At 39.8% G+C, this 66,708-nt stretch overlaps 3 protein-coding genes and 1 pseudogene across 3 annotated transcripts; all 4 read right to left on the reverse strand.

Annotated features, from left to right (window-relative positions):
* Positions 1-9,729: 9,729 nt before the first annotated feature.
* On the reverse strand, positions 9,730-13,907 carry LOC147493626 (UDP-galactose/UDP-glucose transporter 4-like). Its single transcript, XM_086566656.1, has 8 exons — positions 13,697-13,907; positions 13,411-13,498; positions 12,839-13,040; positions 12,328-12,570; positions 11,686-12,234; positions 11,251-11,379; positions 10,197-10,378; positions 9,730-10,015 (listed from the first exon to the last, which is right to left on the reverse strand). Exons 1-5 carry the CDS (start codon positions 13,764-13,766, stop codon positions 12,229-12,231), a joined length of 609 nt encoding a protein of 202 aa, XP_086422782.1. The 5' UTR covers positions 13,767-13,907; the 3' UTR covers positions 9,730-10,015; positions 10,197-10,378; positions 11,251-11,379; positions 11,686-12,228.
* A 27,096-nt stretch (positions 13,908-41,003) lies between these two features.
* Positions 41,004-42,322, reverse strand: LOC147493627 (uncharacterized). Its single transcript, XM_086568983.1, has 3 exons — positions 42,251-42,322; positions 42,058-42,151; positions 41,004-41,969 (listed from the first exon to the last, which is right to left on the reverse strand). The coding sequence occupies exon 3, from the start codon at positions 41,938-41,940 to the stop codon at positions 41,212-41,214; it is 729 nt and encodes a 242-aa protein (XP_086425109.1). The 5' UTR covers positions 41,941-41,969; positions 42,058-42,151; positions 42,251-42,322; the 3' UTR covers positions 41,004-41,211.
* A 6-nt stretch (positions 42,323-42,328) lies between these two features.
* On the reverse strand, positions 42,329-43,764 carry LOC147493628 (BTB/POZ and MATH domain-containing protein 1-like). The gene is made up of 4 exons (XM_086567886.1): positions 43,563-43,764; positions 43,033-43,105; positions 42,615-42,783; positions 42,329-42,517 (listed from the first exon to the last, which is right to left on the reverse strand). Exons 1-4 carry the CDS (start codon positions 43,762-43,764, stop codon positions 42,329-42,331), a joined length of 633 nt encoding a protein of 210 aa, XP_086424012.1.
* Positions 43,765-44,954: 1,190 nt separating this feature from the next.
* LOC147493629 (COBRA-like protein 2) lies at positions 44,955-48,416 on the reverse strand (annotated as a pseudogene).
* Between the last annotated feature and the right edge of the window lie 18,292 nt (positions 48,417-66,708).

Here is a 66,708-nt window from a genome sequence, read left to right on the forward strand (position 1 = left end):
TCCGGTCTTGTACACATCATTGCGTACATCAAGCTGCCCACTACGGATGCATAAGAAATCTTTTCCATCTGACTCTGCTCATGCTCACCCTTTGGACACATCTCTTTGGTCATGCAGAACTGGCCACCAAGCGAACAACTGACTGGCTTCACTTGATCCATGTTAAATCTCTTCAACACCTTCTCAATGTAGCTTTCTTGAGAAAGCCACAACTTCCCACTCTTTCTGTCATGAGTGATCCGTATCCCAAGTATCTGCTTTGCTTGACCCAAATCCTTCATCTCAAAGGACTTACTCAAGTCTTTCTTCAACTTGGATATCTTGTTGATGTTTAGGACAACTATCAACATATCATCCACATACAGCAATAGCACTATGAAATCCCCATCTGGAAATCTCTGAACAAACACACAATGATCGGAAGCAGACTTCTTGTATCCTTGCTTCACTATAAAGGAATCAAACTTTATGTACCACTGCCTCGGTGCTTGCTTTAACCCATACAAGCTCTTTATCAGCTTGCATACTAGGTGCTTCTTGCCTTTGACCTCAAACCCCTCTGGCTGGTCCATGTAGACATCTTCTTCAAGGTCTCCATAAAGAAAAACTGTCTTAACATCTAGCTGCTCAACCTCTAGGTTCATACTTGCGGTCATACCCAATACCACCTGGATAGAAGTCATCTTTACTACAGGAGAGAAAATCTCATCAAAGTCAATCCCTTTCCTTTGACCGAATCCCTTCACAACAAGGTGAGCTTTGTGCCTTGGGTGAGGATTGTTCTCCTCATGCTTGACTTTGTATATCCACTTATTCTTGAGAATTTTTCGTCCTTGCGGTTTTTCAACTAATTCATAAGTGTGATTCTTATGCAAAGAATCCATCTCATCATGCATGGCCTTCAACCACTCCTCCTTGTCTGTGCCCTCAAGTGCCTCTTGATAGTACATAGGTTCTCCACCATCCGATAGTAGCACGAACGTATGTGGTGGATACCTGGTTGAAGCTAGTCTCTCTCTGTCTGACCTCCTTGCCCCATCTGCTGGTGCCTCAGGAGGATGCACTTCTGCTTGCTCTGGTGGTGGTTCATGCATCTCATCTGCATCTTCTATACCAATAGGTTCTATCCCATCATGAGCAATAGGATTCTCATCATGAGCTCCAGGCTCATGGTTCCCTGCATTCTCAATGCCTTCTGCACGTTCCACAGTAGGAACTTCTGGTTCTGAATCAACAAGATCATTGGTGAACGCCTATATCTTCTCACCCTCCTCAAAGTCTGCTATGGTTTGGTCTTCCAGGTCCACAACATCTCGACTTCGGATTACCTTCTTGTTAATCGGATCATAGAGTTTGTAACCAAACTTTTCATGTCTATAACCCAGAAAAATGCACTGCTTGGCTTTGTCATCAAGCTTGGATCTCTTATCCTTCAGAATATGCACAAATGCCCTGCACCCAAATACCCTCAAGTATCCATAATCAACATATCTACCTGACCATACTCTCTCTGGATAGTCACTATTCAGAGACTTCGATGGCGATAGGTTGATCACATGCACGGCTGTACAATGGTCATTCTCTCTGCTATTTCATTCTGTTGCGGTGTCTGGGGAACGGTCTGCTCATGACGGATCCCATGACTCTGGCAATACTCTTCAAATGGCCCAATGTACTCACCCCTATTATCTAAGCGAATACACTTCAACAACTTCCCAGTCTCTCTTTCCACCATGCTGTGGAATTTCTCAAACACGCCAAGTATTTCATCCTTGGTCTTCAGACTATAGGCCCATATCTTTCTTGACGCATCATCAATGAAGGTCACGAAGTTTGAAGCTCCCCCATGGGACTTCACTTTTATAGGACCACATAAGTCTGTGTGCACTAGTTCAAGGACATTGTTCTTTCTATGAGATGGGAATCTTTGGAAAGACACCATGTGTTGCCTTCTTACCAAATAGTGAGTACATGTATTTAAATGTATACCTTTAATGTCTGGCAAGGCCTTTTGCTTAGCAAGAACTTCCATCCCTTTTATGCCCATGTGACACAGTCTCTTGTGCCACAATTTGGAGGAAGTTTCTTCTTCTGCCGCATTCACTTCTGCTTTACACAAACTAGCCTGTGTTTTGTAAAGAGAGCAAGTTTTCTTCCCTCTAGCTGCTACAATGGAATATCTGCTCAGTTTCCATACCCCGTTACCAAACGAGTTTACAAAGCCATCATCATCTAATTTCCCAGCCGAAATTAGGCTTAACCGTATGTCAGGGACATGTCTTACATCTTTGAGTGTCAAGGTGTAGCCGACATTGGTTTCTACATGAACATCCCCAATGCCTATAATCTTCGAGACACCACTGTTACCCATCCTCACTTCACCATATTCACCACAGCTGTAGGTAGTGAAGAATCCCCTGTGCGGTGTGACGTGATAGGATGCTCCTGTATCTATCACCCACTCTGTGTCCTGACATGAGGTACTAAAATAGCACACACCACAATTTGACACAATTCCCACTAGGTCGTCGACTAGTGCGGTAGTATCTCTGCCTGTGTTTCCGTTCCTCTGCACCATGTCTTCATGTACACAGTTATTCTTCTCATCCATCTTCAGTGTTCTGCACTCATATCTGAAGTGACCCTTGGTTGCACAATAGTAGCATTGCCTCTCTGCCTTAGGAGTTCTAGCTTCACCCCTAGATTTACTTCTGTCATCACCTCTAGAACGAGATGGTTTTCTACTTTTACCTCTCCCCCGTTTCTTTGTGAAAAGGATCTCTGAGTGAGAGGAGTTGCCTTTTGAACTCTTTCTAGTCTCCTCATTCAAAAAAGACGTGGTAGCCATCTCCATGGTAACAATTCCATCCTTGCCTGCTCCGTGTAGAGAGACTGCTAATGTCTCCTAACTTTCGGGTAGAGAGCCTAATAGAAACAAAGCCTCAACTTCATCTCCCAAATCAATCTTCATCAAATGCATCTGATTGATGGTATTCTGTAATTCGTTAAGATGCTCAGACATTGAAGAACCTTCTTGGTACTTCGTGTTGGCAAACTTCTTAACGACCAGCACTTTGTTTCCGCCCGACTTCCTCTCATAAAGGTCTTCGAGTTTCTTCCACAAGCTGAAGCCTGTAGTCTCTTAGGACACATGGTGAAAGACACTGTCGTCAATCCACTGTCGAATGTATCTAATCGCTTTTCTGTCAAGTTTTTTCCACTCAGCCTCATCAGTCTTTTGTGGTTTTACTCCCTCATTCTCAATGGGTAGTGCCAAGTCCTTACAGTATAGCAAGTCTTCCATCTTGGCTTTCCAGATGATGTAGTTCTTCCTATTCAGACTCGTCATATGAGTGTTCACAAAATGGTCCATTTCTACAAGTTATTTAAACTCAAATCTTCTCTCAGGAATTTTGTCAAACACCTTCCGACCAAGATTTAGATAACACCCTAAGCTAATCTAACCTGGCTCTGATACCACTTGTTGGGGTTTATACCAATACCAATCGATTCCCCCACTACACAGATAACTTGTATTTGAACACAATTCAACTCCAGACAAATTCTAAATATCAACTACAACCTATACTAACATGCCCAACTCGCTGAACAACTATTAACAACAAATAATAATGTAAAGTAGAATTAAACGTATACCACAACACAAAGATATATTGTGGTTCGGCCAATGGTTCCTACTTCCACGAGAGCTAGTTCTTTATAAAGTGGGAAGGGAGATTACAATCTCTCCTTTCAGTCTCTCACCTTACTAGATCACTCTTATCTCTTTACAGGGTTGTCTCTCTGTAAAGGTTGTCTCTCAATCTTGATAGCTTTCAAGATTGGCCGGGTTTCTCTCTTTGTTCTTATGTATTTTCGTGTGTCTTCTGGGTGTTAGGTTTTACCAAAAACTCTAAGGGGTCGTTTGTTTTTATTAGCCTATGAATGCTGAATGCTAAATGCTGAATGGCTCATTCTCTGAATGCTAAATGTTGATTGTTGAATTCTAAAAAACATGTTTGTTTTCTGTTAGAATAACCTGGCTCTGAAGGCTGAATATAAATCATTCGGACAATTTTACTCATGCTATCTATTTTAAACACTAACTTGATTTCTTGTTAAACAAAATATATATTATATTTGAGGAGAAGAGATGGATTATCGAAAAAAATAAATGATAAATAAATTTATTTAAAATATGTTTTCACAAATATATTTTAACGGTTTATTTTCATATTTTGTTTATTTTTAGAATATATATATGTAATTCTATTTTTAACAAAGTGGATATCATTCACCCAAAAAAATGAAAAAACCCGTGACGCCAACATCAAATTTTGAAGAACTTATTTTGAAGCCATAAAAGTCAAGGTAGGAAAGTAGATGGGTTCTTAAGATTGGATTCTTAAGAAAGGGCAAGAAGGGACTTCTTGTTTCAAGTATTAGAATTCAGCATTCAGAAGAAATTTTGGTCTTTGAATCTTTGAATGCTAAAAGTACCACTGAATGCTTAAACTACTTAAAAAAAACAAACAAGTTTTGAGCCTCTGAATGCTTAAAACTTAAGTTTAAGAGGTTCTGAATGCTGAATTCAAAAAAAACAAACAACCCCTAACTCTTATTACAAACTCACCGTCCACAAAAAATAGAATCCTTCTGAAAATAGGCTTGAGCGGGTGCGCCTCGAGCAAGAACAAGCTGAGCGCGGGGCGCGCTAACAACATGCATAGAGGTCGACCAAGGCATGAGCGCAGGGTGCGCCTCGAGGAAAGCAAACTGAGCGCATGGTGCGTTGAAGCTCCTGGATGTCGAGCAAGGCATGGGCGCATGCCGAGCCTTATGCAAGACCAAACTGAGCGCAGGGTGCGCTCAACATTCTTCATGCAGGCCAAACTTCAGTTCCTCCTCATGTGAGTGATAACTCCAACAATGGTATCAGAGCCATATATTCTGCTCTGATACCAATTGTTGTGAATAAATAACTGCAGAAACAACGATACCCACAACAAATGAATCAATCCAACACAAGGATCGATCCTTCTCAATAGACAAAACTTCAACACCCTCCAAGCAATATCCCAACACTTCTCAATATCAAATAACAAGCATATAAAGTAGAACAATTAATGTAAAAGAAGAACAAACCACAAGACGAGATATATCGTGGTTCGGCAATTTGCCTACGTCCACACTGCGAGTTCCAAGCTTTACTAGATGTCTAGAGTAACAGATTACAAGTCTCTCAATTCACTCACAAAGAATGAACACTCAACTCACAAAGAATTGCTCTCTTATAATCTCTCTCTTTCTTGGTTTTGGAAAAGTTAGGTTTCTACAGAAAAAACCTATATTTATACTCTTTCGGAAAAACTTCTGAAACAGTGAATTTCGTACTGAAAATGGTGGAGCTCGGGTCGCGCCCTACACGAGAAAGAGAAAAAAAAATACCTTTTTCTCTACAAATACAATTTACATAACCCATCCAACAAATTGCTAATCAACTAATCCATCTCAAACAAACTTAATTGAGCTTCCGTGTTATTTCACTTATAACCTAAAAAATAATATGAAGAAGAATGTGTTAGTTTATTTAATAAGTAAACTAAAAATATAATCATATAACGGCTTCTACACAGTATTAAAAAAAATACACAAACAATGTGTTAGCACACTAAGTCAATAACTACTAAACGAAAGAGATACAATCAACTATGACTGAGAATTATATTGGTCTAACATGTTTCATGTTTAATATATACACACATTGGAGCAAAAGTAATAATCAAATCCGTTTTTTTCCATTGCTGAATACTATCAATTTTATCACTATACGTAACTCAATATCCACTTCTACAAAATTTACGACATAAAAAGTTTGGTAGTAGTACACACCTGAATAAAATAGCATTTAATCGACCAGGACATTGTTGCTTCATTTTGAGGTGACAGGCTTCATTAGTTAGAAGATCATCTCAATGGGTTTCTGCTTAATATTCCCGTCAATATGGACCAAACCCTGTTGTGACAACTTACTATAAGTATCACCTGAAACCAAAAAGAAGATTATTAACATTTCAAAAATTGATATATACATATATATATACATTGATAACTTCCAATTTATAATGTTTTCAAGTTTTTGATTGCCAACAACTAGGCTTTGAAAGTATACAAGGAAGAATAAGAACATAATGAAAAAACAATTTGAAATTTGAAATTCCTATCTTCATCACCTTTACGCATTTTGTTCTTTCATGTGAATTACATAGCCTTTCATGACGGTAAACAACCTTGAGAGTTTTCTAGAGATGGAACAATTAAGCAGCTAGCCCAAGTAGAGGCAAACAACACAACATGAGCATTATGAGTCCGACTCCACTCCACACAAAGAAGTGAGTTCACAAGAGTTGACTTCGGTTCGTCCAAATGAAACTGGAAGTTATTGCACAAGACTACTTATGGCCTGATCAATAAATAATATAATACTCATGCCGAAGAAAATATTAATTATAACAGATAGAGAATTCAAGAGAACTTCTTTGTAAACATGACCAGCAAAGTACGACAATATATGCCTCAATTGTTAGATTACTTCACAATGAACATGGCATATTAGACAACACAACTATAAGTTGGTATATAATTCAGCAGAGGACCTTTTCATGCCTGAAGCAAGATCTTTGTGCATTGCAGGGACATCGTACTAACAGAAGAAGCCAATGGGCTAGCAAGGTGACTGCTAAAACAGTTGGGCTGCAAAGCAATAAGAACAACACCAATATAATTCTGGTTAACCATATTTAAAGACTATAATATTCATATCCTGCAGTCATTTTAAAGTGGCAATCTTTGGGGAGGATGAAAAGGCTCCTACGACAAAAAGACAAGTTAAAGAAAACCATACTTGACTCCCCCATCTTATATAGTAGACGGGTGACACGCGCTCCTTTTATGTGTGTAGATGGTATATGGATGATGTAGATAGATGATGGTCGTTGAACAAATAGAAACGTATCAAAACCTAATTATCCCTCAATAAGTAAATGATGAGTAGGGTATCGTTCCACTTTTAAATGTATGTTATGTGAAGGACAAGACTGGAAAAGGGGGTTTGAGGGATTAAAAACTATGATTGTAGAGATTTTAGATTCTAATGCTAAACAAAATTAAATTAACTAAACTATTGAGAATTTATAAGAGAGGGAATTCAAGATATTAGAATCCACCAATACTTTTGATCTATGACCTTCTGTTTCATGGTTGTTCTTACAAGTAGACTACAATTAGGCAATCGAAATTAAGTCTTTGATGCCTCTTGAACGAAAACATCGTTAACAATTAACTCTACTTAAGGTTGTTCCTATGTTTATGCTATTAATATCTTCTTTCCTTTTATGTAAGTTCGGGCAGCCATTCAATGTATTACCGAGAGCAACATCAAGGAGTACTTTCTAATAGGGCAACCATTCAATAAATCACCACTTAAGGCAAACACAAAGAATACTTCCCCTAGGCAGTCACTCCCTGAGCTACCCCTTCTAAGGCAACACAAAGAATATTTCCCTAACTCTAAATAACTATACTACTAGAAGAAAAGTAAAGAACACTAGCATGATATTAATATTGCAAAACATAAACCCTATTCTATACTTTCATCCCCTGGTGTGGACAATGGAACTAACAACTAAAAACATAAAGAACTAACCTGATTGAAGAACACCATGAACTAGAAGAATCATTAAACCTTAAGCATCGGCTTCATCTCCTCCCTTGAAGGAGAAGATTAGCCTTCCATAAAAAAGGAAGAACACGAAGAATGAGAAGAAGAAGAGTCGAAGAACATAAGACTAAAAAAGACTAACTTATTAAGACTCGGCTAGTTAAAACCGAATCTTTTATTATTAATCTCTCTCTCTGCCTCAAGTTCTGGAGACAAGAGTATAAGTGAATTGGCAAATTACATGAGGCACTTAGGTCCTCTATTTATAGAGGTTACAATGAATTCTAGAAGCATTCCAAACTGTCATTTGTTTCCCAATACAAATCAACTTCTTTCAGAATCCAACTTCGTCTCCAAAACTGAGAAGGAAGTGGCTACAGTGTCGTTTCATGCATCTGGACACACGATCCATGCGTCCCAGATACGAGCAATGCGTCTGGACGCACGATCCATGCGTCCCAGACCCGGAAGTCTATTTTCCCTCTTTTGCTTTATCCTTCTATCATCTTTTGTGGGCTTTGGTCCAAGCAACGAATCTTTTTGTCTTGGGCTTCCAAATAGGCTTTAAAATAGGTCCAAGTCGCATCTTTAATAGCTTCAATTCCTTGGCCTTCTCCATGATTGTCCACGAGCTTCCCATGTGATCATTAATGCTCCGAATTGCTCCGTTTTACCCTTTTTTCTCTAATATTCCACAAAACTCTCTTTTTCACCTGTAGAATCATAAAACATAACTTACAAGCACTATTAGTCCACTAAGATGGTTAAACAAGAGGCATAATCGAGAGTTAAATTGTACTTTTTGAGCACTTATCAACGGGACATTGTTTTACTGGAAAACAAATAACTCAAAAAGTCAAAAGTTATACAAGATATCTATTTGAATAACTAACGTGAGTAGGGTGGAGTGACGAAGCAAAAGCAAATAAAGATTGAAAATCACCATGATTCTACAAGGGTTTGCTTAAATCACGAAAAACTAAGAGAAACTTCTGAAAATTCAATGAATAGTGTAATAAACCAATAATATTGACATTTAAATGATATTACCAAATTAGCTTTCCCATATAAACATAACTATCATAATAGACTCCTTGTAAATAAAAGAAAAAGTTACGTCATACTGGATTTCTAGTTGTCAACAAATTGAATGGTCTATGATTTAGGTTTTCTTCTTTTATGTCATTAATCATTAATTCTTTAGCAAATAAAGGCTGTGTGTACTCATGTAAATGGGCACCTTATCCTCTATTACTAGGAATGTTTGGGTCAACCTGACATTTCATGTTTCACGTCTAAGTTTGTTGTGTTTGTTTATGACTAGAATTACTCGCACTCCCAAAATTATACATTAGTTAGCAGTTTAAAGAAACAAGCATATTTCTTGAAAAGCACATACATAGCTAAACTATGCATGCTTAAGAAGAAGAAGAAAAACATACAAACATACAAACAAATAAACCCTACACTCATATATATTAGAAAACTAAAAAATTGTGTGGTTTAGTACAAGGGTACAACATTTAACCAACTATAACATAAATCAGCTTACATCTGCACTGTGATCCAGTAAAATCTTAACAACATCTTCCTTATGAAGAGTTGCAACCACTTGTAGTGGTGCTCCATAGTCAGTTTGAGCATTCACATCAACACCTCTGAAAAGTAATAAGTGTACAAATTCAATGCCCCCTGCAGGAAGGCAAACTAATGAGAACCAAAGCATCACTACACCATTTTTTCTGTTTTGGAACGGACAAAAACCATTCCTGAAGAGATTTGGAACGGGTGGTGTGTTCCTGTTTTATAATTTGGAACGGATGCACTCCATTACAAAGTTGTTCTAGGATACTTTCCAACCGTTCCAAATGAAAACCAGGGAACACCTTAGATCTGTTCCAAATGAAAATTTTGGAACACTCCATATCTGTTCCAAATCAATTACAGGAACCAAAAAAAAAATATTGGTACTGAGCTTTCAAATTGCACCTAAAACTTGAAAACCTGTGTTTCAAAATCTGCAAGTACCATTAGCAAATAAGACAGACCACTGTGGACAAAAAGTTACAAGACCCAAACATCAACACATAAAGCCCAACCACACTGACTTATTTTTATGCACAACTTACATAAAAAGTATCTTACTACTTATAACACAAGTTACGATACAAAAGTCAAAATGGTTCACTATTGGGAGCGATCCACTTTTCAGCCTTCCAAGTTCCATTTGATCCAGATCACTCCATCTTCTACGACAACTTGAAAATGTAAGCTCCCAATATATCCACCAATATCCTGGCACACAACACACGAATATATGACACACTCGTTACAAACTTAAAAATATTGTAGAAACAATTCAGATATTCAATATACAAACTAAAGCATATATAGAAAAAATGATAATGCAAAGGCATCATAGCTCAAGTAATACAATTTCAAGTTACCACGATATAAGTGGATTTGTAGTTAATACCTTGCTATTTCCAGCAGGTTTAGCTTTGATAGAGATGTACCAAGTTGAGTTGGTCTAAGATGTTGAGCTACTGATCTCACCACCTTGATGTGATCAACTTTCAGCGCCTTTTTCATCAATAGGCAAATCAGTTTAGCTGAATATAGTAGTGTTGAAATCGAACGATGAAAATTTGCATTCACCTGAAACATCGTGATAAAAATAAACAGTGAGAAATACATGCAATTAAGACTCCTCTTCTATGTATCATGACGCAACACACTACACCATAACAAGCTAAATACTAATAATCTAAGGTATAGTGGATTGAGCTTAACAGTAAAGAAGGACTAGGGATTCTCACCTTTGCATCAAAACCCAAATGGAAAACATTAAAACAAATATATTGAATAAGCATTTGTCATGAAAGGGCAACTATGCCCTATTATGGAAGTACTAAACACATGTATAAAACAGAAACCTTTCTATCCAACCTTTTCCTTTGAAAAAAAAAAAAAAAAAGCCTAAGACATGCTGATCAACCATTAAACTTTCAGTCTGAACTCTAATAGGCGCTCATTAATCATAAACACCTCGAGCAATCATTCCTAAGTTGAATCCCCCTCCCTCTCTCTAATTTCTTTTTCCCTATTTTATATTTTTTTTAGCCACAACCTGAAACCTGGAGAAGCAGCAATGGATAACTCAAAATTTGAGAACCTTAAGAATTTGGAAAATATTGGGAGAGAGGTTTCTGGCAATGAGGTCCTCACTCACTTGCCTGCCTAATTGGCTGGCACTATTTGTATCTATGATAAATTTAAATAAAAGTAACTTATCAGAAAAAAAAAAAAAAAAAAAAAAAAAAAAAAAAAAAAAAAAAAAGTGATGCATATATATGAGATGTGATCTTGATTATTTCACTTATAGTTTCTTATTTTGAGATAATTGATTTCAAGTAACTTGATATTTTTTGGTAGCTTGAAGTTATTTAATGAAGTTCTTGGGGCACATTTATACTTTATATAGTTTTAACTTTAAATTTGAGTTGAGAAACAGGTTTTACTCAACTCACCTCCAATATTTATGAGAAAGCATTGTGTTGCTCTTTGAAACCGGACTCCAAGAATGTCTACTAGCAGCCATACTGTCATGCATTGCTGATCGTAATAGAATAGGTATACGAGTTCAGCTCTGCTTCTTCCTGCTAGGAAAAATTAAGAACATTCACAAAAAGAAAAAACTCGAGAAACTTGGGTTTAAAAATTCTGAAAATTGGACTGTGAATGCTAAAGTTTTAAGGCCCTTCTGTGCCCACCACCCACAAAGAGACACACAAATATATACACGCAGAGACAACATGGCATTTTCCTCGCTATTTAACCAAATAAAACATCGGATTCAAGTTTTCAACATTGTTTATATGCCTAAAACTCTAAGAAACTCAATCCAACAAAGACAACGACACGGAAACTAGAGATGCCAAATCAAGCTTGACTACCCAATTTACCTGTACCATCCGCTTGAACACCTTAAGCGCTGCATACCCATCCCCTTTATGAGTGTAACTAGCAATCATAGTCGTCCACGACATGTCATTCTTGACACGTATCATTTCAAAAACTGTGCAAGCCTCACTCATGGCAGCACTACATGTAGCATACATATCCATCAATGCATTTTGAACATACATATTACCATCCACACCATTCTTAACAGCCAAACCATGAACCATACTCCCACACAAAACAACTCCCATGCCTCTACAAGCTTTCAAAACACTTGAAACAGTAAATGCATTAAGTTGTACATCTTCCTTTTTCACATCACAAAACATTGTCCATGCTTGAGTGTTACGACCACCTGTTGTGTTCCACTTATCATGCTTGTCCATGCAACAACGTCACGTTCAGGAATTTTGTCAAACAATTAGCAAGCAGCCCAAACTCGTCATTACCTGATAACATGAATTCCATGCTATGAAGAACTCCTTTGTGGCAAGCATGGGTGGAATCAAGAAAGACAGACCAACAACCGTTGAACAGAACAACATCTACATCTGCATGAGAAATAAAGAGTTAAATAAGAACTCACATTTTCCATGGGTCCTTCTCACACTAAAATTGCATATAAATGAAGACACGTGTATCACCTGTGTTGTCTCAGGATTCACCATGAAAATTGCTTCTTGCAAATTTCCCAGGAAAGAGTCCGCGATCAAAGCACCCAATACAATAATAACACCGAGCACACTGAAATTTGGGGAGGTTTGAGCATCTGCCAGAGTGAATAGGACCAAACCCAACACAAGGAGCATAGCTGCCACATATTCGTGGGGTTGGTATTTCTGTCTCAGACCCGGGATGAAGGCTCCCATGACCATTATTGGTAAAACCTAGATTAACCACACCATCAAGAAAAGAAAAACTTAGAAAGGATTTTTCAGTGAAAATTCAATGTAACAAGAACTCAGTTATATAACTTGGGCCATATATAACAGTTTCCAAGAATTTTTCATATAAAATTTCTTATAAGAAATACTATATTTTATATTGGGATTACATTTGCATTTAAGGTTACAGTTATTCATAGTTCTTAAAATTGACCAATAGGCCGATGCTGTGATTTACAAAACACTATGATTAATTGCATATATGATTTACCTTTGTGGACTTGAACATGAGCTGAGCGAGATAGTTAAGGAAAGCCAAAGACCCTTTAGTGAGGCCATGTGAACCCATACGAACGACAGACAGTTTCAAATAAGTCTTCCAAGGATTAACCATTTGCTTGACTGTGAAACCTTGGAAGTGAATAAGTATCAAATAAACAAATCCCTGGACGAATGTGAAGTATCGTCTGTAGCTGACAAAACAACAAAACACCCAATCTCATCAGAAAATCATTCAATGCAACAATAATACACAAGTTATAGCCAATTAACAAAGATGGACCGACAAACCTAAAATAAAATAAAAAACTTAAAATGAATTACAGATGGTAGAGCTTTAATCTTAAAATGAATTACAGAAAGTTTACAGATGGTAAAGCATAAAAATCATAGAAGTATTCTAATATAATTCTAATTATATGTTAAACAATCCTAAACCTTCCAACCTTAACGACTAAAGCCATATCTAGACACAATCACAAGCAGTTATAATGTAGTTAACTAACATGAATCTCAGAGCATCAAATCCACCTAAAAAATGGAAACATTACTATCTAGACATACCAAGTTACCAAGTTGATTGCCCATAGCAACCATTTGGACTCTAGGAGCTCTGAAGTAGGACGCGAGAACGCAATGCATGCACCGATCGCTGCATTTGAGAAAGACAAATGGCCATTTTAATCCATTGAGAGGTGAGACTAAACAATCCAAGTTTGAAGAATTCACTTTTTACAAGCTGAATTCAATTAGAACATGGGAACAAAATGAATGTGAACATCGTTGCATTTCAAACAACCCTAAAAGATCCAAACAGTGTTAGAACATATAACAAAACTACAATACTCACAGATAGCAAACTTAGACAGGTAAATATGCAAAGAGCAAATGCAAATGCAGATAATCGCCATTCTCATCATTATGGATCAGTTTTGACACCCACTTCGTATTCCATAGTTCAGATTCATGATACAAAGATCATCGAAACACTTCAATTAATAAATGAAGCTAACAAAATTGAAATCTATAAAACATTAAATCAACTAACAGCAAAAATTAAACAAAAAAATGTGGAATTTCACTAGAAAACAATGCAAATTCACAATTTTAACTGCATGAAAAAGAATAAAAATAAGATGATTTTGGAGCTAGCAAACGCATAAGAATAGAGTGAGTTAGAACAAGAAGAAGAAAAGAATGAGAAATTGCAGAAAAAGAGGGAGAGAGGTTTCTTATACCAAAACAATCTGTACGACGAAGCTCAATGGCGGAGAAGCTGAAAGAGAAATAAGGGGCTTCCTCTCTTCTTTCTCGATCTATTTTATATAGTTGGGTTGAATGACACAAATACCCCTTATGTGGGGAGAAGCTGGAACAATATGTTAGTCTGGAACACCTCGTAGTCGTTCCAAAACAAGAACGCCCAATAGTCCGCTCCAGATCAGTTTTGCCACTGTTTCTGATAGACAAAAATGGTGTAATGCATAGAGAAAGAAAAAACCCAACAGCGAAAATAGCAGTAATTTGAAAACCCCCAATTTAAAATCTAAACAATTAGAAAATCGTAACAATGTTTAAAACCCGAAACAATAATCAAACCAGAAAACGTGACTACTAGATAATGATAGAGAGAAACCAAAAACCGTTATTCTTTCGCTTTCTCTCGAAATCAACAGAAAAATATTCTTCTTTTTAGGAAAACCATGTTAAAAAGACAGTGGTTATCTGAGGGATGGAAGATTAAGAAAACAAAAAGTGTTCGAAGATACTAGAGAGAGATTGAGTAGGAGGAAGAAGCATAGCCGCTGTCCAGGAGTATTCTTGAGCAAAACCCTTGCGAGAAAAAAAATAATGGGTCGTGACTTTTTGTTTTAGTTGACCCGGCCTTATTTTTGTATTCGAGGACTCTTGGCTGAGTTCCAAAAAATTTAAACGAACACAATGACGGTTCAGAATTATATCAACTAACGGTTTCGCCACACACGTCATAAATTATTTTGACACCCCTCGTGATCATCACAAATTGGACAAAAAGTACTTTGGTTTATTATATTGCAAACTTGACTGTTTTAGGAAATCCGTCATAAAATTATCATATTTTCTTGACGCCTGTGTTAAACACGACATAATGTTGCAACAACCGTCATAAAATCATAATATTTTCTTGACGCTTGTATCATACATGACATAATAATGCAACAGCCGTCATAAAAATATCACTAAGACACCTATCTTGACGGTTTTCAACAAAGTCGTCAAGATAGATAAATAACAAGCGTCATAATATGTCTTTTTTTTAGTAGTCGGGGCTGGTCTGTTCTTGGATAATGGGGCTGCTTTGTTCTTCAATGGTGGTGGATTTATCTTCGATGGTTGGGCTGGTTTGTTTTTCAACTGTGGGGCTGGTCTATTCTTGGATAGTAGGGCTGCTTTGTTCTTCAATAGTGGTGCTCGTTTGCTATGGACATCCTTGCCTATGGGGGACTTACTTTGCAGTGCAGAGGAACGTCGCACCCTTTTCGCAGGGGCTTGTTGGGACTCATCTTCACTGCTATGCTCGTGTTCCTCTTTGTTCTCTTCTTCTTCTCCAATATCTTCTTCCACAGGACTAAGTTTGAGTTTTCTCTTCGAATATCTTCTTAAATATGTTTTGCCTCCCCTGGGACCATGAAGAAGGAAATTCTGGGTGGCCTACATGATCACTTGAAATGACATAATATTTCCCAAATATAAATTAGAACTAACAAACTAAATTGCCCATCTGTTAAAGAGACAACTTTGGCAAGAAAACTCTAAACCATGAAAATTATACCATTACTGTCTCCCAGGCTATGACATGATATTCCGTGATGATATTGTATGACTGACTAGGATCGTTCCTCTCCCGCTATCATAATAAGCACATAAACATATAGGAAAATTGTCAATAATATACTAAAATATTGTACAAGCAGTAATGACCTCATAAATACAAACCTTCAAAGCATCTCTGACCACGACTTTCTCCCTAACCTCATGGGGAATACGTAAGGGAGTGACAACTTGTAGTTTCTTCAAGTCACTCAACTTTTTCTCCCACGTACTACCCCGTTAACTTTTTCCGGGAACTTTCACCCACCCTATGAACCATGGGAAGTTGTTTGGTTCTAACCTTGTCGCTTCTAAAGACGGCACATGGAGGAATATCCATAGGGTGAATGCTAGGAAACAACCATGGAGGGTGCCAGTATACGGGTGGCCAGCCTTATACTCATTATGTTTACCAATGGCGTCATATAGCGACTCCAACTTCTGCTTAAGTAGCTCATACGCAAGATATCCCCAAGGAAAACTATCAAACTTGTTCAAATTGTCAGCAATGTCAACCCATATGACATCGACTCCTTTCGACTCGGTTGGTAAGAGAAAAGCTCCAAGCACGTATAGCCTATTGAGGCAATGGATATCATCAGCCATATTTGCATCAAGTAATGCATTTGCCTTCGCCTCCTCCCTAGCTCGCATAATATCTGTTAGTCAAATTTGACCACGTACGGAACCACGAGTGCCCATAAAATATCTCTTTCTGAAATCACTGATGTTTGATCTTGGGCTTCATGCTGTAATACCATTCCGGTGGAGAGTCTGTGGAAAGCCCGGTGAGTAGTGCCACATCGGATATCTTGAAACTTAAGAATTTGTCTCCAATTTGGTAAGTGACGGGAGCTATTCTTTTTTTCAGAACCTCTACAACTAGTTGGGGGTCGGTAAAATGAGTGTAGGATGTGATATTTGGATTCGTAGCGTTCGCATTTCCAACGACACTCCACAGAAACCCAAACAGAGATGACTTAAACCTTTCCTTTTCCTCGGCATCAAACACTGAGAACAGCTTCTCTCGAAGCATTTTTGGACAGCAACGGGAAGTTATCTTTGTGGCTGGCCCAGCAGTAGCTTGGGGCCACTTCTTCTTACCACTAATCAGAACATAACAAGCCAATGTGTAAGCATACTAATACCCTTTAATCATAACCACATATATTCTACATATTTCATAACAACTAAGACAGTTATTGCCATTTGAAGTTGCACTTTAATATCATAACAGTGCAATCCGGCAGTGACTAAATAATATCAGACGGAAACAAAAGAAAATATTCTCAACAAATATAACTTACCAAACTATTGGTTATGCAATAAATAAATATTAGGGTCAATATTATTGGATTACTTAAATCCAACTTAAGTACTATAATAATACTGACCAATTTCATATGTATATAAGAAACATACATTTTAGGGTTTCTCATGATATACAGGAATCTGAATAAATATGTGGACGACAAAATTGACGACGAAATTTGGTCACAGTGATATGCAATGCCTGAAATGAGGGGGAGATATTGTCAGATTATGGATAGGAGAAGAGGAAGTAGAAGTTGAGGTAAAACTAAGAGGGCTCCCATCCCAGTTCCCAAACGTGTTTCCCCCGAAAACTGAATGTAACTGATTTGGTACACTGGGACCTATTACAAATAAATTGTTGTCACGGTCGACGTTAGCCATGTGTCGTAATCAAAATCGACTGATACACATAACACATATAAGACATCATATAAGGCCTTAAAGACAATATATATGGCATGGAATAACGAAATAGAAGAACCATTATTCTTTTCACTAAACAGATAGGTAACCATTTTTAACACAGAAACGCTTGATGTGTTAGATATAAGGTTACACATAACTATTTTAACATTTTTTATCGGGTGGTACTTGGAATGTGATTTGCCCATTTGGTCAATGAAGAGACGGCAAGTGATTCCCCACGTCGGCCCAGGGATTTGCCCATTTGGTTAATGAAATGCAGTTGATACATATTTATTCATAAAACTATCAAATGCAGTTGATAGATATTTATTCATAAAACTATATGTATTCATTCTATGACAACACATTAATTTAGTCGAAATAAATAACAGACACAGGAATTAGTAGTTAAATTGAGTTGTGGCGAAGTCGGACTTGAATGGCAAACAAAGTGAAGGCCACTTGTTGGGATTTGATATTCTGATAGAACTTTCCTGTCTATGAAGTCGTACCATATGATCATGTTGTTCCAACTGAAAACAATGGCAATGTCGGTTGAGAGTAGATCTACGGATTTTAAGGACGCCATGACCGACATGCCATACTGTTTGAAGTGCATAGTATTGCCTGGAATTGGTGCATTGTTTGCAATGCTGGATGCAAAGGATATCGTGGATTCCCATTTCTTTTCTGTATTATAAATGGAAACGAGAAATGATCCCGTTTTCTACGCTTGCTTATTTATGAAGTGGAGTACGTTTGACAATCACTTCATACATTTCCAGGGGAATGTCATATCCTTTGTTGTTGTTGTTGGTGTCACTTTTTGAAGAGGATGTCGCCTTTGTATGTTTCTGGTTTCAGCTGGTATTTAATCGATTTCCAAGGAAGTTTTCATGACATGCTTTACTATGTTTCAGGTTTTATAACTATTGAATGGTGTCTCCATGAGAAGGTTTGAACTTACCAAATAAGTTGGATAACTGCATTTGAACTTGAATATACCCATTTAGCGAAATAAAAAACAATTTGATATATTTGAAATTTAAATCTAACCGCTTAATGAGCACAAAAAAAGATTTTCTATTTGGACCTATTAAGGTTAACTATAATGGCTTATCATTTTGTTATTTTTTCATAGAATGGACATGTACATTTCGTCTAACTCTGATTTCAATCTAACCACTTACTTTATGAACAAAAAATTCTTTTTCTAAATTGACCCAAGAGGGGAACTAGTAATGTCATATAGCCTAGTTATATTGTCATAGAATACTATTATTGGTTATTACTCGAACGGTAATCTGATGCAGACACTTGGTTAATGGGGACTTTGCCAGAACTTTGTTTATCAAGTGAGCGAAGTGAACGTTCTGGGCCGAGGGGGGTTATGTGGCCAAAAAAATGATTTGGTTGGTTTCTGTCTGTCCTCATTTTTTTTTTCTCTCTCTCTCCACGCCCTCCTCCCTCTCCAATTCTCCATCTCCAACCCTTCATCTCCAGTTCTCTGATTCTCTGCTCATGCCCCCACTACTATGTAGTATACTAGTTATGTCTTAGGTTATTATTTTTAACCCTTATTATTTTTATTTTCTCTGTTGAATTTAAAGTGGATTTCACTTGTCACCTAAAATTTAACTGCCACCATTTGATGGAGTTTTAAATCTTATTTTATCATCTAGGATTAAGACACATGCACTCATTTGTACACATCCCCAACTCGGCTAGGTTAGTACTTCTTAATCAAACATCTAAGGGTAAATCAGCGATAGCATGGTAAACAAGATGTCTGTCCTCAGGAAGAACTAACCTTAAATTATAATAAACGGGAAATCAGAAACTTGACGCAACTGCATCGAACTAACGGAAAATCATAAACTAGATGCAATTGCGTCGAATTAACCTCAAAGAATATTTAACGGTAAATCGGAAATTGGAAGCAAGTGCATCAAAATAATAATTAACGAAAAATTGGAAACTGAATGCAAATACATTGAACTAACCCAAAAAAAAAAGAATAATTTAATGGGAAATCAAAAATTGGGTGCAAATGCATTGAACTAACCTCGAAGAACAAGTAACAAAATATAAAAAACTGGATGCAATTGCATTCAACTACCCTCAAATAATAATAAACAACGGAAAATCAGAAACTGGATGCAACTGCATAGAATTAAACTCAAATAATAGTTAATGGGAAATCGGAAATTGTATGCAAATGCATCGAACTAACTTCAAAGAATATTTAACGGAAATTGAAACTGAAAGCAAATGTATCCAACTAACTAACCTCAAAAAATAATTAACGGTAAATCAGAAACTACATGCAAATGCATTGAACTAACCTCAAATAGAATAATTTAATGGGAAATAAAAAATTGTGTGCCAAATGCATTGAACTGACTTCAAAGAACAAGTAACAAAATATCGAAAACTGGATGTAAATGCATTGAACTACCCTCAAATAATAATAAACAACGGAAAATCGGAAACTGGACGCAACTGCATAGAACTAACCTCAAATAATAATTAACTGGAAATTGGAAGTTGTATGCAAATACATCGAACTAACCTCAAAGAATATTTAAAGGGAAATTGGAAACTGGAAGCAAATGTATACAACTAACTAACCTAAAAAAATAGCTAACGGGAAATCAAAAATTGCATGCAAATGCATTGAACTAACCTCAAAAATAATTAACGAGAAATTGAAAACTGGATGCAACTGCATTGAACTCATCTCAAATAATAATTAATGAGAAATCGGAAAGTGGATATAACTCCATTGAACTAACCTCAAAGAATAATTAACAGAAAATAGGAAACTGAATGCAAATGCGTTGAACTAACGTCAAAGAATAGTTAATGGGAAATCAAAAACTAGATGCAAATACATTGAACTAACATCAAAACGTAGTTGTATTATATGTAGTGGAAATATCTCGACAAGTCTAGTTTTGCAAATGATGTTTATCGTATCTCTTTTTGTATGATTGGGAATGTTATTCAAGTAGCGTAGCTTCAATATGATCTTCGCCTCATTGGGCATTATCACAAATTAAAACTTCAATCAAAATTCCATTATTAAGCAACAAAAAGAAGTTGAAGGGTATTATCAAGAGTGTATTCTTTCTTTTTATGGAGAGTGAGGTTTTCATGTTGCAAGAAATTTAGATAACTGATCAATCACTACAAGAAAAAAAGCTTTATATCACTGTTAAAAACAATCACAAAAAGTCTTTTGTCACTGTTTTTTTTTTTCCCAAAACCGTGACGGAGTGAGAGTCATTTATTTTTTTTCCAAAACCGTCACAAATATTTGTTCCAGACTAGCCTCTCTCTACCATAAAAAATGGTAACAACTGCTCAAAAACCGTCACAACAAATCATATCATTTGTGACGGTTTTAAATAAACGGTTATGGATTCATCCTTTTTAACGGTCATAAAAAGTACCATTAGTTATGACGGTTTGGATAAAACAGTGATATGTATATATTATTAATTTTTTATTAAAAAAAGAAAAAAAAAATGTGAATATATATAAAAACCCCCAAAATTAGGGACCTGTAATAAACTACACACCTGAATAAACTACATATCTAAATATGATCCATTAAATTTCAAGTAACACTCATATATATTGCTAATTTCATTGAAACATTCCAATCCCATTAGATAACCAATATATATTTGTACTTAATCGTAAAACGTAATGAAATAAATAACACATTTCCAATCTAATTCATATAAATATAATCAGCCTTATCCAAATCCAAATCCAAATCCAAATGAAAAAAAATAACCTAATCTCACAAAAGTCGGTCACCCACATATATATGTTCAACCTTATAGTTCATCTTAAGCCTTGAGGATAGTTCATAATGCATTCTTGGATGAACATAACAAAATCCATTCAAACTTCATTTATCTCTTTATCGGTGAAAGCCTTTTTATGGCTAAGATTTTTTAGCTGGAATATAAGAAACAACAAGTTTAATATTTTGCAAAATAAAGAAAAAAAAAAGTAAAAAACACAGTTGTTAAATATATCAAGCATAAATTAAATTAAAATATGAGAGAGATTTTATTTACTTTCAATGGCAAAGGAGAAGGATCGCTCATTATGTCTCGCATGAAGCGCATTGCATGAATACCACATTGTTTACCATCTGGTTGCCTAGGGCCCTGCAAAAATATGAAATTGAATTAGCGATGATGTTATACATCAAGTACATACATATATAGTAACAGTAATCGTTTATCCTTAAAGTATACTCAATTGTTGTCCTTCTTACACTGAGACCCCCTGTTCCCTTTGCAAACCCATGAAAAATGCACAATGCGGGGACTGTTTGGAAGTGTCTACATACTAACTAGGGTATGGATGACACTGCAACATCCCATTTGTGTCTCGTTCAATATGAAAATTATCAAATGGAATGCATAGGAGATAGGGAAACGTGTAAAATTACACAAGCATAAAATCTAAAACTTTAATTTAAAATAGCATGTTATTGTAAGTTAGTAAGTAATTTATTTTTCTTCTAACAGGCACAAACTTTACCATCAAAGTCAGCTGCCTCAACCGGGATTCAACCCAGCCCTTCCAAGAAAGTAAATCATCACCATCAACCGCAACAGTGTCAACCTGCAAATAATTTTTGTATGTTTCGAAGAAAAGGTACGGTTCAAACAAAGCTCTCCATTGGGCCATATTAAGCTCAATATCCTGAAGATGGGAAAATATATATAAAAAAAAAAAATCAGAGAATCAGCAAAGAGAAAATTGACCAGAAAACTCTGCCCGACATTGTACCTCACAAATCTTATTTCCGTTCTGGAATTGCTCCATCATAACCCGACCAGTACGAGTTGAGACATTTACTAATAACAGAGAATAGACCTTCTATACTGTCCACACCTTGGTCCTATGTTTTTGGTTCAGATGGAAGCATAGAGATATTTGACCATAACCTCCACCCAAAAGTGCAAAACCATCAAGTATGAGAAGTACGAACATTTCTAGAAACCTCCCCCCACCCTAACTTAAAGAGCATACCTTTGTCATATGTAAGTCCCTTTGAGGAAGGTGCGTGTTAAATAAGGATACTACCTGCAAGGAAAATCCTGGAAGAAATGGTAATAATGGTATTTAGAAATTCTATTGCAGGTTTCACTTTCTACAAGGGGATTGCGTCGAACAACATAGCTGAACCGAACTCGTAGTTATTATATAACTAAATAAACAAAGAAAGAAAGTTGATACTTACCAAGATCACCTTGAAGGAGAATCTCAAGGGCTTCTACATGCTGCAAGTCAACACTCACACGTTAAAATCACTAAATAACATACTGCAAGAACCAACAACTACTACAGCGTCAAACTAGTAAAACTAATTTTGCTCGGTAATAAAATTTAACAAGAAGAAATATGATAAACTTAAAATTACACCTGTGTCTCTATAATTCCTTCAACGGCACACTCCATGCGGCTCTCCATTGTTCTACTTCACACTCTGCAAAAAAAGAATATTTGAAAATAAATGATACAGTAGAAACAATTGGGTAAATTTTGTTAAAAGTAAAACACATTTCAGTAATTAATGACGTGGACGCGAGGAGAGTAAATATTTTGCTAGTGTCAAAACATTTGAGTATAAGTTTAATTTAATTTTACCTGGTGCTTGCCGAAAATGTTTAAGGAGTGAGAGGACCAGAAATTATACCAAAAGCGAAGGATATAAAAGTGTAATTAAGAGTCCGCATAGGGAATAACCGAGCCCTACGTTTCTGGAGGTGTTGGAAGGATGGGAAACCGAGCCCTAGGTTTCTAACTACTTTTATTTAGTGGGCTCTTGCAGTTGGGGGAGCGAAAAATACCTGAGTATTCAGGACTTTCACATAAAGTCTGGGAATATGTAACTGTTTTTTAAGACCAGTGACAAATTATACTCCACAACCTAGAAAAAACCATTTGTCACACTTCTGGATATGACAGTCACAAATAGTTCTCCACACATATACACCTTTTTTTTAAAAAAAAAAACCATTTGTGACCGTTTCAAAAACGCACGTCACAAAAAACTTCTTAAAACAGTCACAAAAACCCTTTTCTGCCATTTGTGACCGTTTCGAACAGAACAGTCACAAATAACATTTTAAAACAGTCACAAAAAGCCTTTTTTCTACTAGTGAATATAATACCCACATCTCATAACTCTGCATAGTTGCTAATAATTTTCTAAATAATTTAATGTAGCATCACCTGTTCGTAAGACGAGTTCGGAAGCTAGTCTTTATCTTTATATATATATAATAGCATTCCCTTTCCAAACTCTCTGAGGCTGTCCACGTAAGCAAATTTTAAGTACCCATGGGGATTAAGTACCCCGGGTTGTTATGAAAAATCAGGACAACTAAATAAGAAATTCGAAAAATTGGGATAACTAAATAAGAAATTTTCCTATATCTTAGGTAGTTACCTATCTTTTAGGAATTAAACTCTTTTTGGAAAAGGAGAAATCTATACGTATCTTTTAGCAAAAAAACTATTTTTGGAAATGAGAAACCCACATGAATACTAACTATTGCACCATAAAGAAAATTGAAGGGCATGTATCAAAGGTAACCAGTGATCCCTATGTCACTGTTTCAATGGCCAATGCTGTCATAGGCAGAACTTACATTATTAGTAATAACAAGAACCTAGTTTGGACACAACATTTTAGTGTTCCTGCTGCGCATCATGCTGCAGAAGCGCATTTTGTTGTTAAGGACAGTGATATTGTGGGGAAAGTTATTGGAGTCGTGGCAATCCCAGTAGAGAATATAATATCATGAAACAAAATTGAAAGATCTTTTCCAATCCTTAATATGTCAAACAGGAAACCATGTAAGCCTGGAGCTGTATTGAAGATATCTATTCAATACATACCGATTGAGAAACTGACTACTTACCATCATGGAGTTGGGTGCGGTCCCAATTACACAGGAGTTCTAGGTACATACTTCCCTCAGGCAAGGAGGGAAGCTAATATTATACCAAGATGCGGCCGGCCATGTTCCTGACAGTTGCCTTCCCACTTTGAAGCTCAAAGGTGGGGTGCCTTATGAGCACGGGAAATGTTGGTATGACATATTAAATGTAATTAGTCAAGCCTAGCGCTTGATTTATATTACTAGTTGGTCAGTGTACCACAAAGTCCGATTAGTTCGAGATGTTACTTCTGGATCAGATGTCACTCTAGAGGATTTTCTCAAGTCCAAGTTACAGGAAGGTGTGAGGGTGTTGCTTTTGATATGGGATGATCCTACTTCAAAAAGCATCTTGGGTTATCAAACAGTAAAATTTACGAGCTCTTCTTGGATTCATGATGCTGCTGTATTTTATATTCAATCAATATTTTTTTTATAACCTCTTTATAGTAGAGATTACACACACACACATTACATATTCCTGAAATGCAATGAAGAATTAGTAGCAGGTTTAGTAAAAGTTAGCCTAGATTGGTAGTCTAAAATTTTAAATAACTGTTGCATATGAAGAAGAATGGTGTATAGCCTGATCTCATTTTGTGTTTATGCATTTGTGCATGGAGTCTTTCTTCTTTCCTTTTATTTTCTTTTCTTTAGATATTTTTGTATATCACAAGAATGTATTATCTTACACGGACCTTTCATAAAGTGTTTATCAACTTTGTACCCGAACTTCACTGCCTGATCGAGGAAGATACTAAGTGAGCTCAAAATGAATTGCTAACGCTTTAGAATCGCCTTGGTTATGAGGTCCTTTAAAGATGACACATACTCCAATTTTACTTCCAGTACCAAATTAAACCAATGTGATTTGTTTTAATCTCCTGGACTAGCAAGGAAGTATATGGTCTAATTCCCAGGCCTACATAAGGACTTCTTCTACCAAAAGAATCCTATTAATACTTAACTTCCTAAACAAACCTATCTATATACAAAAGTAACGATCTGCCTAACACAACAAAAACACTAATTATGGATATATACAAAATAAGAATCCTATTAATACTAAACTTCTAATGACATAAGAAAACCTAATCAATTAATCTATATAAACAAACCTATATATAAACAAACCTATATATATAAACAAACCTATATATATATATATATATAAACCAACGATCCTCCTAACACAAAACAAAAAAACACAGCTAAACTTTCAGTTTTTTCTTTTATTTTGATTTACATGTTGAATTCGATACATTAGTTATATATATATATATATAACTGAGTTCTTTTTCTTTTCTTCATTGCATACAATAGAAGATATTCAATCAAGGCTTCAGAAAGAGTTAACAAAAATGGATAAGGTAAACTATTTTTTTACCAGTATATCTTATTTAATAATTTTGTTGATTTCTCTTTTATGATTCAACTGATGATATATATAAAGTTTAAACACATGAGATATTAGCGTAAGCCTGTAACGGTTTCTTTTTTTTATTATTCTTTTAATTCAAAATTATATTGAAATATATTAAACTTAATACCTGTATTAGTGTAACAACCACTCACTATTAACTGTTCCTGGAACCCCTTTTACCCCTCCTCTTTATTATTCTTCTCAATATTGTGAAATCAGTGGGATTGTGGGAGAGACAAGTCTCGAGTTGAAGTTATTGAGTCAATCAATCCAACACCACAATTATTTTATCTTAAAGAACTTCAGCATCAAATCTTTCATTATATAATTTTCTATACTCAGCAACATATTACTACTAAAAGTTTATCTGAAAACAGAACAAAAGAATAACCTGTTCAGCAATCCCAGTGTAAGCAAGTGAAAGGTCCTTTTGAACCAGAATGACTTTCTCATCCAAAATGTCTCTGTCTCGAAGTTTGTGTGCATGCTTTTCCAATTTGAATAGTAGTTCTGCCTCAATCTTTTTCAGATGCCTTTGCCTTGATGATCTCAACCTACATCAAGTTAAAATGTCTTACAAAGATGATTCAAGTATTGAACTTCTTATGTTGCTTTGTCTCTTTAGCTATAGAGCCTACGTACCTCTTCTTTTAGTCGAGTCTCAACCAACACCAACTTTTGATCAGGTTCAACAAGATGAGCTTGAACAATATATTTCTCAGCTAGCTCAACCTTAAACTTTCCACAACACCCATTAAAGTTTCCTCTAATTCCTTGGTATGTATTGTTTCATTGTTATTCAAAAGACCATGGTATGCCAACAACATCTGGAAGTTCCACCGGGAAGTAGCACCTATTCACTATTTTGTAGGCTTTGTGGGAGGATATATACTATTCTGTAGGGGAGTGATATTCTCTATCCAGCACGCGTTTAGCATGGTGGAACTAATGCACCGACCTATGATATCAGGTCGCATCCACGAGCCAACATCGCGCCACAAGACAGATCGCAACATCACGCCTAACTACACCAAGCGCGACCGCACTCCCTATCCATAAGCAATCATGATCAAGGAGTACTTGCACTAATCCCCGACCGACATCCATCGACACGGCCGCAGAAGCTACTTGCTCGGGTCACTCCTCATCATCATCACAGACCTATGTAGATATTTCTCACGTGCTCCCATGATCCACACCCCACGTTGGTGACATCCTCTACACGTGGAGGGTGAGGATACACTCCGAATCTCTATAAATACCACTCCTATGAACTACGCCAGACCTGATTCTACTCTGACCCCCAGAACCAGAGTAAGATACGTAGGCAGTTCGCTCCAAAAGCCGAACTCGGTCTCACCCATCCGTCCATATCAGTCCCCCAGAGACTGTGTGTAAGGGAATATCACATCACACCTTTACATTGGCGCCGTCTGTGGGGACGATTACTTGAGAAACCAAACCACTTTCACACTAATCAGTAACAAAAAACCAAACCAAAAAGATTCTCAAGCCCACGAAGCATGGTAAGCCTCGAAGCTCAATTCAACACTTTGGCCGGCCAGCTAGGAACAATGAACGAACAAATTGCCCAACTCAGGCAAGAAAACGTCACATTACGTACACAAGTAGATACACAAAGCCCACTCGCTGGCACCGCAGATGACGACGTCATCAACGTCAGTCAACAGATCACCGAGCTAAACCAAAGGCTCGACAAGAATGCGGTCAAGAAGGATTCCACCATGATAGTGCAGAAAATGTTGAAAACCTATCGCGCATCTCCATTTGCTGCCGAAGTACTTCACAAGGTCTCCCCTCGACTTTGTCCAACCACGGTTCCCACTATATATGACGGCTCGCACATGCCCAGGCCAACATATAGCACGATATGCTCAAAGCCTTGCACTCTACAAATTTCAGAGTTCGACCATCTACGATGCAGGCTCTTTCCAAAGAAGCTTGAAGGACGGCCCCACTCGATTGGTTTTCTCCCTCGAACCGGACTCCATAAGAAGCTTCAACGGCTTACCGACACGTTCGAGCCAAGACGCATACCAACGAGCGCGAAGAAGGATGATCTCAATTCACTCTTCCAACTCACTCTGGGCAGGGAGGAAACCTACAGCTCCTTCTTAAGTCGGTTCAAAACAGAACTCTTGGACATGGAAAGCGGCCTCAAGGAATCATTTGCCGCAGTGGCTTTCACAACCGCCTGCCGCACCCGTAACACCGACCTAACCAGGTCGCTCTTGAAAGACCAACCCGAAACGTTGGCCGAGCTGTACGCTCGAGTGGATAAATACATCAAGCTGCAAGAAGCTTTGCTAAAGCAGAAACGAGAAGAAGAAGAAGCAGCAGAAGAGGGAGAGGTTTACGAAGTAGCATCCTCCTCTAGGAAGCGACCCCGACAACAAGGGCAACCATCCAGACCCAAACCAAGAAATGACCGAAATTCCGTGCTCACTAGATCTCCTAGTTACATACTAGAAAAGATCAAGCGTCTTTGCATTCTACCGACCGTAGATAAGGCGACCAACGGACGCCCGGACCAGCCCTCTATCTTTCTTTTTTCACGCGCCAATTGCCACGAGACCGACGTCTGCTGGGGGCTCAAGCATTACTTGCAAGACCTGATCGAAGCTGGGCACATCAAGCAGTACACTAATATACCTGACGGCGACCTGCGCCACAAACTCATGGCTCGCAGGATACGAAGCAGGTCCCCACCCAGACGGAGCGATCTGAGGTCTCAAAGTCGCCCTCATAGCCGAGGACGCTCCCGAGAACGCATCCATCAAGATCGCCGTCAGCCGTCCAGAGGCCGCGCAAGACAGAACCATCCACATGATCACTCTCCAAGATGATTCCGTCTCAAGTTCACGGAAAAAAAGGCGCGTCGGCGCCCTCCATGAAGTATACAATTTCTCTTCACAAGCTGCGGCTGTGCCACGCAGTTCAGGGCGAAGAACAGGAGACATCACCTTCTCAGAGGCCGACCTCAACAAGGTCTGCCTCCCGCATAATGATGCACTCGTGGTCCACGTCAAAATCAGTGACTGGACCGTCAAGCGAGTTTTGATCGACCCTGGCAGCTCTTGCGATATTTTGTTCTACCACACGATCCAAGAGATGAACTTACCAAAATCGGTCTTCATAGACCCCATTGCACCCCTCTTCGGATTCAACGGTTCCAGAGCCGATCCAATAGGAGATATCATCCTCCCAGTCTTAGTGGGATCCCGGGAAGACAAAGTCAGCTTCAACACGCGCTTCAGCGTCCTAGATACCAAGTCGTCCTACAACGCCATCCTAGGACGACGTTGGATCCATCAGATGCAAGCCGTACCATCCACGTTGCACCAAGTCATCCGTTTTCCGCCCAAGCAAGGGGAATGATGGAACTTCGAAGCAACCAGCTCGAGGCCCATCATTGTAACCAGATCATCGCGACAAACAAGACCACGAACCTCCCATCTCCGTCCCCAAACGAACCTACCAATTACCGCAATGGCCAAAGATTTAGTGGTGAAGTGAGAACTAGCCAAAAGCAAAAAAAAAAAACGCCTGCCCGATCTCACCACTATCAAAGCAAAGCAAGCGCATTAACAAAGACAAATCCCGGAGGTCGCCCCATTGGAAAGCATCACGAACAAGCAAAGTCTCGTGACAACACCACCACCTCCTCTCCAACCCGGGAAAGGCGGAACTCCGCCTCCAGTTCTGTTGTCCGCGCCCAAAGATCGCCGACCTGTTGTCGTAACCACGAGGGCGTCCCAGCCTTCCTCGACTACTACAACCAACCAAATAGCACTAGCTAGCACGGACTCTACAAAGAACAATCCTCCGAGAGCTGCCAGCGAAGCGCATGAGCCAAGCACCGACTCAAGACAAGCGACAAGTGAACACGGGAACCGAAGACGACCCTAAACTTCGTCTATGTGGGAGCCAACCTTGACCCCACACTTAAAGGCTCAACTTGTAAATTTTCTGTCCATGAATAAAGATGTATTCGCAGTGTCGTCGATATCGATGTACCTGTATAGACCCTAGTGTTGCATGCCACCGGTTAAATGTCAACCACGGCGCCAAACCGGTTCGACAAATAGGCGATTGTCACTACGCTTTCAAAAAGCAATCAACGACGAGGTAGATAAGCTCAAACAAGTCGGTTTCATCCGGAAGGTCGACTACCCAGAGTGGATCGCCAACATAGTGGCAGTCCCGAAAAAGAATGGCACAGTCCGTTTGTGCGTCGACTTCACTAACGTCAATCAAGAAACTCCAAAAGACAGCTTCCCCCTACCAAGAATCGACCAACTAGTCGACCAGACTTGTGGGCACGAGCTGCTATCATTCATGGACGCGTATAGCGGGTACAATCAGATACCACTAGCTAAAGAAGATCAGGAGAAGACATCATTTATCACTGAGCAAGGAATTTATTGTTACAACGTTCTCCCGTTCGGACTAAAGAACGCAGGAGCGACCTATCAGCGGCTAGTAACTAACATGTTCCAGGACATGTTAGGCGATACCATGGAGGTCTACATTGACGATATGGTTGTCAAAAGCAAAAAAGCAGCCGACCACCTCACTCACCTCGAGCAAGCGTTCTCGACTTCGAATTTAACCGGAATGAAGTTGAACCCGGAGAAGTGTCTTTTTGCGCGCCCTCCGAAAAATTTCTCGGATATCGGTCTCCATGAACGAGGCATCGAAGCAAATCCAGACCAAATTCGGGCGTTCATCGACATGCCCGACCCGCATAAAACAAAGAAACGGATACAAAAGTTGTCGGTATGGTCGCCGCGACTCAACCGATTCATATCCGTAGGCGTCGGACAAATGCCGACCGTTCTTCAGATATACTTTCAAGAAAGGCGAGCAATTCTCATGGAACGATCAATGCCACCAAGCATTCGCCACCCTCAAGGAGTACCTCACAACACCTCCCGTCCTAGCCAAACCAACCGACGGAGAAACTTTGGGGCTCTATCTGGCGGTATCCGATTTCGCCATCAGTTCGGTCCTATTCAAGGACGAACACAATTCAGAAAAGCCGATCTACTTCACAAGCAAGACACTCACTCCAGCCGAGAAGAACTACTCTTACATAGAAAGAGCGGTCCTTGCTTTGTTATACTCGGCAAGAAAATTCAGACCGTATTTCCAGGCTCATCCAATCAAAGTGCTTAGCGATCTCCCTTTGAAGAGGATTCTTCACAAAGAAAACAAGACTACCAGGATGGCAATATGGGCCGAAGAGCTGGGCGAACACCACATGGACTTCGTCCCGCGCATATCACAGAAGGGTCAGGTCGTTGCAGACTTCCTAGCAGATTTCCCAGTCGACGACCCTAATTGGAGGTGAAAAGCAGGTCGCACCCAAGAAAGCGAGCATGCAAACAGTCTGGTCCCTCTACGTCGATGGTTCCAGCAACCCTGGAGGCAGTGGTATGGGAATCGTCTTAGTCTCCCCCGAGGGAGCTATGGTAGAGAAGGCAGTTCGGATAGACTTCGCAACGTCAAACAACGGGCAGATCAGAAGCACTAATAATGGGAATCGCTGGCGGCGATCCAAATTCGGAGTAAAGGAGATCCAAATCTTTAGTGACTTCATGGTCGTGGTTCGCCGCAGTTGCAAAAGAGTACACTACCAGCGAAGGTAACCTCTCCAAATACCTTCAAGTTGTTAACAATTTGCTTCCGTCATTTAGCAGAGCGACGATACACCATTTTTTGCGTGACGAGAACCGTCACGCAGATAGCTTGGCATACTTAGCCACTCGGACGCCGAATCGCGTGTCCCTCGACAACCGATTATCGCGTAGTCGACCGACACATACCAAAGCGGACCAAGTCTTGACAATCGGCGACTGTTCCCACTCGGCGAAGATCGACGAAGTCGCCCCTGGATGCAGCCCTATTATACAAGATATCCGCCGCGGCACACTCCCGGAGGAGCGCGCAAAGCGAAGCCAAGAAGGTTCCACACCAAACGTAGCTATTGTTTGGTGAACGGCAGATTATTCCGCGAATCCGCGGGGGACCCCATCCGAGATGTATCAATCGATCAAGGCCGCCCGCCTAATTTTGCTTTGAAATTCACGAAGGAGAGTCGGCAACCACGGCGGAGGTCGGTCACTAGCCCACAAAGCGATCTCCCAAGGGTACTTCGGCCTCAGATGCGGTCGATGCTAAAGCGTATGTCCTCAAATGTGTCAAATGCCAAACATTTGGTCACAACATCATACAACCAGCTCATGGCCGATTAACATCAGCGAGTCCTTGGCCGTTCCACATGTGGGGCATGGACATTATGGGACCATTCATCCCTCGAGGAAGAGCACCGGCTTCCGCTTCCTTCCCTGCCGCCACGGACTACTTCACTAAGTGGGTTGAAGCAATTCCGTTAGCACACGTCAAAGAATCACATGTCGAAAATTTCATTTGGACTCATATCATCACCGGTTTGGCCTACCACATACACCGGTGATGGATAATGGCTCAGTTCAAGGGCAAAACAGGTCAAAGAGTTTACGGCCAAATGGAAGATCGTTCATGCATTCTCTACACCACAATGACGCTCAAAGCAATGGACAAGCGAGGAGGCCCGACAATAAGGCCATTCGGAGAATTTGAAAAGAAAATTGAAAAGAACAAAAGCCGTTGGCTCAATCACCGGAGAACATACTCACGGGCTCATCGCACTACTTCTACCGCTCGAGCACCGGGCGAAGTCACCATTCTCCCTATGCTATGGCACGGCCCGTCATACCCACCGAAATGACAATCACGACAACCCGATCGAACTTGTCGAAACAGGCCTTAATGACTTCGGTTCTAGCTCGAGATCGACCTCCTCGAGGAACGGCGACCTAGCAGCCCGTCCGAAAGTGGCGACTACCAACAGGTCCTCAAGAGATCTTACAACAAACGAGTACATCCACGATCTTTTCAACCGGGGGATCTCGTATTGAAGAAAACTCAAGACGATGCTAAGCTAGCACCAACATGGGAAGGCCCTTACATGCGGGAACGCAGCGTCGTTAACGGCGGCAGTGTGGATTAAAACCCAAGAAGGAAGGATCTTTGCCGCGACCATGGAACACATACTTGCTAAAGCAATTTTACCAATAGTTGTATTACGCATTGTAATTCCTGTTCCCAGGCACAACAAAGTTCAAATGAAAGAAACTCAAGATGGTATCATAAATGGCGGACCTACTCACATCTCCAAACCACACCTCCCACAGAGCAAGCTCCATACCTAAACACGCTCATATCGCCGCGGACGCCTCTCGAGCGTAACGAGGGGGCTAAACACGCTCATACGCGCGGGGACGCCTCGAGAGCTTACAGGCTCAACGCCTCTCCGAGTCTCTCGCTAAGTTGAGGACCTATACTTCTAGGATCAACTAAGCGAGAACTCTCTCAGGAGCAGAACGCCCTCAGGGGCTAAACACGCGCTCATACGCGCAGGACGCTCTCAGGAGCTTACAGGCTCAACGCCTCGAAGTCTCGCTAAGTTGAGGACCTATACTTCTAGGATCAACTAAGCGAGAACGCTCTCAGGAGCAGAACGCCCTCAGGGGCTAAACACGCGCTCATACGCGCAGGACGCTCTAAGGAGCCTACAGGCTCAACGCCTCTCCGAGTCTCGCTAAGTTGGGGGCATACACTTTTCGATTCAACTAAGCGAGAACGCTCTCAGGAGCAGAACGCCCTCAGGGGCTAAACACGCGCTCATACGCGCAAGACGCTCTCAGGAGCTTACAAGCTTATCGCCTCTCCGAGTCTCGCTAAGTTGGGGGCATACACTTTTCGAATCAACTAAGCGAGAACGCTCTCAGGAGCATTACGCCCTCAGCGACTAAAACAAACTCTCATCCGAGCAGGACGTCATAGAGAGCTTACAGGCTCATAGCCTCTTTCATCCTCACTAGACGAGGACCGATATTCCTAGGGTTCACCAACGAAGAACGCTCCCAGTGAGCACCATAACCCACGAGCTTGCAGGGGCAAGGCCCCTTCTCGTCCTAAAAGATCAAACACTTACATAGCGTGTTCCCATGCATTGTCATAGCAGCATAACATGTAACAAGAATACATTTCAGACGCAAAATTCATACACAGAATCAAAGCCATGAACAAATCAGACCACAACATATACATCATTAATCAAGTGTTCACCAAAAGAAGCACACATATCGGATCCAGTGAAATCAGCTCCAGAGCACCGACCTGCTGGGTCTACCCAGAAAATCCAGGTCGGTTACCAACTTACATATACCAAAGGGAACGAACTGCCACTTTCGTGGAAACCAGTTCTCCAAAAATCAAAAGAAGCGAGCTGCTCGGGCAAGCCGAAAACGCAGCTCTAATGTTTAACCCTCATAGGGGCAAAGAAAACACGCGGTCAAATCAAACAAAACGAAAAACGTATCCTCACCAATAGTCAGAATCAGCATCACGGAGCGACCACATGTTTATCCTCAGGAACAGTGCTGGTCGAGGGAACATGCCTGGCAGCTCGCAGAACAACACGCATACCGGCCTCTTGAGCACCATCCGCCTTCTTAAGCTGACAATATTTCTCGTCCAGCTTGGCGTAGTCACTCACTGCGATGGTATACGCGTCCTGAGCCTTACGGGCAACCCTCTGGCATTGCTTCGCGTACTCGGTGACTTCCGCGATCTCCACTTGCAGATCAGCCATAGACGCAGCAAGTTTCGCATTCTCATCGAATACAGCACGACATCTAGCCGACATAGTCTCCAGACTTTTCTTATCAGCTACCCGAGCAGCTCGCAGACATCCCAGCTCGACTCGGGCATCGGGCATCGATATCGATGTCGGGCGTTGCCTGAACCCTCTTCACTTATCATAGCCAAAAGAAACTACAAATGCGGAAGCACGATGAAAATCAATCAAAGAGGACAACCGAGAAATTAACAAACAACAGACTCACCAAACGGCTTTCGCCATGTCCATGGTCCCCAAGAGCGTATCCATGTCGCCGTCCTCGACCTCCGACTTTGTCCCCGGCCCAGACAATACCCCTCGAAGACTTCGCCGCTATAGGCGCCGGAGTGGAAGCTGCGATCGGGCGCTTTTACAAAGACGCTCTTTCCCCGACATCCCGGCGTGAAGAACTCACTCCCCACGCCCCCCACGGGGCGCTGAAGCTCCCACTAGCGGCGTGGCCCCCCCTTCCAGTCGTCCATCCGTTCGGGCGACCGAGGGACGCCGTCCTCCGGTGGGGCGACTGATCAACACCTCCAAGTAGGGCCACGACCTCCCGGGCCGTTTAGCTTTTGGACCCGACGCTACCGCCTTCCTCTTGCCATGGTCCTCGTGCACGTGAGGATGAAACTCCATTTCCTCCATCAGTAGAGGAGAGCTCTCTCGCACACTGCCTTCCCCCCTACTAAAAGCGTAACAACGCGCCATAGAAAAATCTAAAGCACAAGGAACAAAACAAAGCCAATAAGCGAGAGACAGCATCCAACGTCACTATCAAAAGAATGACAGAACAAACATACCTAAGAAGACGACCAACGAAAGCAAGCAAGTTCAGAGGAGCGAAGACCGCAGTAACAGGAAGTCCAAATGCCGTTGCTCCCCCCGAATAGTTTCTATTTATGCAAAGGAAACATCTCTTCCCGAGGCAACTCATTAAGGCATCGAGACGCCAAACGCCAGTCCAACTGGCAACCATCATTTCATATTTCACAGACCCTTCATCTCCGCACACGTGCCCGGACGCGATCGTAATGGAAGTGACCATCGCTCCACGGGGCGCTCGGCCATTACTTATACTGATTAGCTAGAGGACGCTAACACCGGCTACACGCAAAACATTCCAAGGGTGACACAGGTCTACCAACCCAAAGGCATACAAATCAAACAGGATATAAGATGCGCTAAGGAAGAAAAAGCAAAGAATAACAATATAGCCTTAATATAAAAAAGCGGTTAAACCGACGACCGCAAATCCGACCTCAGTCGCCGAATAAGCCGAAATTTGGGTCTACCCAGAAAATCCAGCCCAACTAAACATCAGTATCATAAAGACAGACAAAGAAAAGGACGAACTGCCCAGGTAACCCCAGGAAATCAGCTCTATTGTTTTAGGCCAGAGGCCGCTTACAAACACAAAAACCAGACAACGACCTCTCAAATAACACCATCGAAGCCTTCCACAAGAGGGACGTCCAACACTTGGGAACAGCTCGGATCACCAGGGGACGCCACCACTCCTTCAGTTAACGTCCCACCCAGACCGCCAACGACAGGAGGCTGATCCGCAACCACCTCACCAGCAGCAGTAAGAACGACCGCAGGACCAGCACTACCGACCTCGAGTGAATCGACCTGTCGGTCTATTGCCGGTCCATGCGCTGACACCTCGGGCAGGTCGCTGTATCTCGCCTCCAGTTCTTCTATTTCAGCACGGATAGCAAGATAGGCCTCCCTCGCCTCCATCGCAGTAGCTTTACAACGTGCAGCGAGCGTATTAGCAGCAGCAGCTTTTTCTTCAGATCGTCGACCTCATGCCTCAGCCCAGCCGCCTCGTTCACAGCCGACGTCCTATCCAGAGACAGCGTAACCAGTTGTGCCTTCAGAGTATCCAGCTCCACCTTCTCCGATTGAGCTATCGCTCGGAGATCGGAGACTTCGAGCCTCAAGGACTCAACCTCCGACTTCTCCATCTCAAAGAACAAGGTACCGTTTTCAATTTCGGTACCCGATGCAATCACCGCAATACCGCACATAGTACCACAAACAAACGATGAGCAACAGTGTACAATAAGTAATAGCAAAAACAGTAACAACACGACCACTTACCAGACAAATCGCCTTATCCACCCCTCTCAGATTCGACTCCAGCTCCTTGGCATCAAGGTCCTTCCTATCACCATCAAGCGTCATCCCCTCCAGCAAGCAAGCAGCTATGGGTGCGGACTTGTAGCTGCAGTCCGACCTCTTCACATAGCGCTTCTTCCCAGTTGTCTCGTCAATGTACATCAGGTTGCGCTCCAGCTCGTCCTTTCCAGTACTGGACGGCCCCTTACCAGCGTCTCTTGAGCCAACCTTCCCCTTCATCTTGCCTGAGGCATCTCCAACAACACGGGGTCGAACGACCTCCGGGACAACCTCCGGGCCGTCCTCAACCAGAACGCTGAAGTCGGGCATCGGCCTCGACCTCGGGTTGCGAGCTGCCCTCCCACCCATTCGCACCTCACCACCACCCTGGCGGTCACGGGCCACCCTCGCCTCTTAGCGGTCGGTACTCGAACGCGGGGAGGAGCGTCCTCCACGTCGAACGGAGCATCCTCCCGACCCATCCCCGACCCAGACCCGGAGGCCCCAGCACCCCCGAGGGGTCGCTTCACCCCAGTACGGCCCCGGTTTCTATCCTCTCTGGTCACCAGATCACTCCCACGCTTCTCCATAACACGTACTTTGGACGCTCCCTTACCACGAGCCCTACTTTTCTGAGCTTCCCTTCTCTTCCGACGCAGCGCCCTCCACACGCTCCTTAAAGAATTCGGGCGACCTCCGCAACTTCGCAATTTTCGCCCCGAAATCAACCTAAGCGGCTTCTCGATCACGCGGTTCGCCTCGCGGCGGGACGGTTATCTGTACAAAAGACAACATAACAAATATTAGATCAATACAGGATCAATCGTTATCGCGATAAAACCTAAGAAAACGTCATCGGTACCCACCAAAAAAATCACACGCTTTTGTCAACACCGAACCCACTCGCATGTGGTTACCCACTAACAGAACGGTCTTTTATCCCAAGACTCGTTACTCACTCCATCCAGAACGGGTGACAGAGTAGCTCGGGTTTGCAAGCTAAAGTTATATGCCCTAGATCGCTTCAAGGTGAAGTGCTCAATAATATCAGCGACTTCGATCCGGTATTCACCGCTGGCGTTCAACAGGTCGAACACCTTCAACAACCGCCACGCTTGTTACCAACGAATCGCACAGCGCTTTGCCACGATGGTTCAAAATTGACAAACCAACCCGAAAATGGTATCGTCATATGCCCTCACCGCCTCGAGACGATCACCCCGTGGCGCGGTGGGACGTACCTATCGCTAAAAACCAGTACGCCTCGATCAGGCTCGTGGATCTCCAGACCGTCTACAGTTATACCATATCTTTTCCTCAGATATGGAAACGCCCTCAAAGCGTGTTTATCCACAGCCCTAGTTGGCGGCTTCGCCAAGACGACCTCTCACCGTCTGAAGTGCCAGCGCCAACGCCAAGAACCACGTATGCATCGAGCATCGCCTTCCTCACTCATAGCCTCATCCCCATCACCCTCACCCTGCATACCAACTGATTCATCTGTCTCCTCCTCATCCTCCCAACCAAGGGAAACTTCACGGATCTCGTTCGAACGAGTGTCGCGAGGAATCCGACATCTTTCTCCTCTAAACTTATCAAATCTAGCTACTAGTATCTAACAGAGTACCCTAACAATTCTAGCACAGAAGCTTAGCACCAAACAAGGGAAACGGGTTCAAAAATGGCAGAGCACTAACCTGAAGATTGATGCGCTAATGAAGTTCTCTCTACCAAACGGCGAAGAAATGAAGTCTCGGTCCACGCAAGTAGGATTTTTGAACAACCGCCCTCCAGTTTCAAGGCATTATGATTACACCCTAGCCCTAGCCATCCACGACTTCCAAGTAATCGCGTCTTGTCTTTTCGCGATCCCGAAAAAGCGGGCGTTTTCTTCTGCGAATCGCTTTCGATCCTCGCGTCTTTGCCGCATTAACGCACCACACACGATCATACTAACTAGCGCCGCGGTTAACACCACCGTTCTATTAATCGATCGTGGCGCTTCCCAAATATCACATAGTATACGCTGCGTTATCGTTTTTCTCTCGCCAGTCGTTACCACAACCTCATCGAGAGGGGGTCGTGGGAGGAGTGATATTCTCTATCCAAAGACGCTTAGCATGGTGGAACTAATGCACCGACCTATGATATCAGTCGCATCCACGAGCCAACATCGCCACACAAGACGGATCGCAACATCACGCCGAACTACACCAGGCGGTGACACGACTCCCTATCCATAAGCAATCATGATCAAGGAGTACTTGCACTAATCCCGACCGATCCATCGATCACGCCGCCGAAGCTACTTGCTCGGTATCACTCCTCATCATCACAAAGCAGACTATGTAGATATTTCTCCGCGTGCTCCCATGATCCACACCCCACGTTGGTGACATCCTCTACACGTGGAGGGTGAGGATACACTCCAAATCTCTATAAATACCACTCCTATGAACTACGCCAGACCTGATTCTACTCTGACCCCGAGAACCAGAGTAAGATACGTGGCGCTAAGCTCCCAAAAGCCGAACTCGGTCTCACCCATCCGTCCATATCAGTCCCCCAGAGACTGTGTGTAAGGGAATATCACATCACACCTTTACAACACCTAAACCTTGCCTAATTACGAAGAAAGAGATGTAATACCGTTTCAGCAAGCTTAGCAACTTCCTCCATTATGATTCTTGAAACTATAGTAGACTGTTATTCCTGAAGAGAAGCATACATAGTTTGGACAATGTCTAGTAGAAAACCATCACTCCCATTCTTGGCTATAAAGGAAACTGAGACAGGACAATTATCATGAAATCCTAGTGGAACAGAAACCTGCAATGAGATCATTTTGTGAAAGAATGTGAATTATATTGGTGTCACAGTAGAGATTAAGGAAACCTAAAATATTTGTGATTAAGTAAAGCTATACGGTACGTTTAGAATAATAAGAAGGTTTATTAAGTATGCCTAACAACAACCAAACATGCCAGCAATACTCAACAAACTAAAATTACGTCTCTGACAGGAATCCGATAAAACCTCCTTTAAACCACATTGTGGAGGAGGACGTTTGACTGTAGGAATTACGAGAATCCCATCATCCTGCAAAAGCGAATATCAATGAGATTTCAGGCATGAGGACGATGGGAAGTACAGGCTAACAAATACTAAACATCACTGAATTTGATCAGGACATATTTCAGTTGAAGGCACAAGCACTGGCGATGAGCCTGTGTAAGCCTAGATGCTGCAAGCCTATAGTGCCCTTGGGAGCGAGCTTGTGCCTACATAGGACAAATCACAATACGTGTACTATCAAATCAATTGTAGGGATGCTGATGGTTATATATAAGCAACCATGTGGGAGACTCTAATGCTGATGGAACTACCGTTTGCGAACAGTTGCGGATGACACGTCACCTCAAAGAGTGTAGACAGAGCGGAGCCCCTCTTGAATATCAGTAGTTTCTTCAGATATAATAAAAACAAAAAGAAAACACTAGGTTACATCAGTATCGTATGCAATATGACCATCAAGAAACTCAAGTCCAAAGGTGAATCCAAAATAGGAAAAGAAAGCTAGTGTTTTTTTATTCCAACACCTTCCCCAGCCCCCGAATTCCAAAAGCGTGTGCCTATAGAATGAATTAGGGTTTTATTTTTCGGTTGATATGATATCCCCACCGTGGCACCATGGAATCTCCAATGAAAAAACTTGGCTCACTTGAAAAGGTCTAGTCATATCAAAAGAGTTGTAGAGCTGTGCATCGTACGAATTTGAACATAACTTCTGGCGAGGCTATAAATGTGCCTACGAGCTGTCATATTAAGTTATTAAAGAATGGTAACAAAGTTGGCATGACAGTAGAAGTTCAAAGGAAGAAGAGTTATGACTCCGTCATTCCATGTTGTTAAAAAATTTGAATCCAATATCTTAAGAGAGTATATAAGCAAAGTCAATTCATACAATTTAGTTTTGTGATCCTTATCGTTTTTTATTTACAATGCATGGTCTACTAACATTATCTAGAGATCCAGCTTGGTATGTTTCCCAAGTGTTTTTCTATAAACGATAAAGCTAAGTAAGATGAAATATTCTAAGGGATTTGGCCAGATCCCAAGGATCACAGTTAGACTTCAGATTTCAACAAAAAAAGAATAATGACTCACCCTACTGAAAATATGTAAAAGAATAAACAACAAAATAGATAATCTACTGTCTAAAATGAAATTGTTTGTTTTTTTCTTAAAATTAATGTCAGGAATGTCAGGATAGACAGATTCTTGGAGTAGGTATGAAAATAAAGAAGCCCAGTTGACATAGTGTTAGGATAGCGTATATACTAATTTCAGGATATACTTAGACCAAGCAAACGTTTAATGTTTGAGTTTTAATATGATGTGTGATATCTAGAGGCAAGAGATCCAAGATCATGACATCTGGAAAAGAGACCTCAAGGTAGCAAAGATCTGAGGAAGTTAACATATGCCTTTGTTAAGATACTCTACACTTGGTATATGACAAATTAAGGTGATGCTTTACTTTCCCTTACACGTATGTTTGCGTATGTTTCCTCCAAGACCTCCTTACAAAAATTTCTCTGAGACACTCCATTGACACCTGGAATGAAGGCACTATTAGGAACTCCAAAAGCCTGACATGTCTCTAGCCCTGGAATGAAGGCACTATCTCCAAGAGCCTGACATGTCTCTATCCCTCCTGTTTGCCTAGTACCAGAGGCAATGTTGTTCACGTTTTCTGAGCGACTGCACTTAGCAGATGATGATCTTTGGAACTCTTCAAGTGGTTCTCTATCTTGGAGGTGCTTGGAATTTCTCCCTCTCAAAGAAATTGATCCATTAGCAGGACCAGAACCAATCTCATTAAACTCTCTCTTCTTATAATAACTACCTGCATGATGTGGAGAGCACACTGCATTAAGATCATGGTCCAATCTCTTATATTCGCCATTGGTTTTAGAGATATGGCCATTATCAAGAGCAGGAGTTTCTCCCATTAATCTCCTACCGAGTCTACCAAAAAGCACTGATGTTTTCTGATCATGTGCTTCTCCAGGATTCTCCACTATTCCATCTTTCACTAAATCAACATCCTCAACCTCCATTGTCTCAACCCTCACATTCCTTTGTTCTGGCTTACCTAATCTATCCCAGACATTACCTCGTGGCTTGGGATTGTGACGAGAATCAGAAACAACAGATTTTGAAGGAAAAACTGGTTCATCAGCATTCATCTCGGCTGAAGGTATATTGTTTGGGTTTTCTGTATGAGTAAAATCAAAGAAATATCAAGATAGACTTCTAAAAATATATATGGACACTTGTACTGAAAGCTATATAAACTAAAATACCTCTCTCAACTGACTGTGAATTTCTGGACTGTAGTTCTTTCTTTGCTAAATACCGACGCAGAAGAGGCACACCATCAGAGTAAATGCTGACTACCTGCACTACGAAATGCAAATTTGAAGTTAGATCAAGACTGTGTTAAGAAGAGATATGACAAACTAAAGACAGAGGGCTTAGCTCCTTCAAGGCGTCAACCTTATATTGATCCACATCTAATTCTCCAGGCTCACCAACATCTTTAACTCCAGAAGAGGCTATCACCCTAGAAGACTCTCACTTTGAGACTTGTCCGTACTTTTTGGAAATTTTATCTCTGAAGAATTGTGTTTGCACCTCTTTGTCATTGATTCCATTTCTGGAGTTATTGAGTCCTGTCGACCGACGCCTAGAAACCTCAATGTCATCTGAAGAAATTAGCTGAGGAGCAAAAGTAACAGGGCAATATTCTTTCTCATCGTTGCACTGGAAGAAGAAACAATTTATTTAACTCTATTTGTCCGATTAAATTGCAATATAAAATAATTTATGATGCACAGAGAAATTCAGAGAGTAATATTACCAATATGTTATCATTCCCTTTGGCATGACTTTGAAGACCCTTCAACATGAGAACTTTATGCTTATCATTCACAACACCATCACAGCCTCTGGTATAAACATCTTTTGGATATGATGGGCAAATACGTTTACGTGTGCGATCAACAGACTTCAAAAGAAGATCCCATAGCCTACAAAAAAAAAAGTAGGATCAGTACCACGAGACACAAATAAATATAGAACAATCAGTTGGTTTGTTATGTTGACTTAAAGAAATGATCCAGAGAGATAGAGATACATTAAGACTATTAGTAAGAATTGGTCAGACTTCGTCTAGGCACTTGGCTCGAAACGCTTCCACGATCCCCTGTCCTTGGCCTTTGCTTTTCGGTTGAATCATTTTAGGGATAGCTAAGTGCCCCCTATTTAGTAAGGCGCACTTTGTCAAATCTATCGAAGGAAGAAAAGCCTCATCTTCATACTTGGCTTCAAGTCCCATAAGAGAAGGAAGAGCTTAAAAGAGGAAGAAATAGAGTTTAGAAGCTCAGCAGAAGTAGAGTTGTGGCGACGGTCGAGCGCTCTCTCCAACATGAACAACTGGCCTCCTTGAAGGACTTAAGGACAAATGCCCAGCGAGCCAAACCTTTCATAGTGGAAGAAGAAATAGGATGTATAATAATGATTATACACCTGGCTTGAAGTTAAGCACTTTTGTTAGTGGTTTGGAGAAGCGAGGGTGGGCGGAACAATCAGCTGTCGTGCTCAGTCTTTTTCTAAGCTTTTCTGTCACTGTAAAAGGCTGCATAGCAATTTAATATAAGAAAACTGTTACTATGTCAAAAAGAAACAGATGCATATCTGAAATGTAACCAACAATTTCAAAGAATCCAACCACACAAAAATTGCTTTAGGTTGCACAACTTGTGGTGCAATCTACATGCTTAACTATACATCATAATACATAGCATACATGAAACAGTTGAGATGAGATTCAAGTAAAACACCTTAAAAATAGCAGGTTCAACATCCTCCACTACTACTTTATCAATGTTTGTATTTCTAATCAGTCCAAAAAACTGGTCCCTAAACACAGGAGAGCCAGCAGCAAGTATCAACTTGTGAGCCCTGAACGTTTCCTCGCCAACCTCGAATGTGATATCAGACGCAATCATCCTTTAGAAAATCTGAGGCTTCTAAAGTTGTTCTTTTAAAGAAATGCTTATATCCCCTGTATAGAGATGCAGGTCATCAGAAAAACTTTGTAATTATCAAAATCAGCACGCACTGCTCAAATTATCAACCAAAAACTTTATTCTTGTTAGCATATTCCACATACTCTAGATTCTTATTTCGTTTATCATCTAAAATCCCTTCCTCATTTCGAAGTCTGCATAGCATGTACAAACTCATCTCACAGTGCACATAACATGCATCTACTAATTTAAAAAAATACGAATACCTCTAAAGATGGAATAGAATCAACTAAAGCCTTTAGGGTGCTTTCTTGACAATGTGCACACACTAACATTTATATCTAACATTGCACATAATAGCATTTTAGCCAAATTGCGAAGCCAATGCAATTGCCTTTATGCAGACCTTTTTTTTTTTTTTTTTTTTCCAACTGTTTCATATACTCGTACTCATTCTCTAACGGTGACTTCTCACAATGGGCATATGTTGGCATGCTTTCTGCAAAGTAATATGCATATCACACTAAATATTTTATTTTGAAGTCAGGAACATATATATTGCTAGAAAAAAAAATATCACCACCTGAGCTCCTCTGAAAAAGAGAGTAGTAGATACTTTAAACCATGCACCAAACCAAAACGAAGAAACTGATAGAGTATAGCTTTGTTGACGAAATTCTTAAAAGATTGATATAACTAATCAATGAAAAACGAAAGTTGATAGATTAACATCGGGTAAGATATAGATGAGCCCAAGATATTAGTCGATAAATATTAAAATGTTCAGTAGACTTTCTTCCTTTAAAGCATGGCTTTGTATGACTCCCTCAATTGCAAGATAACTTCGAATGGAAAGCAAAAAAGAACATATAGAAATGGGTGAAAAAGAAAACAGATTGAAACCTAAAATTAGGAAACGAATTGAAGATGCTTGAATAGTTTGGGTCAAGTTTGACAGTAAAGTTGTCATGACGATAGAAAGTGTTTATTCTACTAAGCATCTCACCATCAAACATCTTCTCTAAATCAACGAATTGGACGCAATTATATCATGGAAGTACAACTTGAGATCCCAAAAATATCAAAAAGGGATAAAAGAATGTACCTTAAAATTTTAAATGAAAAGAACTGAAACAATCCCCGAAACAATTGTTAAGTTCAAACTGCATCAAAAGGCAAGAAGACATAACTATAGGAAAATTGCATACTTAAATTTACAAAAAGATGATCAAATGAAAAAGATTATTAGAAAACGAAGATGAAAGAAAGTCCTACCTTTGATTCTGAATATGGAAAACAGTGTTTGATTTATGTAGAATGCACTGAGAAGAAGGAAGAGGTAGATGCTGGGCTGCCAATTACAACAACTGTTTGGTAACATTGGGATGCTATCTGGAGGAGGCCTTTGACATTTTTCACCATCGAAATAGAGTAAGTAGAATGCATTGAGAAGAGGGAAGATGTAGCTGCTGGGTTGCCAATTGCAACAACTGTTTGGTAACATTGGGATGCTATCTGGAGGAGGCCTTTGACACTTTTCACCATCAAAATAGATTGTATGGGGTAAAACCCATTATAATCTTTGTTGACACTAGCTAAGCCCTCTTGTAATTCCGTCCCAGAAAAGGGCCATTTCATCTGCCAAAACATTGCATGCGTCAGTCATTGAATTGAAGGGATACTATTAATAACTAAAGCTTAATAATAATTAAACTACATATTCTGAAGTAAAAAAATATAAGTACGTACGTGCAAATCCATATGTTTGCAGTAGTGTAATGTTAAAGCTGTAAACTGATGGAGACAAACTCAGTCCAAGATGTTGAACTACCAAATTACATGATGAGTAATTTCTCCCATAGTTGTAGTTAGAGATAGTTATTTTTATCCTCCAATTATCTTTGTAGTTGGTTTTTCACATGCAAGTGGACTCGAATTGGGCACGTGTGATCCATGCACATCATAGGGTTCTCGAGGTATGTTGGATCCGCTTGTAGCAATGAAAAATCACATACGTAACATTGGAAAAGGAAGATAAATTAACTCCAACCACTACACTCACAAAGCAAACAAATATTCAGAGAAAACCCGAAACTCTGAAGTTTTTATGTCAAAAAGATAAAATAGATACGTATACTTCATCGTGGAAATCAATTTGCCTAGTTTTTCTGTCAAAAAGATAAAATAGATATGTATACTTCATACTTCATTGTGAAAATCAATTTGCCTAATTACAAAAATCGCAAAGGATACCCAGATCTCGCAATAGCATTCAAAAAGGTCTTAAATTGTTATAACTCTACAAAATGTAGTAAAGGAAATCAAAGTTGGGTTCCAAAAATACAACCCTCATAAATATTCAAAGAGAAAGTTCAAGGTATTCCAACTTTTGGTATGTCTTAATAAAATTATTAATAGAATTGGCATTACATACTCCCAAATGGTATTGATCGCTCGAGAAAATGGGTTTTCACCTAGGAATCTAGAGTTGATTAAATGGACTCTGAAGTTGCAATTAGACAAAAAGAAAATGGAAAATCAAGCAGTAACAAATAAACCGAAACAATTAAATAAGCATGATCAGAAATAACCTGCTTGCGATTCATAGCAGTGCTAGAGTCGGTCGTATGGTTCATAGAGAAAGCGTTTGTTGAGAGGGAAAGGTTTTTATTGCTCTGTTTCCACAAATAAGACTCCCAATTAATTTTTAATCCACTTGCAACGTCGTGGTCGAGGCCATTTGTGGATTTAATCAGTCCAGAAACACGTACCTGTATAATTGGCTTATTTTCCATCAATACACGGTGCAACTTGAATGGGAGAAAGAGATAATTGATGTGCAATATAGAATAAATGGAAGGGAACCACAATATGTAGAAGAACAGATTTCGATCGAAGAAGACCGATGGGATAAACCTGGATTAATCATATAAATGGGAATTACATGTTTCCACGTAACTGTCATAATGGCAAAAGTGAGAACCAAGGGTTTGCAAACGAAGGGTTTTCAAAATTGTCTAAAAGGAATGGGAGAGAGACTTTCAAAATGGAATTATAATAGTTAACAGTTCGGGAGAGAAATTGTTGGAGATTGGGAATAGAGGGTTACACAGAGAGAGATTAAGAAATCAGAGAAATAGTAAGGGATTAGACGGCGATTAAGAAATCTGGAAAATTAGAAGGCAGAAGACGAACGAACGTTTTTTTTTTTTTTAATTGGGAAACCGCGAAAGGTGTCTCGAATACGTTGAGTTTTATAGTTATGGAAATGCTTTAAATTACTGTTTTACCCTTTTAGCAAAAAGAAAGTAGTTGTCCAACTTTCCTGTACCTTTTCAATTTAAAACTTTGGTATAAAACTTAGAATACGGGAACTAATAAAAAAATCCGGTATTCGTTTTATATATAAGATAATTGTTTGTTGGATCCATCAGTCAAATAAAACCGATCATTCCTCTAGGGAATAGCCAATCAAGGAATTTCATTATACCCCTTCTATAAAAGAAAATAGTTCTATTTCGTCTGGGACCTCGTAGGGAAAACAAGAACAGGTAAGGAAAGAAATAACTCAACTTTGCTGCTTTTTTTCTTCTTTTTCTTTTTTCTGACCAAAAGTGTATGTTGTTCTAATCATGCAAAATTGTTATCTTTTACCAGGTGCCAGCAGGCTTAGTTGGTAGAGTGTGTCCGAGTTTTTAAGCCACAGCCATGGGTTCAACAACTGTCATCAGGAAAAGAATATAACTGCCAATAAACTCATGAATTGTTACTTCTATACAAAGTATATGGAGATTTGGACAATATAAACTCTGAAGAAAAAAAGTCTAGCTTAGGCATGAAAATGTGAAAAAAACCTATACACACATACCGACAGCATCAAGACTAGGTGAAATAGGAATAATCCCAATTTTAAAAAGAGCTCCATGTGATGTTCGGAATCCTAATATACCACAGAAGGCAGCAGGTACCCTCACGCCACCAGTAGTATCAATACCTGTCATTTACTCTGAATAAGGAAAATGCACATCCGTCCATCCAGAAAAATATATATCAAAATATTAGGAGAGAACCATTAATGTACTCAAGACGTTTCAGATTACTTTATGTATTACTAAAGGTGAAATGTGCAAAACGCTGCCTTTATCTACATTGAGAACCCTTGAAAAAAGTAAGCTCGTAAATATGCGAAGTGTCATATTTGCAGTGTAAGCTCGTGAACTGCACGGAAATCAACTGAAAAGCTGATAACATGCAATAACAATGTGCCACCTGGCATCCACTGTACTTACAGATAGGATAAACACAAGTTACGGTGTCCACTGTCCAACAAGGTACGTAGTTCCATAAAAGAAACACAAAACAAGGTAGGTAGCTAGTGTCAAACCAATCCCATTAAGTTGTCTTTGGTTGTTCTGTCCCTAAGACCTCCATAGGGACACAATGTCTAACAAAGAAAATTCTAAGATCATGGAGTGGTACAAATGGCTAAACGACATTACCGCTTCTATAAACCTAAGTCCTGCATATTTGTCAAGTATTGTTTGCTGATATACTAAAAAGTCCATATAGCCAACTTCACATAATCAAGGTAAGCAAAAAGATAAAGCAATCAATGATATGAAAGAATACTATTATCCTGCATCCAAAATTAAAATTAACAAAAGAATATTTCTGAGCACAAAATCGTATGCCCTATTCAATACCGTGTTGAGCTAAAGATCCGTTATAAAAGTGTACTTTGACAGATCGAGATCATAAAATGATAGAATAGAATAACAAAAGAGATCACCTAAAGAAAAGTCAGACCAGCAGCAACAGCTACGCGCGGCAGATCCACTGGAAGATCCTCCTGATAACAGTGGAGCTGCAGGGTTGGTTGGGCTACCATAATGCGTGTTTACTCCATTGATTCTGAAACCAAAGAAAGCAGATGACTATAAATCCAAATCACACGATGCGTACTACATTTTGTTTACCCAAGACAAAGGGGTACTATAACACCCCGCGTTTTTATTCTTTGTTTTCCTAATAATAATAATAATAATAAAGATAATAATGAAAATAGATAATAGATAAAACAGATATAGAATATCCAGTAGTTACGGACGGATAAAAGCCCGTAGGTAAATGGATAAGTGTTGTCCTTGTTTTTCGGGGAGTTTTCTCAGGTAGAGTTTTTGGAAAAAAAACACAACCAGGGTTTTAGAAAAAAATGGGAGTTTTACTGAAGGAAGGAAAAGAAAGTTTTTCCTGGTAGCTGGTTGATAATCGGAGAGCGCTACAGGTGAGTAGATTAGTTTTTCTATTCACGTCTAACTTTACTGTTCAAAGATTCCACTCATGGTTTTACGCTCTTTTTTCATCATTATTATTCGCCTTGTTGATGTGAAAACTTGTTAAACTGTCGTTATTAAAACTAGTTAAACTCTGGTTAAACTCGGAAAGTGGAATTTAACTATCGAAGCTTATTGGGCACGATAATGGCGGCGCGTCCTGTTTTTGTTTTGGTTGAACTATTCTGTTGTAGTTGAACTTTGATGGTTGTGGTGTGATTGAATAAGGTTTGGTTGTGTTTGTAAAAGTGTGGGTATGAGAATTGATGTTTGTGGGTTCTGTAGAAGCATTGGAGGGGTCGTCAATGGAGGCGCCAGCCTCTTAGAAATCGTCCTGTCCCGTTTATACTTTTGGGGTGTTTTAAATTCCTCTTGTGGTATTGATTGTGGATGATTGGGTTTATGTTTGAGTGTGTGAGGACGTCGAGATGGAGATTAGAGTGTGCTGTTGAAGCTTCGAAGCTCCATTAATGGCGGCTTGCCCAAACCAAACAATCAAAGAATACGATTTGAACGCGTTTTTTTTGTTGATATTGTTGTTGTTTGAGTTTAATGATGATAGGGTAGTGTAGCGTGGGTCTGGGAGCTGTCGATTGGAGCTTGGAACAAGCTTTAATGGAGGCCGAAATTGTAGATCTACTTTTGAAGAAAGGAATTGTTGTAATTAATTGAAGCTTTCGCTTTTGTTAATGTTGTTTGGGTTGTTATGGGGATCAAAACCGCGGGGTTGTATTGGGTGGTCAATTAGAGCTTGGTGGTGGTCGGTTTTGGTAGCTGTTGGTGGAAGGAGAAGATGAACAATAACCGATTTTGGGCTTGGTCCTAATCGGTTAGGCCGAACCCTTATTGTTAGCTGGGCCGAAATGTTTAAATTCTTTGGGCCAATTTCTATTTCTTGTTGGGCCCGATTTTAAGTTATTTGTGGACCAGTTTAATTTAAAGTTTTTGGGCCGGTTTCAGTTCAATTCTTGGGCTGAATCACTTAACTGTTTTGGACTAGTTTCTAATATTGTTTGAGGCCAGTCCATATAATTTAAAATAGATCTACATGGGTCTTTCAACTTTTAGACTTTCGGGTTTTAAGGTTTGGGCTTGGCGCGGTTAGGTCCGAACCGCTTTTACCTTAGCCATGAGCCATGCACATTGACCTTAGCCATGAACCGGGCTATAACCCTCAACCTGCTGAACATGGAAACGACAGTTTGACTTCGACCATGATGGTTGACTTTGACTTTATTGACCAGGGTTGACTTTGACCAGTTGACCCAATTTGACCTTTTAACTCGGATTATGATTTGGGTTATTAAGATAGGTCTAGGGCTATTAGCATACTTGACTTTAGGCTAAGACCTCTATATATAGGTGTGTATGTGTATTAACTACTATGTGATTTTGCAGTATTTTATGATATGCAACGTTATGACACTAAGACATCTCTGAAATTAATAACGCGTAAATAAAAAATACAGGAATCAAGATACTCATTCGTTCTCTAAAATGATATATAAAATAAAGTTCAATAATGCGTAAATAAATTTACCGCACTCTTTTAGAACTCTCCACTCCTAAAGTTTTGGAATTGAGTTTTATGACTGTTGATGTCATATGTTAGGTGGGCATTTATGGAATGTGCCATAAATGGCCCGTTAGCGTTATCTATGGGTATTCATTGAATGTGTCATGAATGACCCGGGTATTCATTGAATGTGCCATGAATGACTAGATTGTTTGGACTGCCCTAGAGAGGAACTAAGGTATTCGCCTTGCGGGTTAGTTGTATTCCTTGAGTGTACGGGAATGTAGGGTTGGGTATTCCTTGAATGTGACGGGAATGACCTAAGGTACATAGGTTGTGAAATATGTGTATAAGAAAAGTAATTGATTATTTGATAAGAGAAATTGATTTGATTGTGCGAGTGTGCTTGGGTTTACTTTTGAATACCTATAGGATATCGACAAATGTTAGAAGTTCTAACTTTCTTTTGCAGGAGGGTAGGACTTAATAACATTTTGTCTTGAGGACGACGATCCTACCCTTATACAAAGAGTGGATATCGGTAAGTTTTAATTCAATGGTTTAGATATTAAAACGAGTTATGATAATAAGTTATATAATGGAAGTCTTGCTTGGGAAGAAATTATCTTTGGTTAAAATGACTAACTACACATTGCCTTCCAAGCCGTGAATGATTAAGTTATGAGAAAATATAAAGTGATTGTTTGGATAATTAAAGTATGATAATGTTTATATGTGGTTAGTCTACTCATACCAAAGAAATTCCATTTTGTGACCCATGTTTGCTTTGTTTTGTTTTAGCGTGGGTGTGTTTCTTGGGAACACAGTGGAAGGCGATGGAACCGCGGCATGTGATTTGGATTCTTGTCCGAGCATCGGGGAGTTTATTTTATTAGGTCCGATCTTTTTTGGAAGTATGTAATAACGTAGTTTTTCTTTTCATATGACACGATAATCTGATGTTGGAAATTGTTATTCTTAAAGTTTGTTTATGTTTGTATTGGGATGGAAGAAAGTTTTTAATAAAGTGATAGTTGAGGAATTTGGAGATTTTTGTTGTTAAGTTGATCCTGTTGTGATGTGGGTTTTAGGTTTTGACATGTGTTGTATCACCCCGTCATAGCCTGGGTTTTTAGACAATTGAACCAAGTGATGTTTGAGATATTTATATTTCAAATATTCATTTTTTTTTAATTGTTTAGAAAATCGGGCTGTGACATTTTTGGTATCAGAGCTTAGGTTAGCCTAGATAGTGAAGGTCTAGGTGATCCTCGGATTGTGGTGAATGGGTAGTAGGAGTGTTTCTTTGTGGTATTTGGTTTGGCTTGTTGTTTTGTGTGTACTTTTATAGTGGAATGTTGGGATATGATTAGGAAAAATAAAATGCTGGTTGTTTTAACGGTTAGTTTTTTTTTTACGTTTAGTTTCTTATGAAATTTATAATCGAAATTGTTCAGCATGTTATAGTGTTGTTTTTCTAACAGAGTTTTCGATTTTAAGTAAGTATTGACTAAAGAAGAAATGGTTATTTTAAAATTTCATATTTGAGTAAATTTGAATTATCCAAGGAATAAAGAAACCCTTTTGATAAAGGTTGGATTTGAAATATTTGATATTGTCCAAGTTATGTATATCGTTGGTGTGTGATCCAATATACATAACATCTCTCAGATGCATCGTTGGAGTTTGATCCAAAGTGTACATGTACATCGTTGGAGTGTGATCCAGTGTGCATACCACACATCGTTGGTGTTTGATCCTATGTGATGGTAGAGAGTTAGTATGCATCGTTGGTGTGTGAACTAGTGTATACTTGCATATCGTTGGTGTGTGAGCCAGTATGCATGCCTCACATTGTAGGTGTTTGATCCTATGTGATGGTGGACATAGTGTAGGCCGTTGATAATATGAATCAGTCTATACGTTTTATATTTTTATTTTCGAACATGTGGTGTTTGTGAGACACTGAGAGAAATGTTGATATATGCGTAAACACTAAGGTGGTGGATGAAACATATGAGTTTTTAAACAAATAGTTTTGACAGGAAAGATCGTTAAAAAAAAAAAAAAAAAAAATTATAATATGTATTTTTTTTAAACGCCTTGGATTAGTTGGTAAATACTAAGAGTGGAACTAACTGCCTCGGTGTGAGAGGAACTACATTGCCTTCTTAGTATGATTTAACTTGAAGAATATGGGTTTTGCTAAATTGTGAAATAATGAGTTTACTTAAGTGTTGGCAATTGAAGAAATTAATTACGTTTATTCTTTTGAGTTGTGTATGCTAGTGTATAGATGTATTTCTTGGGTTCAATACGTATATAGATACATTTTCAAAGTATGTGATTTGCATATTAGTATGTCTATCTATATGATATTGTATATGTGTATTCCTTTTAAGGTGTGTATACTTGCGTATACATGTATGTCTCATTTTAATTGTTTGACGTACTGTTGTTTGGTTAATCTACACTCTACCTTGAATCTCGGGACGAGATCCTTTTAAGGTGTGTATATTATAACACCCCGTGTTTTTATTCTTTGTTTTCCTAATAATAATAATAATAAAGATAATAATGAAAATAGATAATAGATAAAACAGATATAGAATATCCAGCAGTTACGGACGGATAAAAGCCCGTAGGTAAATGGATAAGTGTTGTCCTTGTTTTTCGGGGAGTTTTCTCACGTAGAGTTTTTGGGAAAAAAACACAACGAGGGTTTTAGAAAAAAATGGGAGTTTTACTGAAGGAAGGAAAGGAAGGTTTTTCCTGGTAGCTGGTTGATAATCGAAGAGCGCTACAGGTGAGTAGATTAGTTTTTCTATTCACGTCTAACTTTACTGTTCAAAGATTCCACTCATGGTTTCTGCTCTTTCTGTCATTATTATTATTCGTCTTGTTGATGTGAAAACTTGTTAAACTGTCGTTATTAAAACTGGTTAAACTCTGGTTAAACTCGGAAAGTGGAATTTAACTATCGAAGCTTATTGGGCACGATAATGGCGGCGCGTCCTGTTTTTGTTTTGGTTGAACTATTCTGTTGTAGTTGAACTTTGATGGTTGTGGTGTGATTGAATAAGGTTTGGTTGTGTTTGTAAAAGTGTGGGTATGAGAATTGATGTTTGTGGGTTCTGTAGAAGCATTGGAGGGGTCCTCAATGGAGGCGCCAGCCTCTTAGAAATCGTCATGTCCCGTTTATACTTTTGGGGTGTCTTAACTTCCTCTTGTGGTATTGATTGTGGATGATTGGGTTTATGTTTGAGTGTGTGAGGACGTCGAGATGGAGATTAGAGTGTGCTGTTGAAGCTCGAAGCTCCATTAATGGCGGCTTGCCCAAACCAAACAATGCAGTAACACAGTTTGAACGTTTTTTTTTGTTGATATTGTTGTTGTTTGAGTTTAATGATGATAGGGTAGTGTAGCGTGGGTGTGGGGGCTGTCGATTGGAGCTTGGAACAAGCTTTAATGGAGGCCGAAATTGTAGATCTACTTTTGAAGAAAGGAATTGTTGTAATTAATTGAAGCTTTCGCTTTTGTTAATGTTGTTTGGGTTGTTATGGGGATCAAAACCGCGGGGTTGTATTGGGTGGTCGATTAGAGCTTGGTGGTGGTCGGTTTTGGTGGCTGTTGGTGGAGGGAGAAGATGAACAGTAACCGATTTTGGGCTTGGGCCTAATCGGTTGGGCCGAACCCTTATTGTTAGCTGGGCCGAAATGTTTAAATTCTTTGGGCCAATTTCTATTTCTTGTTGGGCCCGATTTTAAGTTATTTGTGGACCAGTTTAATTTAAAGTTTTTGGGCCGGTTTCAGTTCAATTCTTGGGCTGAATCACTTAACTGTTTTGGGCTAGTTTCTAATATTGTTTGAAGCCAGTCCATATAATTTAAAATAGATCTACATGGGTCTTTCAACTTTTAGACTTTCGGGTTTTAAGGTTTGGGCTTGGCCAGTTGGGTCTGAACCGTTTTACCTTAGCCATGAGCCATGCACATTGACCTTAGCCATGAACCAGGGCTATAACCCTGAACTTGTTGAACATGGAAACGATAGTTTGACTTCGACCATGATGGTTGACTTTGACTGTTGACCAGGGTTGACTTTGATCAGTTGACCCAATTTGACCTTTTAACTCGGATTATGATTTGGGTTATTAAGATAGGTCTAGGGCTATTAGCATACTTGACTTTAGGCTAAGACCTCTATATATACGTGTGTATGTGTATTAACTACTATGTGATTTTGCAGTATTTTATGATATGCAACGTTATGACACTAAGACATCTCTGAAATTAATAACGCGTAGATAAAAAATACAGGAATCAAGATACTCATTCGTTCTCTGAAATGATATATAAAATAAAGTTCAATAATGCGTAAATAAATTTACCGCACTCTTTTAGAACTCTCCATGCCTAAAGTTTTGGAATTGAGTTTTATGACTGTTGATGTCATATGTTAGGTGGGCATTTATGGAATGTGCCATAAATGGCCCGTTAGCGTTATTTATGGGTATTCATTGAATGTGCCGTGAATGACCCGGGTATTCATTGAATGTGCCATGAATGACCAGATTGTTTGGACTGCCCTAGAGAGGAATTAAGGTATTCGCCTTGCGGGTTAGTTGTATTCCTTGAGTGTACGGGAATGTAGGGTTGGGTATTCCTTGAATGTGACGGGAATGACCTAAGGTACATAGGTTGTGAAATATGTGTATAAGAAAAGTAATTGATTATTTGATAAGAGAAATTGATTTGATTGTGCGAGTGTGCTTGGGTTTACTTTTGAATACCTATAGGATATCGACAAATGTTAGAAGTTCTAACTTTCTTTTGCAGGAGGGTAGGACTTAATAACATTTTGTACAGGGACGCGGTCCTACCCTTATACAGCAGTGGATATCGGTAAGTTTTAATTCAATGGTTTAGATATTAAAATGAGTTATGATAATGAGTTATATAATGGAAGTCTTGCTTGGGAAGAAATTATGCCGGTTAAAATGACGGAACTACCTGTCTTCCAAGCTGTGAATGATTAAGTTATGAGAAAATATAAAGTGATTGTTTGGATAATTAAAGTATGATAATGTTTATATGTGGTTAGTCTACTCATACCAAAGAAATTCCATTTTGTCGACTCATGTTTGCTTTGTTTTGGCTTACGTGGGTGTGTTCTTGGGAACACAGTGGAAGCGATAGAAACCGCCAAGCGTGTAATTTGGATTCTTGTCTGGAGCAGTCTGGGAGTTTATTTTATTAGGTCTGATCTTTTGGAAGTATGTAATAACGTAGTTTTCTTTTCATATGACACGAAAATACGATGTTGGAAATTGTTATTCTTAAAGTTTGTTTATGTTTGTATTGGGATGGAAGAAAGTTTTTAATAAAGTGATAGTTGAGGAATTTGGAGATTTTTGTTGTTAAGTTGATCCTGTTGTGATGTGGGTTTTAGGTTTTGACATGTGTTGTATCACCCCGTCATAGCCTGGGTTTTTAGACAATTGAACCAAGTGATGTTTGAGATATTTATATTTCAAATATTCATTTTTTTTTTAATTGTTTAGAAAATCGGGCTGTGACAGGTACAATCTGCTTCACAGACAAATTTAGCAAGGACATAAACAAAGTAACTTTTGACACATAAAATGGCTATATGTATGATCCGAAAAGCGGACACATATAAATCTTTTTACTTTCAATGTGTCCTAAGAGATTTAAGGGCTGACCTAAGAGCCATTTAGTCCCACAACGCTTTTCCACGTGCAAGTGGCACCTCCTTCCATGACAGCCAGAAACCCAACAACAAATTGCTTTTGATGCACCAAAATGTGTATTTTCCCAGTCTCGATTCCCAAACCTAGTCTCGTACCCCTTGATATCAAATCTGTTGAGCAATAAAAGAAATCAAAACTCTGTAACTTTATCTATAAGTTTATCTACTGAAATGTAAACATTAGGTACTATTTCGGCAGTAAACTGCTTCAACACAACGAGAGCAATGGTAAAGAACACACTAAGAAACAGAGGAATTTGATGTTGGGGGAGATGAAACTGAACCAAATAATGGCTGCCTACGTACCCAAGATATATTCTCTAGGGATCAAGTTTCCACGTAGTTCCTTATGAAAAATAGTTTGGTATTTATAGAGGTAGAGTAGAGAGTCCTTGTAGCTCAAGTAATCTTGTATCTTGAGTAATTGTGATAGAGTATAACTGTCAACTGATAACTATCTCTTTGTTAAGAAATGAATCTGGACATAAATCAACGTACATTAGTGGCAAGCCATGTGGCTAAGGTTCAGCCTTAGACACATGAGTTAATGGGCCTGTACATTGATCCATAGTATTGCGAATTGGCCGGGCTTTAGTCCTGTCGATTAAACGAATAAAATGGAGACCCCTACTAATGGACGTTTGCCACGTATGTGGGGGTCGAAACACCGCCCCCTCTTTGTCATGCGAACAAAGTTCACATGGCAAAGAAGAGAAGAAAAAGCAAAAAAATGGAATACGAAAATAGTAAGCGAAACATATAACAAAATGTCGTGTGAACGTAAACGATAGGAAAATGGACTGGCGGAAAAAATTCGTGAATTATCGGAAACGAAATAATGTCAAATAAATGTAGACGGGACGCAATGACATAGTTAAAGAAAAGATGGCCGAAAATGTACAGAAAAAATAAAAGATGCACATAAATAAAATTGCAAAAGAAATTGATTGGCGAAAATGTACCGAACGCGTCACGTGATAACACGAAATTTGAATGCGATGAAGCGTGCCAACGGAATAGCGATACTCGGATTATACCGTTGAAAATTAAATGTAGGGGCAGTTTAGTAAGAATATGAAGAAAAATGAATAAAAATACGAGTTGGAGTCGAAAGTGAATACTTGGGCAACTAAAACTGTATTTAACCCCGAACTAGATAAGAATCCAGGTTAGATAATAATCCACCCCGTAAAACTTATCGACGAAATAGTATAAAACCGTATCTGTAGACCAAACTAGATCTAGGAGTAAAACAGTACTAGCAGACGAAACAAAGGTTGCTGTTTTCATAGGACCAAACTAGTAGAGAAACAAGGTGTGGGTTACGAAGTCTTGAGAGGGCTTCAAGCTCTCTAGTAAAAAAAATCAGGTGCGTTATCTTTCCGGAATATATGCTGTATCTTCGTCTTTCATGATGTCTGCTGTCTTGAGTACGTGTGGCAAGTGAAATTGAGTGCCGAACACTGTACCGAACGCATTAGGTAACAATGCGAAAGTGATGTCGACGACGCGTGCCAGCGGAATATCGATACTATTGGACCGTTGAAATTAAACATAGGGGCAATATAGTAACAATAGTAATAAAGGGAAGTTAAACAGGAATCGGACTCAAAGTGTTCGGATTGTGATAAGAATATGGAAGAGATAAGAATTAAGATGACGGATGAAGTTTGATTGAATCCCATCAGAACTGAAAAACAGCTCGACCCTATATAAGTGCTGGCGCAGTAGGGGCGCTTATCAAACAGACGAGGTCAAGACTCCCTGAAGTCGCAGAAAGCTTGTCGTAGTACTGGCGCTCTAGAACGCGGTGTTTCGACTTTGCGTAGACTAGTAGGTATGTTCTATCTCCAGCAAACTCTGTTTATATACAAACTAGTGGCGGTTTCCGGTTAGACTCAGGGCTGGCCGGCAAAGCAACAGGGCCTTTGGTGGCAGAGCGCTGTGCTTGCCTCATAACAACGTGCTCTCGCCATGAAGCTTTGCGTGAACGAGGTACTCACGTGATCCAAATTTGAGATCTCTGAACAATAAAAAACGATCAAATATGGCATGGCGGTGCTGATTTTCGTGGGTTGGATCACAAGTCGTTGAACTCTGGTGAGTTTGGTTGCAAAGTGGTGTCCCTCTTTAGATCAGCACCCCGTATATAAAAAAAAATCAGCCGCTTCCATCAAACTGCCACTTTTCAGCTCATCTTGGATTTCGATGGTTGTGGGAAACAAACTTGGCGCGGTATACTGCTGTCGTTTTCTTTATTTATTATTATTATTTTTTACTTGTTACGCATGCCCTTTGAACTGTTGAATTTTGTCCTTAGGAATGTCAACATATGGTGGCAACCAAAAAAGACGAACGTCGGTTTTCTTCATGAGCTGCTATGGAAGACATGATGAGATGGCGATACTCACGGCGCCTTAATTCAAAAACGGAAATAAGAAAACATGATACGGTGCATCGCCAGTAAAGGAAGGGCATTGTACCTGTTTTTCTTTAATATGGCCCTGTGCACCCTTTTGGATAAAGCGAACACGGTTTTTGACCAATCTTACCCGATTTTTTTTTTTATAATTTGAGGAGATGAACGACCGTATTATACGGGCGAAAGATAATCGAGAAGAAAAAACTGGATGACGATCGTAGATACGGTGAGGTGGAAAGAAGGTGACAGATATAACGACTACACGAGGTCACGGCATAATCTAGCTCAGGATCGAGCAGCTTCAAATTGGATCGGCTATGATATTAAGCTTAAATTATTGAGTTTCGATAAAACTCTAATTTGGCCTGTCGAAGAAGACGAAGAAAACGGAGAAAAGTGTGGAGAATATGTCAAAGCGGTGGCAAAAAAATTTGACAGCATGAAACAGGTATGTCAGTATTTTATTTTTTTCCAGTTAGCTTCAAATTTTGGTTAAGTCTGAAAGACTAATGAAAAAATTTATATTTGCGTCGCAGGTTGAAACGGCAGAATTACGAGCAAAAGATATTGACAAAAAGTTTCGAACGGAAAGATCACAATGCCGTAGAAAAAATAATAATAAAGAAGCTGAATAAAGTTTTCGCTTAGAAAGTTAACGTAATGCGAATTTTTGCCGCACGGAGAAACAACAGTTGTACGAGCCTCGGAAAGTTTTGCTCAAAAAGTTCGGCTTAATGCCTTAGAAAAAATAATGAAGCTATCAAAAAAATTCAGTTGGTAAATTTCTCGTAGAAAGATCGGCAGAATGCCTTAGAAAAAATAATGATAATGACGAAAATTTTCGCTCGGCAAATTTTTAGGAGAAAGATCGGCACAATGCCATAAAAAAAAATAATGACATTGACGAAAATTTTCACTCGGAAAATTTTTCAGTAGAAAAAGATCGCACCTGATGCATTAGAAAAATAATAATGAAGGCGACGAAAATTTTAAACTTTGAAATTTTTTCAGAGAAAGATCGGCACAATGCCTTAGAAAAATAATGAAGCCGACGAAAATTTTTTGCTTTCGGAAAATTTTTTCGGAGAAAGATCGGCACAATGCCATAGAAAAAAAAATAATGACATTGACGAAAATTTTCGCTCGGAAAATTTTTCGTAGAAAGATCGGCACAATGCCATAGAAAAAAATAATGACGCTGACGAAAATTTTCGCTCGGAAAATTTTAATTAGAAAGATCGGCACAGTGCCTTAGAAAAATTAATGAAGCTGACGAAAATTTTCGCTCGGAAAATTTTTCGGAGAAAGATCGGCACAATGCCATAGAAAAAATAATGACGCTGACAAAAAAATTTCGCTCGGAAAATTTTTCAGAGAAAGATCGGCACAATGCCATAGAAAAAAAAATAAAAAAAATAATGACGCTGACGAAAATTTTCGCTCGGAAAATTTTAATTAGAAAGACCGGCACAGTGCCTTATAAAAATTAATGAAGCTGACGAAAATTTTCGGCCGGAAAATTTTCATAGAATGATCGAAGACAATGCCTTAGAAAAAAAATAATGAATCGCGGAAGATAGTTAACCGAAAGTGCTAAGCGAAGCGAATGCAGATTTTGAAGAAGAAAACGAAGATTTACTCGAGTGACCGTAAGATAATTGACAGAGACAATGGATTAGGTAATTGTGTGAATGTAATACCATAGAGCTAAAACTTCTTGTGATGAAAAATAAAAGTATGTGTTTGCTATTGAATGTTGTTTTTGTGACAGATAACATACATGTGGAAAACTGACAATGTTGTTGATTTATGTAGTTGAAATGAAATAGAAAGAGACGCCCCCATGTAGAGAAAAACGCCCCCAATGCGTACTTAACTTTGCAAAATTAGGCTAAGCGAGCATAAAAGCGTTCAAACTTAGGCTGACGAAGCTAAACGTGGTAACCTCGTCAGATTTTGATCGAACGATAGTAATGGACTAAGCGAGCGTAAAAACGTTCAAACTTAGACTAGCGAAGTTAAATGTAGTAACTTCGTCAGATTTTGTCGTAGCGATAGTAATGAGTAAGCGAACGTAAAAAGTGTTCAAACTTAGACTGACAAAGCTAAATGTGGTAACTTCGTCAGATTTTGTCGTAGCGATAGTAATGAGTAAGCGAACGTAAAAAGTGTTCAAACTTAGACTGACAAAGCTAAATGTGGTAACTTCGTCAGATTTTGTCATAACGATAGTAATGGCTAAGCGAGCGTAAAAAGCGTTCAAACTTAGACTGACAAAGCTAAATGTGGTAACTTCGTCATATTTTTTTCGTAATGATAGTAATGAACTAAGCGAGCGTAAAAACGTTCAAACTTAAACTGACGAAGTTAAACGTGGTAACTTCGTCAGATTTTTTCGTAATGATAGTAACGAACTAAGCGAGCGTAAAAACGTTCAAACTTAGACTGACGAAAAGATGACTGCAAAAGTGATGTGTTTTGACCCTTCGCTTCTAACGGCGGCGGAGAGATAAGCTAATGAATCTGTATAACGTAAGTCATTTCGAGGTCTTTGAGTGATAGAGATGCTATCAAATTGTCGAGCAAGACTATGTATCAAACTAAGATAAGCCGCCATACGTACATCTCTTGCTTCAAAAGACCCACCAAATTGATTGGCAACAAGGCGAGAATCCGTGTATAACTGGAGCTTTCGTTCCCCCAGTGTCAAACCTGTTCTCAAGGCACAAATGGCAGCCTCATACTCGGCTTCGTTATTTGAAGCGACGATGCCAACTCGCACAGATTTCCCAATATTTTCTCCGCCGGGTTTAACAAAAAATGCATCCAATTCCGACCAGTTTACTATGGGGAGCCATCCGAGTAAAAACAATCCATAGGTCAATGGGATTAGGAATTGCGTTTTCATGTTGGTCTTCGTAAGCCTCCGGTTATTGGCGCGTATGTCTTCCATAGATTCTTCCCGGCGCAAGACATCGTTAATAGTAGAATCATCAATCGAAAATCAGCTATCAAAAAGACGCCAGAGCATGTCCTTTTTCGGTGAATGTAATGACTTTCAAAGACAATGCTATATGCACTAAGATAACTTTCCCATTCGAAAGATGATCACCAGTATGCTTCAATTTAACGACTATATCATCGATATAAGCTTCCATTATTTTTCCCAGCAGATCGGAAAAAATTGTATTGACAAGCTTTTGGTAGGTTGCACCGGCATTTTTCATACCAAAAGGCATAACAGTGTAGCAGAAAATGCCTTGGTCGGTCATGAAGGCGATGAACTTTTGGTCATCCACATTCAAAGATATCTGGTAGTACCATGAAGAAGCATCCATGAAAGAGAGGCGTTGGAAGCCCGAAGTGGCGTTCACCAGTTCGGAAATTCGTGGCAATGGATACGGATGAATCGGACAAGCTTCGTTAAGGTTCGTTAAGGTTCAGATGAACTTTACGATGAGTGGGAAGTTACATCAAAGGGACTTCGTGGTAAGTGGGGTGAAATCCATTTTATCCAGAAGATTTAAACAGACAGACGCCCCCGGTCGAGCCTATGTGGAAGATGATACCTGCCATTACCTCTTACAAGAGTGAGAGATTTTAGGCGATACACACGTTCAGGTCCAACTGGAGATTGTCTTTTTCTTTGCGTGTAACCAGCCTATCTAGGTCGGTAGTTTGTCTGGGATTGTGGTCTTCCTTCTAGTTGATTCTGTGACACCTTCCTTCTTTATTGGATCAGACCTGTCTAGGACGACGATTTTCCTCAGGTCAGTCTCATTTGGGATATTGGTATTCCTTATATTTTCTTCTGTGATGCCTCCTTTCCCTGCCTGGTCGGACCTATCTGGGATGGCAGTTTTTCTCAAATCTGCGAGGTTGGCCTTCCCTATCACGTCAGTCCAGTCTAGGATGAAGGTTTTCCTTAAACTTTCTTCTGTGACGCCTTCTTTCCCTGTCTGGTCGAACCTGTCTAGGATGGCGATTTTCCTCAAATCTGCGAGGTCGGCCTTCCCTGTCAGGTCGGTCCAGTCTGGGATAAAGGTTTTCCTTATACTTTCTTCCGTGATGCCTTCTTTCCCTGTCTGGTCGAACCTGTCTAGGATGGCGATTTTCCTCAAATCTGCGAGGTCGGCCTTCCCTGTCAGGTCGGTCCAGTCTGGGATGAAGGTTTTCCTTATACTTTGTTCCGTGATGCTTTTTTTCAGAGGCATTTGTATCGCCGTTTGTGGTAGCGGCGGCGGCGGTGCTTCTGCCTTCCAGAACCTAGTAACAAAAGTACGTAACTTTTCGTCATGTTGTTGCTTGATGTTTAGAAGTGAGTCGACATCCTTTGGCGTCTTGCAATTGTGGCGAAAATGATTAACAAACTGATTTTCTAGTTCATTGAATTGGTGAATTGATCTTGAAGGCAACTCATTAAACCAGCGTAATGCTTCTCCCTTTAGAGTTGATGGAAAGAGCTTACATATGAGCGGATCATCTCCACCCCATAACACCAACTTATTTTTGAACGATAGAACATGCAAGCCAAGATCTCCTTCCGACTCATCATAAAGTTCAAAATCGGGTTGTTTGAAGTCGGGATGGTGGTAAGCTTCTTGAATGTCGAGCAAAAACTTATGAAGTACGCCATCATTGACTGTCAAGTTTTTCAGTCTTACCCCTTTGACTCTCTATCGTTAAGTTCTTTTGCAATCAACTATTTCAACTGTTGTTCTGTTAGAGTTAAAGTATTGGCTCAAACAACTGGACGCCCCTGGTCGTGCCTATGTGGAGAAGGATACCTTCCATTATCTCTTATTAGAGTTAGAGATCTTTGGCGGTACACACGATCAGCTCCGACCGGTGATTGTCTTTGTCTATCCCTGTAACCAGCCTGTCTAGGCCGGTAGTCACCCTTGGCCGGGTGGTCGGTATAATTACACCACTTCTCCATGTTTTGTTGCTCTTGTCTAGGATGCCCGCCTTCCCAGTCATGTCGGACATATCTCGGATGGCGGTCTTCCCTGAAATTGCTTCTCATAGGTAAATCTTCCATTTGGGATCGGACATGTCTAGGGTAGTAGTTATCCCTGGCAATCCAATTCTTCCCATAAGTACGGGTAATAGGGTCATTACTCTTAGAGTGTGCACTGGTTGATTGTGTTTGAGAAATAACACGTTGTTGAGGACGATGAAGTGGATTTTCAAGACGGTCCCATACACTGGAATGGCCTGCGTCCCTTCGTGGTTGCCTTGATGTTGTTGAATTTGCAGCATCGATCCCCACCGCCTTTGCCTCTTTGCCGGCTTCCTTCTCAAGTTCCTATTTAAATTTTTGACTCGTCCGTAACTCACTCCAACCGTATTAGGGGTGAATTGGCTGTTACTATCACCTTTTCTGTTAGTTGGTGTGAGAGTAATGTCCACGTCCATATCCATGTTAACTGAAGGATCGACATGGACAGACGGTGGACCGCATGGAGGATTACTGACTTGTCGGTTTTCTTGTTGCAAGACTGTTAGGGTTGGTGTCGGCGGTTGTACTGCCTTTTGCGATGGCAGTGGCGGAGGCGGTGGCGGTTGCACTGCTATAGTCGGATGTTGAGAATTGATCCTACCACTAGGAGCAACTTGATTGTTCAACGGTTCTTGCATTGGCCGATTTGAATTTCGAGGGTTGCGAGTATTATTAGCAGGAGGAATATGTCGACTATTTGGTCTGCTTCTTGTGCTTACCATCTTGATTGTTTCACGTGATAATGAATTCTAAATTCCCCACAGACGGCGCCAATTATGTTTCGGCAGTAAACTGCTTCAACACAACGAGAGCAATGGTAAAGAACATACTAAGAAACAGAGGAATTTGATGTTGGGGGAGATGAAACTGAACCAAATAATGGCTGCCTACGTACCCAAGATATATTCTCTAGGGATCAAGTTTCCACGTAGTTCCTTATGAAAAATAGTTTGGTATTTATAGAGGTAGAGTAGAGAGTCCTTGTAGCTCAAGTAATCTTGTATCTTGAGTAATTGTGATAGAGTATAACTGTCAACTGATAACTATCTCTTTGATAAGAAATGAATCTGGACATAAATCAACGTACATTAGTGGCAAGCCATGTGGCTAAGGTTCAGCCTTAGACACATGAGTTAATGGGCCTGTACATTGATCCATGGTATTGCGAATTGGGCTTTAGCCCTGTCGATTAAACGAATAAAATGGAGACCCCTACTAATGGACGTTTGCCACGTATGTGGGGGTCGAAACAGGTACTAAGGGCATCTCCAATGGGGGGTGTAAAATTACACCTCCACCTAGGCTCCACGTAGGTGCCATTAAGATTTTACACCTCAAATTGTATATTATTGTATAGCTTATAAGGGCATCTCCAATGGGGGGTGTAAAATTACACCTCCACCTAGGCTCCACATAGGTGCTATTAGGATTTTACACCTCTAATTGTATAGTATTGTATAGCTTATAAATATCCACACTCTATACTCTCCAATGGAAAAGTGTAAAAAAAAATAGATTTTAAACTCGGACGTCACTCCAAGTAATGTCCCTCTTTAATTTAAACTGGGACGTCACTTAGAGTGACGTCCGAGTTAAAAAATTACTTTAAAATTAGAAAGGGACGTTACTCCAAGTGACGTCTGAAAATTATTTCACTTTCGGGCGTCGGTTATTCGAGTGTCGCCGAGTTTTATTAACTAATAGCGTGAGGGGGAATTCCCCACCCTCTCTATTAGCTAATACACTATTATCTACGGTATAGCACCCCCATTGGAGAGAGTTTTTTTATATTTGGAGTGTAAAATTTCCACTCTATACGGTTTACACCCCCCCCCCCCATTGGAGATGCCCTAAATATCCACACTCTATACTCTCCAATGGAAGAGTGTAAAAAAAAATAGATTTTAAACTCGGACGTCACTTGGAGTGACGTCCCTCTTTAATTTAAACTGGGACGTCGTCCGAGTTAAAAAATTACTTTAGAATTAGAAAGGGACGTTACTCCAAGTGACGTCCGAAAATTATTTCACTCAGACGTCAGTTCGAGTGTCGCCCGGGCTTTTTATTAACTAATAGCGAGAGGGGGAATTCCCCACTCTCTCTATTAGCTAATACACTATTACCTACGGTATAGCACCTCCATTGGAGAGAGTTTTTTTATATTTGGGGTGTAAAATTTCCACTCTATACGGTTTACACCCCCCATTGGAGATGCCCTAAAGGACCAATTCACTTGTAATAAGACTACTTGCACTTAAGTAGAGAAGAAGCTTTACATACGTGAAATAGAGACCTTCCAAAGGACGTGGAGTGGGAATAATCTCAAACTTTTCGACAAACGCACCATAGGAATCAGTGGATATCAGTAAATTCTTGCTTGGTTTGTTGGTGAAATAAATATAACAATGCATACCAACCACACCCGCCCCAAAGCACATCAACTTCGCCGTAAGAGAATCATTCCCTCCTTCACTTTCTTCCATCAAATCCATCACAGAACCTATATTCCTATTTCCTAAAACCATCATAATCTTCACCGGATACGAGTCGATAGAGAAAATAAAGATACCTAAGAAAGGAGGATGAGTTATCGACGCTTAGGAGTTTTAATTGGCTGAAATGGGTTTGGGCTATTTTCTTTTTTACTCGGACGTCCAGTAAAGGCCCATTGATATTGTTGGGAACTTGGGATGCCTGGCCCATAATAAACTGGCCCAGCTGCAAGTAAACCAGCAGCCTTAGTTGACCTTCAACTCAAAGAATTGTACCATTTGTACGTGCAACAACGAGTTCGACCCAATTTTTTAGAAGCAGCCTAATTTCGATTTAGTGCGTGTATTTTCTATGTATAACTAATTTTCTGTAAATTTAGAACTTG

This window comes from Coptis chinensis, chromosome 6, assembly GCF_015680905.1.
Source record: "Coptis chinensis isolate HL-2020 chromosome 6, ASM1568090v1, whole genome shotgun sequence".
NCBI classification, from domain to species: Eukaryota; Viridiplantae; Streptophyta; class Magnoliopsida; order Ranunculales; family Ranunculaceae; genus Coptis; species Coptis chinensis.

Bases quoted from the DNA above. Each gene is read 5' to 3' on its own strand.
- LOC147493626 (XM_086566656.1), bottom strand. From the start codon at position 13,766: ATGATGAGAATGGCGATTATCTGCATTTGCATTTGCTCTTTGCATATT. The intron at 13,499-13,696 runs GTGAGTATTGTA...TCTCAAATGCAG, and splicing joins CCTGTCTAAGTTTGCTATCT to CGATCGGTGCATGCATTGCG. The intron at 12,571-12,838 runs GTAAATCATATA...TGGTTAATCTAG, and splicing joins TCATGTTCAAGTCCACAAAG to GTTTTACCAATAATGGTCAT.
- LOC147493627 (XM_086568983.1), bottom strand. From the start codon at position 41,940: ATGAATGCTGATGAACCAGTTTTTCCTTCAAAATCTGTTGTTTCTGAT.
- LOC147493628 (XM_086567886.1), bottom strand. From the start codon at position 43,764: ATGATTGCGTCTGATATCACATTCGAGGTTGGCGAGGAAACGTTCAGG. The intron at 43,106-43,562 runs GTATGCTATGTA...TCCTCTTTTAAG, and splicing joins TCTCATCTCAACTGTTTCAT to CTCTTCCTTCTCTTATGGGA. The intron at 42,784-43,032 runs GTGCGCCTTACT...TTTTTTTTGTAG, and splicing joins CCTTCGATAGATTTGACAAA to GCTATGGGATCTTCTTTTGA.